Here is a 54,198-nt window from a genome sequence, read left to right on the forward strand (position 1 = left end):
CACGAAAAGTTTTCTTCGACATTTTTTCGCCGCCCGCTTTTACGATACGAAATTACGATTGTATAATAAAGCGGCGGGCGGTGGCAAGTGTTCGAGAGGGGGGAAGGGGGGAGGCAGAGTGCGGCAGCTCAGGCAAAACGCAGGCAGCTTGTGCCACAGCAGGCCAAGTGGGCCGCCATTTTGTGTGCAGACTCGTGGCGCCAGTTTTATGTACTCGAAAAGCAACACGCGTTTCAACTGCGACAACGAGAGGACTACGGAGACGGCCCCAGGACGAAAAAGGACTGCTGTCGACTGCGCCGATTGTCGACTGAGGTCTGAGGACTCCGTGCGGACTGTGCGGACTACGGACTGCGGATGTGCCGGCGACGCCAAGCGCCGGACTAGGACATAAACTCATTTATTGTTTCCATGTGTGTGTATGTGTGTGTGTGTGTGTGTGGGACGTAGGTACTGCCAAGCGCAGAGGGCAGCAGCAGCAGGGTAGGAGGAGGAGGAGAGTGGGGCGTGGCAGTCAGAGGTGTGAGGGGAAGGAGGGAACAGGCGATTGTCGGTCGCCAGCCGGGCGTTCGCTACGCAATTAATTCAAACACTCGAAGGACGGCACAGGACATTTCCATTTTCCATTTCCACATGCGGCAGAGGCGCAACGACTTCTGAGCACCATCTCCCATCTCCCCTTGCCCGCTTGCTCTTGCCTTTTTTATTAAAGGTAACTAGAAAAAAAAAAAAAAAAAATGAGACGAATGAAACAAGCTAAACTTTTTTTTTTTTTTGGTTGTTTTATTGTTTGCCGTTTTGTGTGTTGTACGACGCCCACCTCCCCCCCTGTCTCCAACTGCTCCACTGCCCGGAAGGTTCGCACATATTTGCGTATGTGATTTGGCCTTTGGCATGCGGCTAATGGCGTCAACAAATGCGTGGGATGCCACTTAAAACGCGTTCCAAGTGTTCGTCCTGAATGTGTATGTGCCTCTCTGTCTCCCCCTTCCTCTCTCTCTATTTCTATCTCGCTCTCGCTCTCTCTTTCTCTTTCTCTATCTCATTCTCTGCAACTTTTCCATTTTCCCATCAACTGACCGCTGGACATTCCCTGAGCGCAATGAGGTCTCAACTCTAAGCAGATCGACGCTTTTGATATTCGCCGGCGCAAACAACGCACAAGACGCATGAACACAGACATATATACATATATATATGTATGTATATATACACTGCCTCTCACTCATGTTCATTCTCATAAACACCTCTCGCTCCCGCTCCCGCTCACAAGGCACTTTGTTGCGCTGATAAGAGGAGGCAACTGTGTGTCTTGCCAGTGGCGTCGCTTAAAGGGGGTTGCAATGCCCTGAGTTGTCCCCAATTAACAAGGCTAACATCACTTGACAGGGCCGATAAGTTTTTGGTTATAACTTTGATAGTCACTGACATTTGGCTGTTTAAAGAGGCGGACAGACAGGCAGACGGACAGACACATATGCGATTAGCGTTGTATTTAAATATTTAAGATATTTGAAACCACAGTTTAGCTTGGTATAATAAATTAAAATATATATAAAAGTTAAGTACGAGTATATTAAAAGTCAAAAGACTTCAAAAGTCTCCTCTTTTAGTATTTTTTTTTTAGATATATGTGCTATAAATCTTCCTTATAGATTATTTTATTGCTAACCATTTATTTATAATAAAATAAAATATATTAAAATATAGTAATTTTAAATACTAGTATAAAGTCTTTCCTTTTAGTTATTTTTTGTTATATTTGTCCTACAAAACTACTTTATGGATACTTTTAATACCATTTATTTAGGACATTTGTGGCCACTCTTTATAAAAATTACAATATATAAAAATACAACATTTTTTAAATACTCTTTTAGTATTTTTTGTAGATAGTTTAGCTCAAATTTGAATTGGTTTGCGTTGTTCGATTTGCATACCAAATATTTCAGCATTATTTTTTTTTTTGATTTTAATTTAACGATTTTATTACATTGATTATTTTTATTGCAATTTACTTTCATTTAATTTAATAATTATTATTAATTTACATAATTTACTTACTTGATTTCAAAATTATTTTTTTTTTAAATATATGATATCTTTTAAAAAATTAGTCTTAATTTTAATATATTCCGCTTTCATGCTTCTCATTAAGAAAATTGCGCTTAATTGCGTTTTATGGTCTGTGCCTCCCCCCATCATTTGAGTGCAAACTACGCCCCTGGGCGCAATCGTAGTGCTGTTGTTGCTGTTGGAAGAGCATTTGAAATGCTCTGGAATGTTCTAATTAAAATGAATCATATCCTCAACCTATACGTGAACTTTAAATTAAATAAAGATTACATTTGTGCGGCAAAACAACAGGGTCGACCCATAAACTGCAACAACAAACGACGCACACACACACACAATGACAAACGCCTTGTGACTTTCAGATGACGCGAGGGATTTGTTTGATTCCCTCCACAGAACAGGCGAACAGCAGGCAAGGAGGCATTCAGTCAGTTAGTGAGTCAATCATTCAGTCAGTCAGTCAGTTAGTCAGTTTTGCAACTGAAAGAAGAAGCTGTTGCTGCGTCTTGAGCGATTTTGTTTCAAGGTCAATTGATTAGCGCAATTTATCGAACAAATACCAAAGGACTTTAATATGCTTTTTTTAAGTGAAAATAATAATATGCCACACTTTTTTTGTTAAATGAATCACAAAGTTAACATTTATTCTTTTCATCTTTGCAGATACTTTGAGGTAAACTCATTGTCAGAATGCGTAAGTCTGTTTCTTCTTCTTTTCCTCTTTATTTGTAATGAATATTATTTAGTGACTGTGCAACGCTTTCACTTATTAATTTTAATCAGTTGAATGCAATAATATTTCCGAGAATCTGTCATTGCAGTATCTTTTCAAAACACTGTTGTTAGACAGAGTTTGATAAACTTGTTGCTGCTTTGTCGCATCCTTGATTCATCAGTTAGTTATGCAATGACTCAGTTCGAAATAGATTTTGTGTGTGTGTGGAAAATACAGTTATTATTTTGATGGTACCATAAGGTAGAAGGGTATTAACTTTGTGTCTGCAGAAAGTGTATGCAACAGGCAGAAGAATACATCTCCGACTCCATAAATTATATACATATATTCTTGATCAGCATCATCAACAGCCGAAACAATATAACAATGTTCCTCTGTCCGTCTGTATAAACACCTAGATCTTAGAGACTATATATAGAATTTTTGCTACGCCTACTTCCGTCTCAGCAAATCAATAAAAGTAAATACAATAATTAAAGTTTTTATGGATCCTGATTTGGTTGAGATCAGATAAAAATTGTAAAAGTTATTAGAGTGTTATGGGCAAAAACTCCTACTGAAATTGGTCTGACAATCTGGTATATAATTAGCATGGTATATTTTGAATGTAGTACTATATAAATATACCAAATATAGCTTTTGGTATATTTTTAGTATTCTTGGTACATTTTAACCTGCGATTGAGCTGATAATCTGATATATTTTTCAGTATATGCTATATTTTAAATGTAGAACTATATAAAAATACCGAATATAGTATATTGTATATTTTTAGTATTAATTCGGTATATTTTACAAATTATACCACACTATTTTGCTCTTATTCAAAACGGTAGCTTTTTACTTGTTTTAGACTTTTGGTATATTTTTAGTATTCTTGGTACATTTTAACCTGAAATTGAGCTGATAATATGATACATTTTGTAGTATATGCTATAATTTAAATGCAGTACTATATCAAAATACCAAATATAGTTTACTGTATATTTTTAGTATTAACTCTGTATATTTTACAATTTATACCGCACTATTTTGCTCTTTTAGCTTTTTATTGTTTTAGACTTGCCTAATATCTGAAAGACCAAATTCGTTGCGGTTAAAGTATTATTATACTGTATTTACTCTTTTATTTTCAATATTTCTAAATATAGTTTACTCCTTTAAATTATTGAATGAGGTGCTTAAGATTTTTCACCCTTCACAGCTGGGTTTAAGAATGTGTTCAGCAACCTATTTCTAGAATATTGACTAAGACACACATATGCAAATTACGGATGACTGAACAAAAGCTCACAAGGCTGACAGGTTACTTGGGTTGTTGTTGTTGTTATTGTTGTTGTTGTTGTTATTGTCGGTTGCTGGTAAAACGGAAGTGATAAGTCAGCGGTTCACTTGGCAATCGGTGGCGCCTCAAGGCGAAACCTAAACACAATTTAACGTCGGTTAATCTAATGCATGCTGCATATAATACGAGTCAATTGAATGCATGTCCAAGTCGTGACTCAGTCGCTTAAGATAGTGCTTACAAAATGTACATAGAACTAAAGCATTGATTGACTGACAGAGATATTGTCACAGATATGCCGATGAGGGAGCTAATAATTGAGTGAGTCGAGCACGAGAATCAAAATCAAGTAATTGATGAAACACTTTTGAGTTGTTTTGTGTTTGGAATATCTTCAGCGAAATTACGGTTGAAAAGTGTTCAGGATCGAGTTGACTTCTTGTGCGAATTTTCTTAAGAGAAGGGACGGGGAATTACGGCTGGAAAATATTCTGCTTCGAGTTGACTTCTTGTACGATATTTCTTATAAAAAGTGAAGGGCAATTGCGGCTGGAAAATGTGCAAGTTCGAGCCTGCGAAGTAAATAAGTAATAAATAAGAAGTTAAAGCTAAGCTTAAAATAAATTTAATTCAAATACAATCATAATAAAATGAAATTCGATTAATATAAGCGAATTTATGTGTAAAAACTTAACAATATTATATTTGAAGTAATTAAAGAAAATAAATTAAAGGAATGTTAACCATATGTTGATCTATTGAGGAATTTAAGAGAAACTATATGAAGAATAAATTTGTGTCTAAATCTTGTTTACAAACTAGATTATGATTCTGATTTATAAGCAACTTTAAAATGACTTGCTTTAAGAATTAAATTTTAAATTGTCGTAAGCTTGTTTATTTATGTTAAAATGATCAGCAACAACTGTTTGTTAAAAGTGTAATTGAATAAGAACTTGGTCTAACATTAAACATAGTTATTACTCTTTGTTAAAAGTATAATTCAATAAGAACTTTGTCTAACGTTAAACATAGTTATCTGCATTGTCTAGGAAAAGGATTAAACACGTGTTTATCTTTACGGTGGGTTTATTTATGAAAAGGAACTTTGTAGAACTTTGTCTAAAGTCAAATTTATGAAAAGGATTAGTTTATCTTTATTGTTTATAGATCACTTTGTTATGAATAGAATTTATTAAGAGCATTTGCAGTATTTTGCCTGAAACTTTTGTTTATTGCGTATTGATCACTTTATTTATGAGACGAACATGATGCAGAACATTTGTAGAACTTTGTCAAACTTGTTGATCTCCGTTAAGGGATTAATTTTAATTTATAGATGAAGCATGACAAAGTTGAGCTCCACCCACAGCAAGAGCTGTGAGCTCAATGAGTCAGCGCTGTTCACTTTGATTAACATATATGCAAAATGAAAGTGATCAATTAACCAACGATCTTTACGATGCAAGACATGAGTCACGAGTCAGAGTCAGAGTCAGAACGAAGGATTTGCCGAGCATCAGTTTGTCAACTATTTAAATGCACTTGATCAAAATGCTTGAGTCATCAAGCTCCACCCACCCAAAGATCATTAAAGAAAGAGAGACAGAGAGTGAGAGAGAGAACAATGCATGAATCAGAGTTGTAATCAAAGTTATCGATTGCTAGATCCTTATGCAATATTCAGGGGACTGAGTCAGCAGTTAAAAGTGCCAACTAACTGTTTGTTTTAGGCTCCACCCAACATGAAATCGTTTGGCCAATGGCGTTGACAGCGATCGCTCAAGCGATCGACGAGCGATCGTCGTCGAACAACGATCGTGTCGGGTTCTATCGCTCGGCCCCCAAATGCGACGACGAATGTGAAGTCATTTGTTCAAAATAGCAATAATTACTTAATTCAATTAACTAATAAATTCAAGATACTCGCAGCAAGCACATAGTATGTATAAATGCTGTTAAAGGCAATAAATTATAAGCGCCCGTAGATAACTGAAACAGTAATAATAATGCTTCGGCGCCGTTGTAATAGCTAATTATAACTGGGGGACTCGACTCGACTCCACTCCACTCGACTCGACTCGACTCGACTCATTCAGATCGAGATCGAGATCTAGTATGCGCATATAATAATCAGAGGTTCCCCCATTTCGGATTGGTGAACTTGGTGAACAACGCTTATCGTTGGCCAATGGCAAATCACGACTGCGCTGATATATTTTGCGAAACCCAAAGAAAGGGATTTCCGTGCACTTCAAAAACAAATGGGGTTGAGGGGAAGATACAGGGGGGGAAGTGCGTTCAAAAGTCAATGCCGATTAGATTAAATCATGACTATATTCTTATAATAGTTCCGTTTGTTGTCGCTCCACATTCCACAGCGCAACACAAAGCAGCAGCAATGACCAGCCAATGTCATTTGTCAGCGCTGCTTAAATTCTTGCCGTCTTAGACACTGCGTATACGTGATATCAACTGCAGAAGCCCTCACAGTACACAGTTTACATAAGTGTGCTGCGAATAATACAAACAACAGTGGAAAGTTTTAGCTAGCCGAAAATTTAAACTTAATTTCAATCTCACTTCTCGATTTATTTATATTTTATGCATATATTTGCAATCTTTTCAATAAACTTTCATTCAATAATTTTGCTTTACTCATCGCTCTGTTGCACTTGCAGTGTTAAACACTACGTATACGCGATATCAACTGCAGAAGAAATTACAAATACACAGTTTAAGTGAGCTGCAAATATTTCAGACAGCAGCGAAAAGTCTTAGTTAACCGAAAATGTATTCCTTGAAATGTTCTTTCTTTGAAATGTTCTATAATTTATTATCGTATACTACGTATACGTGATTTTAACTGCAGAAGAAAGTGCTTACAATAGTTCATGTCAAGTTACTGCGAATAATACGGCAATAAAATGTTTTGGTTAGCCGAAAATTTCGACTTCATTTGAAATATTTCCAATTACGCTTTTCGATTCATTTCATTTTATTTTCATAAATGTGTTATATAATTATTCTTATTGTTCTGCAATTGCAATTTTGTGTAAATTTATTAAATCTTTTTCTTAAACTTGCTTGTAATATATTTTATGAAATACTTTACTAAATTCTGTTACAACTACCGAGTTAGACACTGCGTATACGTGATACAACCTGCAGAATAAGTGGTTAAAGTGCTTTAGATTAAGTTACTGCGAATAATTCGTTAATGGAAAGTTTTAGCTATCAAAAATGTGCATTGACTTCATTTGAATCTTTTTGCTATACTCTTTTCAAGTTCTTCTTTATCATTATATTTTCTATTCACATTTTCTGTAAATTTTAATATTCTTCTTAAATTTGCAATTTATATTGAATTGAGTTTAAATTTATTTGAAAAAAAAATGTACTTTACAAAATTCTGATGCAACTGTCGTGTTAGACACTGCGTATACGTGATATGAACTGCAGTAGAAGAAGACGTCAAAGCTTTCACAACAGTTTATGGTAAGATAGCAGCGGAAAAATAGCAATGGAAAATTTTAGCTAGCAAATTGTAGACTCTATTTGAATTAACAAAAAATTTTTTTTTTTTGCTGAAATATGAACTCGCACTATTTATTTTAAAACTATTTGTTAAACGTTTTTCTAATAATTTTCTGCAACTTAAATAATCAAACTAGAAATTGAAAGTCTTGATTAGTTGTATTGCTAATGCAAATAAGTTAAGAGAATTGTACAATAAAATTACGTGAATGTTATATTCGGTCTATAAGTTGTTTAATATTTTAAATAAACTGTTTTTAGTTCTGTAATTAAAATACTTAAATGGGAAATTCAGAAAATCGTTGCTCACTTTTATAGAAATTAAACTTAACTTAACTTTAACTTTTTTTTCCTATTAGTAAATAAAAATTAAAGCTTCCTCTTAATAACATTAAAATGGAAATGATTTCGTAGGAATATTCTATATTTTCATTGTTAATTTCATGGAATTTCTAACTGAACTTTCGATAAACTATTTTGATAATAAATGGCAATAAATGGTAAATGTTTTGAACGAAAAAAGAGTCATAAATCATTTGGGTTTAATCTGCGTTATTCTAACTAAAATAAAAATTTGTTTTTGACTTGCAAAACTTGCTGTTAACTTTCTCAACAACTATCGTCATTTAATGTGCATGTCCAAACACGTTTAACCGGCGCGAAATCTTCTGCAACGCCCACGCTGCGAGAGCTCGACTTTAAATCAATGCAAATGAGTTTCAACTTTTATTTTGTGCAAATATTTCAAGTCGCCAAAATAACCAACAAAATAAAACTAAATCGATACGAACAAATTTATAAAATAAGCTGATTACTTTGAGTATGTTTTTTTTTTCTGTTGAGTGGAATTTGTTGCTCGTTGTTTGGCTTTTGTCTTTGCCATGTGAGAGAGCGAGAGAGAGAGAGAGAGAAGGTAAATAATAATTTATATGCAAATTGAAATATTTTGTGTATTTTTTTTATACCCTGTTGCGATCACATACAAATTGTTGAAGTTAGTTAAGAAAGACTTTTGGATGTCAAAACATAGACCATTTGGTATATTTTATATCCTATGGTATATTTTGAATGCATATTTTTGTATGTATAGCAATATACCAAATATAGCATTTGACATACTTTAGTATATTTTATAACAAATGTAACCTTTGGTATATTTTAGTATATTTTGAATGTAGAACAATATCAGTATACAAAATTTAGCCTTTGGTATATTTTAGTATATTTTGAATGTAGAACAATATCAGTATACAAAATTTAGACTTTGGTATATTTTAGTATATTTTGAACGTAGTACTATTCCAATATACCAAATGTAACCTTCGGTACATGTTCAGTTTATTTTGATTATTTCAGTATATTTTTAGTATATTTTAGTATATTTTATTTTAATATGTTTTATAACAAATGTAACCTTTGGTATATTTTAGTATATTTTGAATGTAGAACAATATCAGTATACAAAATTTATCCTTTGGTATATTTTAGAATATTTTGAATGTAGTACTATTCCAATATACCACATGTAACCTTCGGTACATGTTCAGTTTATTTTGAATATTTCAGTATATTTTCAATGTAGTAATACACTATATACCAGATACAGTCTATGACATATTTTAGTATATTTTGAACGTAGTTCTATATAAATATTGCAAATATACATGATGTAGTATATTTTGAATGTAGTATTATTTCAATATACATACCTAAATAGCCTTCTTCACATTTTAGTATTTTTGGTATATTATAAGATTAATACCGCATTGTTTTGCATTTATTGAAAATAGATACAGGGTTTCTCACAGTCGATCACACTCGAGTATAGCTTTCTGTCTTGTTGTTGTTGCTTGTTTGTGATTAAACTGTTTAGCTTTTTTCATTAGCAGGCGGCACGCCCAATTCGCCCAAAAATAAAGAGAAGAAATACCACTAATATTAATAATAATAATAATGCTTTGAGCCACGTTGTCAACGCCGCTGCTGCCCAGCGGGTTGGCCCAAAAGCCGGCTCAACAGTTGGCAGTTGCCAGTTTGTCAGTTTGTGAGTTTTGCTATTTGCGAGCTCTGTTTTTGATTAAGCTCATTTGCATTTGAATGCTGCCTGCGTTGCTTCCCCGCACTCCTTTAAGTCACATTAACAAACACGGTCGAAACCCTGCTTGAGACCTCCAAAAAAAAAAAAAAACTGTCGCTGGTTTTATGTTACTGAGGAGAGTGCAAGAGAGACGGAGGGGGGCGAGAGAGAGAGAGAGGCAGCTTTGAATTTCTAATAAGCCAAGTTGTTTGCGCATGAGTCAACGCAGCGTCGTCAATAATATCCATGACACCCGGTTAGTTGGGCAAATATTTATAGAAGCTACACTTGCTATATCTCTCTCTCTCTTTCTCACTTGCTCTCTCTCGTTCTTTCGATGTGTATTTGCACACTTGTTTGATCTTTCAGTTAGTGCGACAGACAGTGCCAATTCAATTACAATTCAACACAACAAATATATGTAGATTCTCCCTCTCTCTTGCTCCCTCGCTCAACTATCAACCATCTCAACGTGTGGTTATCGATGACACTCCCTTCTCCACACACACACAGCAGTCCCCCCCTACCCCTACACTCTCTCTCTTCTCAGTTTGATGGCTCTGCTACTCATCAGCGAGCTGGCAGCTATTTTTAGCAAACTGAATCTCCAGCCAATAAGTCTACGATGTTGGAAAACAAGTCAACTTTTGTAGAGCCAAGTTTGCTCGACAGCCAAAATGCTTGCTATGCAAATGCAGTTGTCAAACTTTTCATTAAAAAATACACAAATATATACATATAATGAACTTATATATATTATTTAATTGATATTATATATTATATAACCACTCCAAATGTACAGTTAAAGAGAAACTTAAAATCAAGTGTGACCAAACAACAATGTGAAGGTTATTTCAAATTAAATACGGTCACATTTGTAATGCTATATATGAAGTACTACATAATATGGGCACATTTAGAAAAAATATATATATTTTCATTGTCATATCTGACCATTTATTTTATGAAAAATTGACAACAAGAATGTAAAATTTATTTGTCATAAAAGCTAAATATTGGCTTTAAATATTTGACCATTTATTTTAACGAAAGTTTTGCTATATTACGTTCTCAAATTGTCTTTAAACTTGATGAATTATTGTGTGAAGAATATATATTCAAAATAATAGCGCTGCTAAAAATAAGCTTCACAATATTTTCGTCGAAATATCTTTAGCGTCATTCAAGATTCGCTTTTACAATATTTTGCTGATATATCTATAGAACCATTCAATATGTTCATTTACAATGCTTTGTTGATATATGTTATTATTAAAACTGTTTAAGTTCTGAATTTAAAATAAAAGAGTGTTATCGAAAAGCTAGCTGTAATAATAACACCTCATTAGTAATTTGAATTCGTAGAGATGTAAAATTAAAAGACAGACGGAACGAAGAAAAGACAGATAAAGCTAAAGCAGTAATAAGATTTTTATTTAGTTAAAGCAATAATTAATTTCTTAGCTTGGGTTTTTTTTTTATCATAAATATAAATTTATTTTCTAAGTACAACTATTAATTTATTTATTATTTAATTGTTGAGCTTGACTTGATTAATATTTATTATTATTTTCTTCTTAATAATTTTTGTTATTTTGTTTTATTCTATTTTCTAATTTGAATTAGTATAACATTGTTATTAATTTTTTATTTGGGTCTCTAACTAATTTCTTAATTTCAAATGTTTAAATTCGTATTTAAAATTCAAATTTAAATTAATAAATTAAAAAAATATATATACTGTTTTTTTTAAATAATTCGAAATTATTATTTTTCGAATTTATATTATTGAAATTTAAAAGTGAATTTGTTACTTAGCTTTCTAATTTATATTATTGAAATTTAAAAGTGAATTTGTTATTTAGTTTTCTAATTTATATTATTGAAATTTAAAACTGAATTTGTTAATTAGTTTTCTACTTTATATTATTGAAATTTAAAAATGAAATTGTTATTTAGTTTTCTAGTTTGAATAACGTTTTCTATTGTATGTAACAAACACTCTCATTAACTTGTTACACTCAGTGCAACCTTAGAAAATCGCGAGTGTTGCAAGCTTCGTCGTTTGGCTCGCGCAACAACAACAATAAGAACAACAACATTAAGAACAACAATACACATTACTCATATTATGCTAAGAATCACTTCGGTGTAGAACAATTGAAGGCTATCGCAGCAAAAAATGTGTCCAACTTATGCGATTTCAATGAGTTGTGCGCTGACTGACCCTGGATATCAGTTTCCCCCCTGCGGTGACTATGACTACGAAATATGATTGCACTTGGGCGCAGCGCGATTTAATCGTTTCATTTCATTCAAAGTCCCTCGTCGAAAGCTCTCTGGCATGAGGAATTAGTCTTGAGATTGCGATAAATGTGGCAAGTTGACATTAATTTGTTTAAGCTGAGGCATCCCTTCATTTTCCAGATGACAGTCTACATAGCATATCATCTTTTATAGTGACTTGTATTCCTACGTTTACGAAAATGCAGCACAAAGAAGAATGAAGAATATTGATTAGGCTACTTCATATCTTATAAAGATAAAGATTTCGATTTAGTTATATTCTACATTTTTCTTATTTTTGTTTAAGCATACAATCTACTACAATATGTTGTGCAACGTTTACGAAAATGCACGCAAAGAAGAATGGAAATTTGTTACTTAGGAATTCCTAGAGTTGAAGAAACATTTCTGTTCAGATAGTTACACATTACATTTTTCCTATTCTTTGCAACAATTTGTAGTGCAACGTTTACGAAAATGCAGCGCAAAGAAGAATGAAGAATTTTATTTAAACTAGAGTATAGTTTTGGAAAGATTGAGATTTCTATTCAGAAAAAGATATTGCAAATTTTTCTCTATTTATAGCATCAACTGCTACAATTCGTAATGCAACGTTTACGAAAATGCAGCACAAAAAGAATGGAGAATTTGGGTTAGTCTTTCTCTCTCTTTACATCTCCATTTTTGAAAACATAAGTTTTCTATACAGATAGTTATATTCTACATTATTCCTATTCTTTTTTAAAGCATCTTCTACATTTATCAGTGCAACGTTTACGAAAATGCAGCGTAAAGAAGAATGAAGAATTTTATTTAAACGAGAGTATAGTTTTGAAAAGATAAAGTTCTCTATTCAGTAAAAGATATTGCAAATTTTTCTCTATTTATAGCATCAACTGCTACAATTCGTAATGCAACGTTTACGAAAATGCAGCACAAAAAGAATGGAGAATTTGGGTTAGTCTTTCTCTCTGTTTACATCTCTATTTTTGTAAACAGAAGTTTTTCTATACAGATAGTTATATTCCACATTATTCCTATTCTTTTTTAAAGCATCTTCTACATTAATTAGTGCAACGTTTACGAAAATGCAGCGTAAAGAAGAATGAAGGATATTTGTTTAGGAGCTAGAGCATATCTTATTTTTGAAAAGATAAAGATTTCGATTTAGTTATATTCTACTTTTTTCTTATTATTGTTTAAGCAAATAGTTTACTACAATTTGTAGTGCAACGTCTACGAAAATGCACAAAAAGAAGAATGGAAAATTGTTACTTAGTCATTCCTTGAGTTGAAGCATTTCTAGATGATGCATCATATTCTAGATTTTGTAAAAATTCTAGTACCAAATTTTCTTTTAGTTGGGTTTCCTAGTAATGAATGTTGGATAACTTTTTGGTATGATGTGAGGAGTTTGATTGGTTTTTAACTTTAGAGTTGCCAGCTGGTCAAAACAATAAAAAAAATCTGCGATTTTATCCTTCAAGCTGATTGCTTTGCTGACTATTCCAATTCCAAATGAAAAGAACAGAAAAAACACGTTAAGTCGACTTAATTGAAGTTTGTTTTTCGGTCAGCAGCTCTTTCTATCTTTCTCTCTCTCTCTCTCAATCGCTCTCTCTTTCCATCTCGATGTATGCGGCGGCATAATGAGTATGGACTTAAGCAGCTGTGAGTACACAGTGAGTGTGTATTCTCATATGTAATTTATTTATTAGCAAACCAAAAATCCATTAAACCAACCAAACAACAAATAAACAATCGAAACGCTGTCACGATCTTTTTTTGCACTCTCTCTCTTTCTCTCTCGCTTTGGCTCATTCTCTTTCACTATTTCGCTCTCGACACCCTCGCGGGGGCACGTGATTATCCCCCTTTCCCCTCTTGCTCACCCCTTTGTGTGTTATGGTGTCGACTATCTGCAATCTCCATTCGATCTGAGCTCGCTAATGAAGTTACTTAGTTCTCGCCAAATGGTTTTTTTTTTCCTCTCTTGTTTTGTGTTTTTTTTTTCGAATTTCGTGAAGCGCAAAATGCCAAAAAGAAACGCAAAATGCGAAACGCCATGGAAAATAAATTTTTTGCAATATTTTATGTGTTGTCTCTTTCTGTCTTTCTGTCTCTTTCTCCCTCTCTCTCTTTGGCTGTGTCTATTGCCGTTGTGCGTCTCGTTCTATTATTGCTGTATCTTTTTCGTTTTGGTTCTTTTTTTTTTTTTGGCACATTTGCGGCTCCAGCGAGTCGTGCATTGTGCAGGAATTAGTCAGGAAATTAATTAATCAAAACTATAGCGAGAAGAATAACAACCACAGCGATAGCAACAGCAACAGCAACCACCAGAACAGCAACAATGAGTGGCCAGCATCTCCGGCAACAATAATAAACACAAGCAAACATTGATCTAAAGCAAAATGCTGTCACTAGCAATACCCTGTAATGTTTTAGAGCATTATTAGAGCACTGTATTTAAAAGAAAAGTTTTCATTTTTTAGAGTTTTATTTGCAGCTGCTTAGCAAATTTAATTAATTTTCAGCATCAAAATATTAACAATTTTATGAAAATAATTTAACTGAAATTTGTTAAGTTTTGTGAGATTGCAGCCATTAAAATATTACAAAATTTCATTAGAATAATTTACTTGTATATTTATGAGTTTTATAAGCTATAGCTAAAAAGTTTTCCATGCAGATTTTTTCTTTCAAAGAAAGAGTTATTCAATAGCTTTAATGGCATAAATATTTTACTCTTATTTCACATGCAGTTTTCTACGCAAAAAAAAAATAACAACATTTAGCTAAAGTTTCATTTAAAAAAGCTACATGCGAATTGTGCCAAGTAAACTATTTAAAAATGATCAAAAGAGTAATCAAAATATTGCTTAGCATGGAATTTTATTGTATTTCAAATAATCTACCTCTAACCGACTTGCATTTATTTTGTTCTCAATATTAATTATAATATGAAAAATTCTCCATCAAAAGCTGTATGCGATTATTTATATTTGTGCCAATTAATCTATTTAAGAACGACCAAAAGAATAATCAAAGTGTTACTTATAATGATAATTTATTCTAATAAAAATTGTCTACCAACATATTTAAAAATATTATTTATCGCAATCCATGCTTAAATTAGTTTTGGTGTCAATGAAACTATTAAAAATATAAAATAGATAACAATAATTTTGTATCTATCTATCTACAATGTATTTATTTATTTGTTTAAGTTTATGGGTTGAAAATTGGTTTAGGAAACTGCGTGCGAAATTTCCCCAGCTATAGCTTAAAGCTATTTGTTCGGTCAAACTCTGTTCCATATCATTTTTTACCGATGTTTGACATTTTCATTTATGAATCTATGTAACCGATACATTATCGTATCGTTTATCTATTAAAAGTCAGTTGAATCTTGAACTCTCAAACGTAAGCAATAATTAATTGTTTATTAATGAATTTAGTCATTGCTCAGATTGATAATTTCATGTTTGCATAAAAAACTCTTTGTGCTTCAAACACTCTAGCAGATAATTCAATTTTTATATAGTAATATTGAAAATATTCTTTTCACAACTTCTTTTATCTACTACAACCAGAAATAAGTTTAACTTTCAATAGTTATATTAAACAAATTTTTATTTTATACCAGACAACTTTAAATTTTCAATTTTAAATAATAAATAAGTTCTCTTTTTATTATTTGCTCACCCTTCGCTGTTAGAAAAGTGTTCTGAGGTTACGCATACGCCACGTTGTCCGCCTAATGGCTGCTGGGTATAAAGAGAACAGCAACAACAACAACAGCAGCGAAATAACGACGCCCTGTCATTTGTTTATTTTATGTGTGTGCGCGCTCTGGTGGCCCCTTGCCCCCTTCCCCTTCCCCATCCCCTACGCCTTGCGTTGCCAGAGACAGCCTTTTATTATTGTTTAATTTGTTGCGCTCATTGTTGTTGTTGTTGTCGTTGCTTTGGCTGTTGCTCTGGCTGTAGCTCCACTTATAGCCTCTCTCTCATACATTGTAGAGCATTGGCGAAGCCACAACAACTCATCTCATCTCACACTCACACTCCCCCTCGCCCCCCTCTTCCCAGAGAAAAAAAGAGGCACACGCCCAACTAATTCGCTGGCCCCTTTGGCCCCGGGCTTTGGTGGGACTCGTCAGCCTTGAGAGGCGCTTAAAATGTTTTGATTATTGTTTAATTATTTCTCTCTTCACATTTTGTATTTCGCTTCGTTACGTTTCGTTTCGTTTCGTTTTTTTTATTATTATTATTTTTGTCAGCTGCGTTATAAATTAAAACTTCTAATAATAGGCTATAGGAAAAAAAAGAGGAGAGAAGAGAAATAAAATACTCGTGTGTACACTAAAACGCATTTCAAAATCTGGAATAACTCGAAAACAAACTGCAAAATACGGTATCCAGATGTCAATTTGATCAACAACACAAAAAACAAAGCGCTATTCAATATATTCGATTATTAATGGCGCCTTTAAATACCCTGTAAGCTTAAGCTCTTTTATTGTTGGGTATTCTCGTTTATTGTTCAAGTTTTTAGTGAGTTAGCCAAGAGTCGAAAAAAAAGTTTATATTTAAGTTTTTGCTAAAAGTTTTAAATACTAGACAAAGTTAAGCAGTTAAAGTTCTATATATAATGTTAATTACAGGGTATTTAACGGTCACGTATTTATGCTATGTTAATTATTATTGAAGTAAAGTTTCAGACAAAGGAAACTTTGCACTCTGAGTTAAGATTTATAACAATTAAAGGGTATCTGTCTGTCACATATTTGTGTCAAGTTAATATTATAAACATTTAGCGAGTGAAGTTTGAGGCAAAGAAAACGTTACAGTTCAAAATAAGTTTTATAACAATTACAGGGTATATGTTAATCTATATATTATATTATATAATAAAAGCAGTTCAAGATTAAAAGTTTATCTAGGGTATCTGCTAGTCGTTGCTGCTAGTTAAACAGCAGCGAAGCAGAGGCCAGATTGTGCAAGGAACTGCATGCAATTTAATAAGAAATGAAAGGGAGAGGGAAGGAAGGGGGAGGGAAAATGGAAGTAAAAGAAGATGATGAAGAAGAAGAAGAAGCAACAGCGCTGCCACTCGATGCGAATTGACAGCTGTCAAATGTGCCATATGGAGTTTCTTGGCGGCGCTGCCAACTCGAGATAATCGAGCCCATTTAAATGCATTAAACGATTTCTTAGCTTCGCTCCTTGCACCAAATGCAAGTTAATTGAGAGTGTGCCAATGTGTGTGTGTGTGTGTGTGTGTATAGGTGTGTGTGTGTGTGTGTGCAGTGAAGCGGCAAGCAAGCCAAGTGCCAAGGCGAAATGCAAAAAGAAAGCCAAAAGCCATCGCAAAGCATTTTCACTTTTGAGTCACACGACAGCGAAAAGGCGAGGAGAATGAGAGGGGAACGGGTAAAGGGGAAGAAGGGGAGGAGCAGCTAAAGTGTTGGACATATGGCAGCCACAGCCACAGCCACAGCCGCAACCGCTGCAAGCAGGCAGCAAATTTCTTGAGCAAACACAAATTGCAATTTGTAAAAGAAAACGTCTTCTTGCTTCTTACCCCACGCAAAAAGCAAACAAATAAGCATATAACCAATAAGTTGCATCGACCAACAGATACGCTGTAGTTTTCGATAAAAAAAAAACTCTTCAAAATCCTCTCTCTGCTGCATTTGACGTCTTTTGCACTTAACTGCCAAACTGTAATTAAGAGCAACATTTACTATGTGACCTAAATACATCGCTTAAGAATCACACTCTAAAACAAAACTTAAAAAAATAACACAGAAAACATTAAAAAATTAAGTTAATTTAATTAAGTGATTTACACATGTTATAAAGATTTTCAAATAAGTTAAATTGATTTTACTAATATTTTCTTTTGGTAATTTTATCAACTTTGAAATTTTGTATTTTAAAAATGTAGTTGATATTGACGTTTACTTGATTTGCAAAACGATTTCTTGTGGACTTTAATTTAGAAATGCGATAAAGAATTTTAATTATGTATATTCAATCGAATTTACATTTGTTTTATTTATTTATTTTTTATTTTTAAATATTTTATCAACTTAGAAATTTTGTATTTTAAAAATGTGGTTGATTTTAAGTTTTTTTTTAATTTAATATATTTCTCTTTTTTAAGTGAGATGTGCTTTAAGGATTCATAAGGATAAGGATAAGGGTTCAAATATACTAAATTGATTTCTCTAATAATTTTTTTTTTTTTTGGAAATTTTATCAACTTTGACATTTTGAATTTTAAGAACGTAGTTGATTTTAATGTCTCAATTTTATCTTGTTTTACTTAGCGGCCTTTTTTGTGGCCTTTAAGTGAGATATAAGATAAAGATTTTCAAATATGTTCAATTTATTTAATGTAAATTTGGAAAATTTGATAAAATATTTAGTTGATTTGAAGTTTTTGAACTTTATAGATTCCTCTTTTTCTTTTTTTTTAGTTTTGCTTTAGAGATATAAGATAAAGATTTTCAAATAAGTTCAATTATTTATTGAAAATTCGAAAATTTAATAAAATATTTAGTTGACTTGAAGTTTTTTAACTTTATAGATTCCTCTTTTTCAATTTATTTAGTTTTTTTGTGGTCTTTAAATGAGATATAAGATAAAGATTTTCAAATAAGTTCAAGCGATGTTGCAATTATTTCATTTTGAAGATTTGTTCAAATATATAGATTTTTAATTATATAAATTCTTTTTTTTTTATTTTATTTAGTTTCGCTTGGTGACATATGTGATATAGATTTTCATAATAGTTTATTAAGTTTTACAAAACTTAACTTTATTAGAACTACTGAATATTTATTTATTTGCTTTAACTTTTCGTGTTTGAACTTGCACCTAGAAAATCTTATAATATTATACAATTCTTATAAATAAATTTGGCTTAGAATGAATTAACTTGGCTGACTTGCTTAATTTGGCTCACTTCGTAGTTTTCTTCACCTTTGTCTCTTTTTCTCTGTTCTATTTCTTTATTTTTCGTTTCTACATCTTCTTTACCCAGTTGCAAGTTGTTTGTTTAAACTGCCTTTCTGAAATCGGAAATGCCGCTAAAACAGTTTTGCTTTCTCCTCATCAGTTCTTAATGAGTTTACAGGGTATACAAAGGCGAGCATGTGTGTGTGTGTGTGTGTGTGTGTGTTTGTGGTGTGTGGTTATTGTGGCCAATTTATCGTTGCATTCGCCAACTGGCGGTGAAATTTGTTGCTCGCTTTGATCTTGACGCATTTTTGACACTTTGCGGGGCATTTTGTCGATTTTGCTTGGCTTTTCGGTTTTTGGTTTTTCGGTTTTTCGGTTTTTGGTTATTTCGATTTTTGCTTGTTGCTGCTATTTATTTGATGCATGTTCTGCATGTGTGTGTGTGTGTGTGTGGTGTGAATAAGCGGCATGTGCCGCGCATTTTTCATCTCTGAATTTTTTCAGAAATAAAGCAATTTTCCTCACATTTCTTCATTCGCATTTCACATTTCGACGCATTAGTCAGACAGACGCAGCAAGCAGCAGCACGTTGCAAGTGTGTCGAGTCTTTTGAGTGTTTGAGTGTGTGAGTTTTCAAATCGCATTTGCATTATTTTTAGCGCTCTTCTCTGCTCGACACATGTTCGACGAGTCCCTGAAAGCAATCGTTATGCTGATTATTAATTATTGTTGCTCATCGATTTTTCTTGGCTTCTTCAAAATTGAATTACGCTCTCAAACTAATTGTCTTGCTGTCTGACTGTCTGCCAAATATATTTGCTGCATTCTTTAATATAGAACAATCTCATGTGCTGCATCTGGAATAAAACTAAAGAACTTCAGAGCTTAGAAAGCTTAGGCGAGCTTCAAGCGTGGTGTGAAACTTAGCTAAGCCAAGTGCACAAAACTAAATACTTAACTTTGAGATTATCTTTAAAGAAGTTTATAGGACGTCATCCTAACTCTAGGAACTCAGTTCACAGTGGAGCTATATGATTGAAATTTTGAACAAACATACAAAAGTTAAAAGAGCTTGAGAAACTATTGTTTCGAGGTCAATTTTAGTTAGCTAACTTCTAACTGACTAGCTTCACGTGTGGTGTAAGACAAGTCGCTTGCTTGTCGCCAACTTTGAGATTGTCTTTAAAGATACTATTAAATATGTTCCTAACTCTAGGAACTCAGTTCACAAAGAAGCTACTTTGTTGAAACTTTGCATAAAAATACAAATTTCAGAAGTAGTTAGAAAAATATTGAATATGAAAATGGAAATTTAGTTTAGTTCACTTTAGCACTTGAGCAACTAACTAATTACTATTAAATTTAATTCAATTGTTTGCTGTTCTCGCTTGTTTTTTTTTTTTTTTTTGTCGTATTGCGTTTCATCTCGAGCATCATCAGTTTGTTCTTTTTGTTATTGCCTTGCCTTGCCCTTCCATTTCAATTATGCCACGCAACCAGATCGCACCAATTTAATGTGCTGAGATTAACGCCACACGGTCGCATGCTCGCAGACGCAGTTTTAACCTCCTCTACCGCCCCCTTCTCCTTCTCCTCCTCCTCCGACCTTCTTCCTCTCTTGGCACTGGCCTCTGGCTGTTGGTTGGCGACTGGCCAAAGAGGTTCCTCGCCCACGCACTTGACGTGGCGCACGCACGCACTCAGTGTGACAGTGTCTTATGGATTGTGTCTCTCTTTCTCTGTATGTGTGCGTGTGTGTGTGTGTTTGTGTGTGTCACAGGAGAATAACGGCATGTGCCCGAATCAATATTTTCATAAAGATTCATATGCGCACAGTGAAATTCGACTAAAGTTTACTCAAAATTGTCATGCTCTGTTTATGATATCCTTGAAATTCAAGAAAATATTTATGTTCAACGATATTATCGACGACTATCGAATAGATATCGAAAACTATTGCCGAATATCGATAGTGCCTTTGATGCTTTCTCATATGATAGTAAATTCATATTCCACTTGAACATTTTCTAATTCATCCTCATATATCTTGAGTTAAATTTTTGTTGTATATCAGCGAATGATCTTAAAATAAATACCTTTACTTTAATTTCATTCGCAAATAATACAGTTTTGAGTATCTTAAGATATTTATCTTTTTTGGAATATATCAATCAAAATTCGATCTTAACAAAAAGTATCTTGAATGTGCATTAAGAATTTTCTTATAATTAAGAAAAGGTTGCATAAATTAGTTTCAATTCATTATTCTGTAATTGTGATACCACTTTATTTAAGTATTTTTTTTTTTTTTTTTTTTTTTAATTTTGAAAATATTCTTATGCTTAGTTAGTAACTGCAATTCATTATATTGTGTATAGACAGATGTGATACATGTTAATTAAATAATTGATTGTACTTTTTATTATTCTACTTGTTGAATATTTGTTACACATTTCTATGATTTACTTATTGTATTCCTTTATTTTGATTATTTTCAGTAATTCCTTTCCTTCTTTATATTATTTATTTAGTATTTGCATTTATAATTTCTAAATGTTTGTCACTTTTACATTTGTGGATTTTATGTATCTATTCATTTTCTTTTTGTTTTTTAAGAATATTTGAATTTATTATTTGATAGTATTCATTTTTATTCAGCACGGTTAAAGTTATTGTTTTTGGTTTTGTTTTTATTTACATGATATCTGATTTATGTATTTTTGTATTTTGTTGGTTTCTTTGGTTTCTTTATTACAATTTAAGTCATTTTTTGTTTCGTATACAAAAATATTATTGAAAAGAACATCGTAGCGAGCTTTGACTGCATTTCTATAGATATTCGATCTATAAGTAGCCAAAGCTATAGCATAGCTATATAGCTAGAGTGCGTCAGCAGCTGCGGAAGTATCGCACATCAATCCCTTCCCCTTCCCCCTTCCCTCATCTGCTTGGGCCTTGGCCGCGACGGCATCGCCATCGAAGTGGGATCGTAGGTCAGCGGGGTGGGGGGTCAGTGGGGCATCGTGAGAGAGAGAGAGAGAGAGAGAGAGACGCGTCCGACAACGGCAAACGGCAAATTTGATTTATGCGCTATTTTGCCAAAGTCAACAAATGAAAATGACACTCAGAGCGCTTTTATTCTATATTTTACTATATTTATATTTTATTCTCGTTCAGTTTTTCAAGGTTGTTTGCTAAACATTAAAAACCATGACAAGCAGCAAACAGCAATAACAAAAATAAACCACAAGAGTGTATTATTAACCCGCGGGCAGAATACGCTAAAGTTTTAGTGGGGTGGGTAAAAAACAAAATACAGAAAACTGAAACTGGCAAAAAAGTAATATTTTGTTTCTCATCTTATTGGCACCAAGAGTCTAGAAAGATTTTATCATTCAACGACTTTTCCTGGCTTCCTTCCGAGAATACTCTTCTCTCCCCTCCTTAAGTAATCATTGGCACACCTACTTGCAGTATTGTTAAGCAAAGGAGGCGCGTGGCGATAAGGGGTATTTTGTTTTATTAATATTACTTTATATAATTTTTGAAATAATTGCTCATAATCATTAAATTGGCTGTGGCATGACCAATTTAATTAAAAATTCACAACTTTCGGTTTTGGAGCAGAGTTTTTGTGTCGGCGTGTGACTCGAACCCGGCATGCATTTACACAAGGTTCGCGACATTCGACGCGCATCTCAACGCACAGCGCCAACTCGTGTCTCACTTTGTGTATGAAAATCGCTGCGGCACTTTCTAGTAACAAATCGACAATTGGCGCCACCTATTCACTTTGGTGCGTACTAATTGCATTTGTAAAGCGTCAGCTGTGTGCAACTAATATACTGTTATATGTGACATACTTTCAGGCGCAGCCACTTTTAAATATACAATCGGGAATGATAAATTGTTAAAAAGAAAAAAACATAAATTGCGAAGAAAATATCATAATCGACTGGATTTCATTTTTATTCACAACGTTTTCTATTAAGCAAATATGTCTGCACATGTCGTAATTTACTAGCGCCATCTATGCTTATCGCACGCAACCTTACTCCAAGCAGAGCATGCGCCATCTGTTTGTTCAGCATTGTACTAGTTTCACTTCGCATATGGCTGTAGGGCTGCCAGACTGTCGGAATAGTTTCGACATGTAGATGGCGCTGCAGTGCAGTTATACATAAATGTGCCGCCAAATTCAAACACTCAATTCAAATTTTTCAAATTGCAAGCGTAAAGATTGAAACACACATTTTAGGTATATGTATTTATGTCATCCATTTTATTTCATCTAACTTTGCATATATGTAAGGTATATCTGCACTTTGTTTGTTGCACAATCAATAAAGGAGGAAAAACAGCGAATTAAATTTTGTTACAATTGTGTGTGTGTGTGTGTGAATCTATTAACTAAGTTCATGTTAAATGTCGGTCATTGATTGCAGTGTTTTCTTTTGTAGTTTTTTTTTTTTTTTTGTATTTTTCTTTATTTTGTTTAATGTAATTCGTAATGAAATATGTAATGCATTGAAATGTGTCTCCTTCGCTCATTTTTTTACTGTTTACTCTTGCATTCTTTCCCTTTTATTTTTTTTAACTTTCTATTCGATTTGATTTCGAGATGTGCGCTATTTACATTTATTTTAATCTTGGCAAAAAAAAAACAGATTAATTTGTTATCATTATTTATAGATATATGTATATATTTATATATGCGATAAATCTAATTAAATTACGAGTACTTTACGGACGACACAAACAAAATTCAATTGGAAGAGACATCGAAAAAAAAAAATTGTTTTTCAAAAAAAAAAATTGTATCTTAAATGATAAAAAGCCTTTTTTTCATTTTCATTTTCATTTTTGTTTTTTTTGTTTTTTGTTTTGCATGAAAACTAAATTAAATCACATTTAGCATATATATTTTTTGTTCCTCTCAAAATAATTTAATATTTACAAGTTGTCGAAAAAAAAAAAAAAAAAGTTCGCATTTTGGGGTGTCATTTTTGTTGTTGTTGTTGTTGTTGTTAATTAGGTGCCTTAGGTGTATGAAAAAAAATGTTGATTACATTAACGTTTACGATGTGTGTTCATTAATTTATTTTATGCCTTAGAAATTAATCATTGCCGCATTTTGCATCGCTCCAATAAATACGTGTGTGTGTGTGTGTGTATGGGTGTGTGTGTGTGCTTCGTTGTCTGATTTGCTTAGAACAAGACGTCGATGTACATGTTTCATCTGCTGCCACAATCGGTGGCGCCTCCAGCTGCAGCCGCTTGCTCCTGCTTCACCTTGAGCAGCAAATGTTGTTGTTGTTCGTCTTCATCGTCGCAGATATCGATATCGCCATCGGCATCCACATCGTTGTTCACGTTATCGTTATCGTTATCGTGCTCGACATCATCCGCATCCACATCCGCATCCGCATCCACATCCGCATCGATGTCAGCCTCGACATCGGCATCCACATCGCAATCCTTGTCGAGCAACATCTCCTCATCCTCATCGTCGTCCAGCTCGAGCTCGGCTGCTGCAACAGCAACAGCGGCCGCAGCTGCCGCATTGCGTTGCGCATTCGCTGCGGCAGCCACAGCGGCAGCAGCCGCAGCTGCGGCAACCGCTGCCTCAGCGTAACCCGCCGCCGTGTTGCCATGATGATGATGATGATGCAAGTGCAACGCTGCCGCATGTTGCTGCCTCTCCAGTTGCTGCTGCTGCTGTTGCTGCTGCTGTTGCTGCTGTTGTTGCTGTTGCTGCTGTTGTTGTTGCTGCTGTTGCAACTGTTGCAAGTGATGCAGATGCTGTTGCTGATTGTATGGATGGTGTTGATGCTGCTGCGGCGTCGCCGTCGCTCCATGTCCGCCATGATGATGCCCCCCACCATGATGATGCCCCGCGCCATGATGATGCCCCCCGCCAATGCTTGAGGCATGCATCGCTGCGGCAGCGGCAGCCGCTGCAGCCGCATCGCCATGATGATGATGATGGGCAGCAGCTGCCGCAGCTGCGGCTGCCGCATTCGCTGCCGCAATGTGGGCGTGTGCATGGGCATGGGCGTGGGCATGAGCAGCCGCTGCATGCGCCTGAGCGTGTTTGCTCTGCTTTCCCCCGGCCCCCACGCCTGTGCCACCAACACCAACACCCGCACTCGGCGGTGGCGGAGCGTCGAACAGGAGACGCGATATCGAGAAGCTTGAGATGGGCGAGTTGTGTGTGCTGCCAGCGGAATACGAGGTGTTTGTGTCATCCGAGGTCGGTGTCTCGCGATCGCTTTCATCGCTCTTCAGCAGCTCGGCTGCCTCCAGCGATTTCTTGTGCATCCCCAGCAGCCACGGCGCCACCGATTCGTCCTCCTTCGCCGACTTGATGATCGTCTCCGGCAGCGGCAGCGAGTGACGAACCATTGCGCCGTAGAGTCCGTACTCGGCCATCTTTGTGCTGTGGCCCCAGCACTTTTCTGTCTTGCGCCACTTGGCTCGACGGTTCTGGTACCACACCTGAAGAGAGAGAGAGAGAGAGACAACGAGAGCGGGAGAGTGAGTAAAGTGTGTGCTTGAGAATATCCTGTAAAGTTGAGTAGCAATAAATAGAAAGCTAGCTTAAGTTGCATACTTAAATTTACTTTTATAATTTGAAGATAATATCTGATGTGCTACTTAATACCCTGTAAATTTAATGGGAGAGAGAGAGAGACGGGGAGTGAGTAACGAGTGTGCTTGAGAATATTCTGTAAAGTTGAATAGAAGGAAATGGAAAACTAGCTACGGCTTCGGACATAAATATACAACGATTTTGGTCAATCAATTTATAATTCACATACTTTAAAGATAAAGCTTGATGTGCTAGAGAATACCCAGTAAAGTTGAGTAGAAAGACAAGCTAAGGTTGTATGTAGAATTTAAGTTTCCTTACTCTAGGAAGTCAACTCAATCAATTCATAAATAACAGATATATATAAAAGACTATGATGTGATACGTAATACCCTGTAAAGTTGAGTAGCAATAAATTTACTTAAAATTACTTTAGACTGCGAAGTCAACGCTATACATTTATAATTTTAAAAAAATGTGTGATGTGTTACTTAATACCCTGTAAATTAAAGGAGAGAGCGAGAGAGAGAGAGAGAGAGCGGGAGTGGGAGTGAGTATGAGTGCGATGGTGAATACCCTGTAAAGTTGCTTAGGTTGCATACTTAAATGTACTTTGGTTTGCAAAGTCAACGCAATCAACTTATGAAATACAGATAATGTCTGATGTGCTAAAGAATACCCTGTAAATTTGAGTTCAGTTGAAAACTAGCATAGGTTGATTGTTTGGCAATGGTATAATGTTTGATGTGCTACAAAATACCCTGTAAATGTGAGTAAAGCAAGGTGAAAACTAGCTTAGGTTGATTGTTTGGTTTTCCAACTCAATTCAATCAATTTATAAACCATATACTGCTTGATGTGCAGGTGGATACCCTGTAAAGTTCAGTAGAGAGTGTTAGAAAACAAGTTAATGTTGTATACTTCAATCTACGTTAGCAACGAAGTTGACTCAATCATTTTATAAATGCTGTACTTTAAAGAAAATGCATGATGTGCTAAAAAAATACCCTGTACATTTGAGTGCAGGAAGTTGAAAACTATCGCACGATGCTTGGTTGGTTTATGTAGTCTACTGAATCAATTCAGTAAAGATAAAGTGCTTGATGTGCTAGAGAATACCCTGTAAAGTTAAATAACGAAAGCTACAAATCAAGCTAAGGCTGTAGACTTCAATTTATTTGATTATAAAGACAGCGCAAACAATTTATAAACATATTAAGCCAACTCAAACAGTTTATTACAATAATAATAATAAAAGCTGTGCTTGATAATACCCTGTAAATGTAGACTAAATCGACAACTAGTTAACTTACTTTACTTTCGGTTTTTGGAGTTAACTCACTCAATTTCTTAAAATAAAAGCGAGTTTCAAGCTCACTTTAAGAGGATCGAATTGAAGAGAACTCGCACAAAATTGCTAAATCGTAAAATTCAAGTCTGTAGCTTGCTATTAATAACAGTAGTCTAAGTTTCTAGAAACAACAGTTATTTCGAATGTAATATAATTCAAAATATAAACAGATATATTCTCCTCAAAAAGTATCGAGTTTTTTTTGGTTGCAGACTGAATAAGAATAGAAAATAAATTCATTTTTGGAGAGTGAAGCTAAAAGTTAAATGTTCAAAATACTCGAAATATTATTTCTGCAGCATTCGCTTCGCTTCTTGAATTTCTCTTTTTTTTCTTTTTTTTTGTGTAACTTCCTCTTCACTTGAGTTTTGCTTGATATTGTGTTTTTGTTGTTGTCTTCTTATGTGCATTGCAATGTGAAAACCCAAAAGCGAAATGCAAAATGAGCGCAAATGTGGAAAATAATGATGAAAGTGAACCGCAATTAATGCCAGCAAAAAAAAAAGAGAAATAAAGAGCGAAAGTGCCCATTTTCACTGACATTTTAATTGGGCATTGACTTACACTTCACATTTCACATAAATTTCTTTTTCGCTCTCCAATAATCGATACATCACATGTGTTTCTTTTTAATCACTGAGTTTTCCCCACTTGAAAGTCTTTAATTTGTGCACAACATGAAGAAACTGTTCTATAAATTTATTATAAAAAAATTTTGCAATAAGTGTGCTATAAATCGAAGAAAATTCTTTACTTGTTATAGCATATTGTCGTTAATTGCACAATTAACTTGGGAACAACTAAATTACTTTTATATAAACAATTTCAAATTGAATTCTATACAAATTTCGAGTAATTTCAAGAAGAATATAATTTTGTTTCAATTTGAAAATGATTTTAATTTAAATCATGAGAATGGAAAAAACTTTTAACCATTGAAATGTTGTGCCACAGTTAAGACTACTTTTTTTGTGTATATTTTAAATTTGAATTTAAATATTAGAACGATTATTCAATACTTTTCCTTCTTGGTTAATTATTGAGATTTTACAAAACATAAAACAAGACCAAAAACTTCAATTTCAAGAATGGGCAATCTAGAATTTTTATAGAATTTTTTATTTGATTTAAGTATAAAGCTTCTTGTTTCAATTTTCACATCAAACAATCTTGATTGCAGACTTTATTCTTGACTTTAGTTAGCAACAGAAATAATTCATAATTCTTAATTGCTTAATTAGTGTATTATAATGTTAGACTTGACGGCAATTAATGAATATATTTCGATGCGAATATAAATATATTTGATTAAAAATACGTATAAATAAATACGTTTATATGCAACTACAAATATAGAAATTTGGAAATGAGTTGAACAACTTTTCTCGTTTTTTTTCTGCTGCTGTTTCCTCAGGGATTACACGGAGAAACTGTCGAAAATTGTTGTTGTGGCAATTTCATTAGTGCATAAATCGGAAGGGGGAGAGGGGTGAGAAAGGAGCTGAGTATGAATGCAGCAAAGCGGCCAAAACTAATTAAATTAAATGCAACAACAACAACAACAACAACAACAACAACAAGATGAGCACAAATACAAAGCGGGGATTTACTCGCAGCACAAACACTTGTCACGCAGACATACTTCTGAGTCCTTGACAAACTGGCGTCGCATCCTTGCCACTCCCCTCTCCCCTCCCCCTCTCTCTAATGCCACGCGCTGATTTTCGAGTACTTATTAGTGCCACGAAATGTTGCCAGCCGCATTTCCTCAACTCAACTCAACTCTCAACATTAAACGGTCAATTTTCAATTTCACAGACAACTGAAGAGGCTTCGGCAACGGGGCGGTGCGGAGGGAGAGGGGAGCGGGGGGATGATTGTGTCTTCTTCTCTCTGGGGACAACTTAATCTTCTGTTGCGATAAAAGTTCACAGTGTTCTGTTTTTGCTTTTGTTCCCAGGGTTGCGTGTGCTACACTTGCCAACACGCTCTCTCTCTCTCTCTCTCTCGCACACACTCTTTCTCTCTCTTTCTGTAGTTGTTGTGCGGCATGTGCCGCAATTCTCCGTGGACCATAAAAATCCAAGTCGCCGCGCGGCGGTCGCTTACAATTTGTGTGCTTGCCACGCGGCAAGTTTTGTGGCAACCAAAAGGGGTTCTGTGGGTGGCAAGGGGGTGAAGAGGGGGAGAGGGGAGGCGATGCTGGTGTGATGTCAACATTTGCATTTACAGTTGCTTAGTTTGTTTGTTGTTGCACTTGAGATCGGGCAACAAACATGGCAAATTAAATCTGCTTGAGTTGACAACACTTAACACACCCCTCTTCCCTTCCCCCTCTCTCTCCACTCATTGTCTCTTCCCAACCTCACCCCTCTGCGGACCTTTACTCACGGATTTGAGGCGGGGTTAAACTCAATCAGCGTTGTTAATGCGTTGATAAATGACTTTTTAAAATGCGACTAGTTCACAATTCTTCGTTTTTTTCGGGGGCGGTGAGATGGAGAAGGGGGTGTGGCACTGACTAGTGGAAAAATGCTAACAAGTGTGGCACGCGCAACACATTTGCACATTTAATGTGCTATTTTTTCTCATTTAATGCGATACTTTGTAATTATGCACATCAAAAAAATGCAATTCAATTGCGTGTAATAATCATATTATTATATCTTTCATCTGTATTCAAAATACAACTAACTGATCTATATAATGTATTATAATATAATATAATAAAAGTTGTAGTGAAGAAATTTGATGGACCGATCGAAGCAAATCTGAATCTGAAATAATTATTATTAATATTGATAGTAAATTTAAAGATTTCTCTGCCTATTTATAAATTGAAATTTAATAAAAATTATAGATGTTGATATATTATTATTATGGATAATATTATTATAAAATTATATTACAATATTCTTATAGATTTTTCTGTTTATTGAAATTTGAATACATAAATGAAAACTTTACTTATCAATGGCAAACAAAGTGTAATATAGTAATATATAAATAATATATCTTAGATATGTACATACATATATTATAATATATACGTACTATATATTTTAAATTTATCTATAGACAATATATTCTAATATTATACATTTTTCTATCTATTGATATCTATCTATCCATTGATAAGTCTTCAATGTTATATTTAAATTTCAATAGACAAAATAATCTATCAAAACAAATATTATAAAGTATTCAAAATATCAACGGGAATGTTTTGATCCTAAGCTCAAAATATATAATTTCAACTTATTTCAACTTATGAAAAGAAAAATTTAAAAAAAAAATAAATTAATAATAATCATCTTTTATATCAACATTTACAAAACGAATGAAACGTATTGAAATCGGTTGAAATATGAGAGTTATAAATGAGGAATTTTATATTACGATCCTTAATAAATGTACAGAAAATTCTAGAATGCAGTGTATTGTTTGAAGTCGAGTTGCTTTGCGCGATTTTAGGGCGATTTGACTGCAATATAATTTTCATAATTTTTTTTTAATGATGTGCAATGGGCAAAAATGCAAATAGCAATTTGTGTAATGCTTTTGTTTCATAGACATAACCTCTTTTGTTTAAATGTTAATTACATAATTATGCATAATAATTTTTAACAGTACAATGTGTGTATGTGTGTGTGTGTGTGTATTAACAGCTCATTAAAAACGCAGCAAGAGAAAAGAAAAAAACGGAGAGAGAGAAAGAGTGAGAGAGAGAAGAGAGGGACATTGTAAAGTGTATAATTAATGTGCAAATGAGGCTGAGCACTGAAAATTATGCAAAGCAAAAAAAAAATTATTGTTACACTTAGAAAGCGCGGCCAGAAAGAGACGGGGAGAGCGTGAGGAAGAGGAAGAGCTGCACTCTAACAGTTTCTTCTCCTAAAGCTGTAATTTGTCGAGTTCTTTTTTTTTCGCTTATTGTATTTTTGTGTCATATTGATTTCAATGGAGTTCTTTGCATGAATCGAAAAGTAATCCAGCTTATTGGGTGCTTCAGCGATTTCGTCGATTTCCTTTTTTTGTTTTTTTTTGTTAGATTTCCTTGAACAATTGCAATTGCAATTGCAACAGGCGGTTAAGTGCACTGCACTGAATGTGTTTTAATGCATTGCTTTTTGTTTTATGGTGATGATGATGATTTTTTTTGTGTATTTGCAACCCGCTTAAGAAATTAAGCGAAACTGGTTAGAAGAGGGCTTTGTATTGTGCTTTTTTTTTGTTTTTGGGTGCACACTTAAAAAATTGTATTTGTACTGAAATTAGCAAAGAGAAGAAACAACAAAGGCAAACGAAACGCCAGCCAATTGCAATTGCAATATTGGCAAAGCCAAAAGTAATACAATGTGCTTGCATCCTTGTCGCACGCACGCATGCACAAGTTGTGCGCAGGCGACAACAAAAACAGAAGCAAACACACTCATTAGCAAGTTATGTTAGCTAATGGCGACTGTGTCGCCTGTGTTGACTTTTGACAGACAGCAGGCGGCACAACAAAACTTTTTCGACTGCTGCCAAAGCTTGCTCTCTTTTAGATCTCTCTCTCTCTCTTCGCTCTCAGTTAAACGGCGAGAGAGCTGTTGTGTGTGCATGCATATGCGGGCGAGTGAGTGAGCGAAAAAGAACATGTTGCTGTTCTTCAGTCAGGCCAGCCATATTTCTTTCTTCGCTCTTTGCAAAAATAAGCTGACAGCGCCGCAGCAAAAACAAGAACAAGAACAACAATAACAAGAACTCGAACAAGGGGCGCAAATGCAGACTCATAAACATACGCACGCAACACCGGAACACACACACAAAATGGAATGCAATTAAAAACGGCAGGCAAAAAAACAAAAACAATCAACAACAACTACAACGAGAGCGTAACGCAGCAAGAGAATGAGTGAGTGAGTGAGTGAGTGAGAGAGTGAAGAGAACGAGAGCCAAAACTCTGAGCGAACTTTTAATGGTGGCTTCGATTTGCAGTCGTTGCTGTTGTTCTTTGTTGTTGTTGCAGTTGTCTGCATGAATTTTGCATGGCTGCCGCATTTGCCTCCACCTCCTTGCCTGCTACTCTTCTCCTCTCCTCTCCACACACCACACGCTGCCAGCCAGCCAGCCAGCCAAGCAGCTCTTCCATTGCAAATTGCACTCATCGTTGAGTTGCCGTCGCATTCACATTCACATTCACATTGAGATTCGCATGCAGATTCGTAGTATCCTTGTCGCTTGTCGTGCTGTTGCTAATGATTGCCTCAGCCCGAAAACAGAGACCAAGTGCCCAGACCCCCTGCCCCGCCCCGTCCTGCCCTGCCTCGCTCTCAGTTTGCATCCTCTAGTTCTCGCTCTCTCTCTCTCTTTTGGCTTTTTCAAGCTGTGCGCTGACTGCGCCATATTTGCACTTAATTGAAGTGCGTGCGTTTGTGTGTGTGTGTGTGTGACATTCACTCAATGCTATTCTGTGTGTGTGTGTGTGATTCGAGTTACTTGTGCGTATTACGTTTTTTTAAAGCCAATTGTGCTTGTTAATTTGATTTGCACACACACACAAACACACACACACATACTTATACTCACTCTAGCCTTTCAACTTCCATTTATTCAGACACCCCCATTTATTTTTATTTTTTTTTTCTTAAGACTGGACAATCTTCAAAACCTCAACGTCAGCCATTTGATGAGATTTGACTGTTGCTCCCCTTTCGCTTCTTCACATTCCCCACCTCTCCTCCCTCCTCCCTTCGCACACACCTTAACGACGCTCCACTTGAGCTGGCGTTTTATCTGCTGCACATTGCGGCGCCATCTTGTGGTTTATCAAGTGTCTGCAATTGGGGATGCACTTCATCCCCATCCGCCTGCTGCCAAATTGAATTAGAATTGGCCATGATATCCAATCCAATTGCAACCCATATGCCAAAAGTGCCTCATTAATGCGCTTCCCAATGGGATTTATGTGGAAAGCGGGTGAGTGCCTTGAAATTATCAAAGGAACACGCAATTGGAATGAGTATATTTAAAAGCATTTCAAGTAGTGTTTCAAAGGCATTTGAATATTATATTAAATTATGAAATTATGGAACTTTTAAATGCATATTAAGTATAATAATAATTATAATAATAATTATTATGTATACGCCTTTGTTACAGTCTCAAAATAATATTGAATTCAAATTTTAAAGATTTTCACAATTAAATATAAAATATATTACAAATATGTTAAAATGTTTCGTTCATTTAATTGTTGATTCTCTCTTCTTTTTAATTTTAGATGATTCGATTTGAAGAACTTCAGTTGTGTATTATAGAAAGATTTTTCTTCACTTATCATTATCTTTGGATGTTCCGCAAACATTTTTACGCAAATCGTTTCTATTCAATGTTGTTTAAGAGTGTTTTCTTTCGATGGTAAGTTATTTTTCAACATAATATTTTATCAAACAATATATTATATTTATTTGTAAAAAGTAAGTTGAGTTGAGTTTCGATTTCCTATGATTCCTTTAGGAAATATAAATTGATTTGCTGTTAGAACTTTGGGAATTTTTTCTAGACCTTTCTTTCAATATATCTTCAAAGTCTTTTTTTTTTCATAACAAATTAGTAATTTTGAAGACTCGTGAATTTCCGCTAAGGACTTTCGCTCTCGTTGCGTATTGTGTTACAATATTTATATGAAATTCAACACCTAACCGAGTGTCAACACATTTTTTTTTTGATCGTGGTTTGGGGCAACTCTTGAAGGTTGTTCTCTCGCTTGAAAGCGAAAGGGGCAAGTGCATTCAATAGGCTGGATGGCTCTGCCCCAAGTGTCGTTGTCGTTGTCGTTGTCGATGCTGTTGCATGGCCATTGAAAGTGATACAAGTGCGAAAGTCAGTCAGAGATTTGGGTATGATGCCGCCGCAGCTTGTTTGCACGTTGTGTTTGTGTGTGTGAGTGTGTGTGTGTGTGTGGCACGTTCAACGCTCAACGATTGTCGATCGTCGTCGCCTCTTTTGCATTTTGCAACTTGCAATTTGCAATTTGGAGTGGAGTGTCGGCGAGTGCCGCTTGCCACGTTTTCTTACTTCATTTCTGTTTTGTTTTGTTTTGTTGTGTTTTGTTGCCTTTGCTGGCAAGTATCTGAGAGTATGTGCGTGTGTGTGTGTGTGTGCACTCGTAATTATGTAATCAGTGTGCGGCCGTTTCTCATTATGTGTGCAGCAAGTGTGGCAACAACGCGACTGCGTCCCAAAGCCCAACCAATTCGAAATCTGCCTTTGATTTGCCTCTGCTTCATCTCAGCTCAGCTCATCCTTACGGCCATAAACAAGAGTCAACTCTGTCAACAGCCAACGAGGTTTTACGAGCGGCCATAAAATAAAAAACCAACAAACAAACAGAGACGCCATTTGTCGCGTCTTCCATTTGCGACCTGCCACTTGACACATTCGAAATCTGCCACAGTACGTGGCTCTGCAGTGAGACGTGACTGGGAATCAACTGGGAAACTAGGAATCGTAATCGGTGCTGGATTGGGAATTAAACTAAGGAGCGAACTAGAAGTAGTATAAGGAATTGAAATAGGAGCAGCAAACGGTGCTGGGAATTAAACTAGGAAGCGAATTAGGAATTGGAATAGGTACCGAAGTAGAAATTAATCTAGGAATCGAATGTAGAATAGGAATAGGCAGCGGAGTGAGTATTAAACTAGGAACGGGGCTAGGCAGCAACGGAATTAAACTAGGAAGCGAATTGGAATAGGTACCGAAGTAGAAATTAATCTAGGAATCGAATGTAGAATAGGAATAGACACCGGAGTCAGTATTAAACTAGGAACGGGGCTAGGAATTAGGAACCGAATAAACAATCAGACAAGAAACCCGCCTAGGAATGAAATCAGGAATAGGAAAACTGACTGGGAATTGAACTTGAACCCAAATTAGGAAGTAGGTAGAATAAGAATAAAACTAAGAAACGAATTAGGAATCAGAGTATGAATCAAACTGTTAACCGCTCCAGACAAGGAATCGAACTATGAATGGGAAAAGAAGCCTTCATTGAAAATAAACTAAGAACCGAGTTAGGAATTAGTCACAATTTCACTATGAATATGAATGAGAAAATGAATTGTGAACTAGGCTAGAATTGAAACTGGCTCTTGGGCTATTGATCGAACTAAGAGTAAGAGAATTCATTGTACTGGAAATTAAACCAGAGTGGGAGCTGAACTAAGACTTCGACGAGGAATTAAATTAGGATTTGAACTAGAAACAGGAATTTCATTAAGATCCAGAGTACCAAATTAAAATAAAAACTAGCCGTGGGAATAACTGCACCAAGAATTTAACCAGGAACCGAGACTTCGATTAGGAATTAAATTAAGAATAAAATTGGAAACAGGAATTTCATTAAGATCCGGAGGAGCTACACCAAAAATTTAACAAGAAACCGATGTAGGAATTGAACCGAGTTAAATAATGAATAATCGAGAAGAAACACGTAACTTAAACTACTTAACTACTTAATGTAGGACTAGTTCCTAGACTAAGGAACTCGTATTTCAACTCAGATTCGAGCTTGCACTCAATTTTCCATTGCTGTACTAACCTGTATGCGATCCTCAGCGAGTCCCGTCTTCATCGAGAGCAACTCGCGCGCACTCACATCCGGATAGTGGGCCTCCTTGAAGGCCTTCTCCAGCTCCTCCAGCTGGCTGCTGGTAAAGATGGTGCGACCATGCCGACGCTTATTCTTCTTCTTGCCCCCCGGTCCACCAGGTCCACCCGGACCGACAAGCACATCCCCGCCATGGGCGCCTAAGAGCCCATTGGGACCATTGGCCGCAGCGCTTGCGGCACTTGCGGCGCTCAGAAAAGCCGCTTCGTGGGCATGATGCACATGGCCATGGACATGAGCGTGAGCGTGGGCGTGGTGTGCGGCATGGGCGTGATGGGCATGATGCACCGCAGCAGCGGCGGCGGCATGATGATGAGCGGCTGCCGCAGCAGCTGCGGCATGTTGATGGGCAGCCAAAGCGGCGTGATGATGGGCCGATGGTTGACCGCTCTGCTGTTGCTGCTGCTGTTGTTGTTGTTGCTGCTGCTGCTGTTGTTGTTGTTGGGCATGGGCCAGAGCGGAGGCGGTGGAGGAGGAGGAGGGCGAGCAGCGACTGTTGGTGGAGCCCGATACAGAGCCGGAACCGGAAGCGGAGCCGGAACTGCTGCTAATGCTATTGCTGCTGGCTGCGGCTGCTGCCGCTTGGCCATTGCTGCCAACGGCTGTTGGGGAACCGAGATGTGTGGCATTGGTGGTGGCATCCACAGCGCCAGCGCCAGCTGCGGCGCTCGAGGCGCTCGTTGACTTTGTGGGCGATTGCTCGTCGCCGCTGGCATTGGCCAAACTGCTGGCATACTCCTGACCACGTGCGGCAGCTTGTTCTGTAAATCGAAGTAAAGCAGATAAAAGAGTTTTAGTGTTTTTTGTTTGTTTGTTGGTGGCATGCAACATGCATTCCTGGCGCTTGTTCAACACGATGTTTTTTGTTGAGGCGCCGCCATTCAATCTCAATTTGCAATCCCATTTGCCCCTTAAATGCCTGACAATGCCAGCATGTCACGACAACCGACAACCGATAAGCGACATACGAGCTCATCTCCTTGTAACTACAAGATGCAAAAAAAAAAAAAAAAAAGAATACGAGTGTAGAAAAAAAAAACCTTTGCATCGCCACCTTTTTGTGTTGTGTCGCATTTTCCATTCAAAACACTTTTTTCCCTGTCGCTTGATTTTTTCGCACACGATAAGAGAGACGCAGCTGAAAAACATTTTTCCATGCTCGCTTGCCTCGTATTCAACGACGCGCAGATTTTTGACAACTTGCCAGGATTTATTCAAATGTCAGACGAAGGGTTAAGTCCTCCACGACATTTCCCTCTCTCACTCTCTCACTCCCTCTCTCTCTCTCTCTCGCTCTCTTTCGGCTTCTCAGAAAATTTGCCACAAAATATTTTCTTTAGACTGTTTTGTTTGGCTTTTCTTCACTCGACCTCTCAACCTGAACCTGAGCCTAGGTGCTTGGCTTGTGGTGTCTACGAAATCAGCAAGATGGATTCAACTATGTATGTGTGTGTGTGTGTGTGTGCTCTGTGTGTGTGTTGAGTTTCGTGTTCGTGTGCGCTTTGTTTTGACAATTAGGGTGTTAGGGTGTTAAGTGGTTTAGCCCTTTTTTTTCCTTTCTCCTCTATTTCTATTACTCGAGTTCTTATTTTTTTTTTTTTGTTTTGGGTTTTCGGGTTTTTGGTCTCAAATTAAACGGGAATCGGCTTAGGCGTGTCGCACGGGGCGTTCTATTGTGATTATATGTCTCACTTGAGTGTGTGTGTGTGCACAATGATGGTCTCACTTTTCACCATAAGCGAAATTAGTTTCCGGAACCACACACACTTCACACTTCACACACACAGCTGACTGCGACTTGTTCAATAAAAGGGTTTTATTTTTGGCAAGGCAATGAGTTTGCCAAAATGCCGCAACTAAAGTTGAATAGGAATATCAGATGAACATTTGTGGTAAAGTTGTTTGATAAGAAGGTAGCACAGATAGAACAGGCAATATTGTAGCAATTAAATGACTAGAATTCGCTATTAGTATAACATTTTAAAAATAATAACAATAAATCACTTAAATTGAGAATATAGTATGAGTAAAATAGCTATTGAAACTAGAGCCTTCCGGTAAAGCTGCTGCTATGCTTTGACAAAGTAAATTATGTTACCTAAAAACATTTACTGAATCAATAAGTAATTTTGAATATGTATCGAACGCAAAACTAAAGTTTTAAACAGCAGTAACAACCGTCTAACGTTGGACCCTCTGGTAAAAAGAGGTACTACCGGAAAGTGGTAAAGTATACAATATTAGCCGAATTAAACTAGAAACGGTTGCTGACTAAGATTCCTTAAAAATATGCCGCAAATGTAGCAATTAATATTTTAAACAGCCTTCTAATAAAAAACAGCTACTACCGGCATATGGTAAACCAAGCAAAGTTTATTTTGGGTGAACTTGATACTTTACAACTAATTTAATTTGTTGGAAAAGCCTGCAACAAATGTAAACTAATGTTTTAAGCAGCAGCAAAAACTCATTAAAATTGCATCCTCTGGTAAAAAGAGCTACTACCGTCCTTTACTAACTTATGTGAACTAAAAACAGTTGCTAATGAATTGAATTAATAATCGAAATTCATAAATAACATTGCAAACAATGCGACTATGACTAGTCATCGACAAGTTGAAATATTATACCGTTAAGTACCCGCTGTCGTTTAAAAATAGTAGCAATGATCTCTGACTCAGCAAGCAAAGCGACAAGCAGCATGCTATAGATAGATGGACTGAAGAAAAGTGTTGGTCAAATGGTGGCAAGTGATAGGCTCAACACAGTGCCTCAAACACTTGTTGCTCACATGGCAAAAAAAAAAGAAAAAAAGATACAGAAACAAATTGAGGAAAAAATACGAGAAGAATAAAGAAGCAGAGGGCAACATACAGGGCCGCGGGGTTCAAGTCACGAAGTGAGAGCAGTGTTCACTTGTCGTGTTGCTCTTGTCATGTGGCTGTGATTGTTTTTATTGCCTGGCTACTTTGGCGGCATAATTAGACACACATCAATTAACAATTAGCCAGGGTAGAGGGGGAAGACAGAAAACAGCAGCAACGACAGCTGTCCAATGTCCAGTTTGCTGCCCCCGTCCGTCGCACACTTATAAATAGCAATAATAATGATGCCCGCCCACTTGTGTCGAGTGGTCGACGGAAAGGAGAGGCGAGGAGAGGAGAACAGGGGAGAGCGGGGAGAGGGGAAGCGATGTTGCGAGGTCGGTTAGCCACTTTGGTCAGCTATCGATGTCGATGCTCGTTGCTCGTTCCTCAATGCTGACTGCTGTTGGGTCTCTGCTTTGTCTCTCTTTCACTCTGCCTTTCTCCCTAGCCAGCCTAGCTCGAGATACGATCCGGTCCGACGGGCAACGTCCACTTTCGGGCTACTAATTTAATTTGCTGCTCAGACACACAGTTGGGCAAATGAACGGACCGAAAGACGGACATATACGGATAGCTGGTCAGTGAATCGGCGCCATGAGTTTGCTTGATTTCGTGTCATGCGATATTTTGCGGTCTTTACTTGTCCTTACCACATTCGCATTCGCATTCCCATTCGTTTTCCCATTCCCATTCACATTTCCCTTACATTAGGGGTTTTCCTCGCTTTCGCATTATTTCGTTTCATTTTCCGCCTAAATTAATTTGATATTGAAGTTCGCCTCCCATCATCAGCCCGACAACAACTGTAATCTATACTCGGTCCATGTGCATTGACGTCCTTGCCTTAATAGCCAGCTACTGACCACTTGAATGTGCCCATTGTGCGTCTATTAATTGTTCAATTAAGCAATTTCATTGTTGCTTTGTTCGGTTATCGATAGCTATTTGCTAGTTAATGCATTTAACAGTCGGACCGAAGAATGAGCGAAGAATTGCCTGGGAAAATCAATCGATAACTTAAGGCTTTTTAGTAATTAGCTATTGATAATCGATATTTGGATAATCATCAAACTATCAATATTGCATAATTATAGTTAGAATATTTTCAACTTGTTCTTCTGTTGTTGGCAACGCAAAATACCTGTTAGAAACTCTACAAAATCTCATTGATCGATAACTATCGATAACAAGATTTGCTTAGCATTACATTTCATGCCAATTGAATTGAGTCTGATTGTTGCTTTGTTCGGTTATCGATAGCTATTTGCTGGTTAATGCATTTAACAATCGGACCGAAGAAAGAGCGAACAATTGCCGGGGAAAATCAATCGATAACTTTAGGCTTTATGCTTTTTAGTAATTAGCTTACTTACTATCGATAACAATCGATATTTGGATAATCATCAAACTATCAATATTGCATAATTCTAGTTAGAATATTTTCAACTTGTTCTTCTGTTGTTGGCAACGCAAAATACCTGTAAGATATTCTACAAAATCTCATTGATCGATAACTATCGATAACAAGATTTGCTTAGCATTACATTTCATGCCAATTGAATTGAGTCTGATTGCCTGACGCTCACGCTAAGTTCTCTATTACATTTACGAGTAGCTTTACAACCTTCAGCCAAGTCAACAAATTCAGTTCTCCACTTTTGCCCCCCCCACACACACACACACAGAGAGAAAGAGAGAGAGAGTCGCGAATTTGCCACAAAGCTGCGCCTAGTTTGCGAGTCGTTTAGTAGAGTGGAAGACGAAATGTAAAATTACCAATAAAGTCAAATTGAAATTGCCAGACATATTAATAAAAGCCAAAGGGAAGCTAGGAAGTTGGCAAGCTAGGAAGCTGGGAAGGTGGCGTTGCGTAGACAACGCGATGTGGCACGAATGGGTCGCATGGGTGCCACCAAGCAACCAGCGCAACTAGAGCAAAGCAAGAGGAGGGCACAAAAAGTAAAAGACGCCATAAAAAACAGACGCATTTCTACGTTTCTCTTTAGCGATTCGCTGCGTCTGTGTGTGTGTGTGTGTTGCCTTCCCTCTCAACGATATTTTTGCTTTTAATTTTATTTCCTTTGGCATACCTTAAGAATGAGACGAGGAGAGTCGCCATGAAGGGAAATTTCTGTTGACAGGAAATACACTCGAAATTGGCAATTTTGCATTTACGTTAATAATACTCAAGCGTATTTACTACTTACACTTACACGGCACACAACACAACCGAGGCTGGTGGGGCGGAGGGCGTTGCCAATGTCTGTCTAGGCAGAAAATGGGGCCACATTTGTGTGCTGCTCGCTACTCGCTGCTGCTGCGTATTTATTTGCGCCAAGCACAAAAAGTTGGCAGCACGAAAAACTTGTCGAGACGGCAGTGCTGCAGCAGCAGTCGTAGAAGGTTGGCAGGTTTTAGAGGGTGTAGAGTGGTGGAGGTTGCTGGGAGGCTAGAAGGCAGGCAGGTTTGTAACTGGGAGCTAAGTATAGCTGAGCCAATATGACGCGCAATTATTTGTAATGGAGACGTAAATAAGTTGAAGAAGCAAAGTGGCAAAAGGAAAAATGGGGAAAATGGCAAATGGCTTTTACTGGGGGTGGCTCTCGACGTTGCTTCTTGGTACGGTACGGCACGGTACGGCAAAGGAGGCTGAGGCTGCTGGCTGCTGGTGGGTTGGTGGGTGGTTAAGTTGTTAGTTTGTTACACAATCCCGAAAAGCTGCCTTTTTATATTTTGTTTGCTGTTGTTGTTCTGTTCTTTTGGGGGTTGATTTGCCACATTCATTGCCTGTCGCGGGGGTGCCTTTGGTGGTTGCTTTTGTTTTTTTTTTGCAACTGTGTGTGTGTGTGTGGTGGGGAGGAATATGCGAATGGGAATAGGAATGGGAATGGGGAGTTAGACAATTTTTCGGGCTTGCCTTGCCCCCGCCCCCCTGCTGCGTTAGCTCGTTAACTCGATTTGTTGCTTGTCCGTGCGCCGTCGCCGCCGACGTTCTTGTTCTTGTAATAAATATGTACGTCGAAGCGGCAGGCGGCAAACGCTCTTGGCAATCCCGTTGTTTTTCCAAGATGGCGGTCGCCGGCCCTTACGCATTTGTGCGAGTGCGAGTGCGAGCGAGCAAGCGATACACAAAATGAAATTTTCTGCTTTTTTGGCAACTTTTTTCTTGTGTTGGCGTTGTTGTTTAGGTTGGGGAGCAACGTTTAGTTGGTAGTAGAGGAAAAGTTACGCTGGGTGCGAGATTGATAGCCAGCAACAAAAGTTGTGCTCAAGTAGGGTCCAGGGTTGTCATGTTACACTTATTAGATCACGCTCGAGTTTTCTAGTTTTCTTTCTCTATGCCAGGATTATTCGCAATTTGGCAAAAGTTTTTATTTGCAAACAATTTAGCTGGTAAATGGGCATTGAATGTGTGTGTGTTGAGTCTAGGGTTGTCATTGTGCAGCAATACGTTAAGTTTCTGATTGCCTAGTTAATGCTGTATGAAGAAATTGGAGGAGAATTTGGAAAATGTTCCTGTATTTTAGTAATTTGATGTGTTGAAAAGTGAGTGCAGGGTTGCCACCACTTGCTAAAACAGATTGTATTTTTTTGTATTGGTAATTAAAGGGTTTGAAGATCAGAGGAAGTTTGCTATAAACACTTTAAGCTTTACTGGGTTGACAACTTTAATAGTTTTGAGTTGAAGTTTGTGCAGGGTTGCCACCGCTTCCCAAGTCAGATTGTATTACTTTCTATTGAATATACGTGAGATAATTTAAGTGTTTGAAGGGTTTTTTTAGTGGTTAGGGTTGCCACCTTTCACCGTGTTAAGTTTAAGTATGTGCAGGGTTGACATGGCACTGACTAATTAAAGAAATGTGTGTATTTTAGTTTTCTAATGCAAGGTCTGTCGGTCTAGGGTTGTCACTTGTATGTATCTACATACTAATTGACATATTATTAATAATAGGATTGCAGGGTTGCCATTGCGCTTACTAATTACCACAACTCTAGTCAGCTCTCCTCTTATGCAAGTTATGAATGTAGAGTGTTGTAGGTTTCTATTGATATTCATGACTACCTAGGGTTGCCACCTAGATGCACTTAGTTTTCAGGGTATTATTAACAGTGTTCAGTGCAAAATGGCTTTGCCTGTCTCCACTTGCCACTCAACAACAACAACAACAACAGGCAATACAATAATATGGCAACAGTCAGTTTTCAGATACAGCTGAGGGGAGAAGCGAGATTGTGTTTGGAGCAAAACCCGCGAGCTTCACTTTTCCCGGGGTTTTGTGTTACGCTTATTTTCCAATTTCACTTTTTTTCTTCTGTTTGCCATTGTCGTTGTTATTGTTGGTATTATTGTTGCCGTTGTTCGCCTCGTTTGCTGTGCTGGCAGCATAAAGATTTTTTCTTGCCATTGATTTTCTGCTGTGCTTAAATTTGCTTACAGCAAGCATTCATCGCTCCCCTCCCTATCTCCCCGCTTCACCAACTTTACATTGTTGTAGTTGTTGCTATTATTATTGTTGCTGTATTTTTCCTTTTCTCTCATTCTTTTATTGTATTTCATGCTTTCGTTTTGCTCGCATTTCTTCAACCATTTTGCGTTCTTCTTTTTTTCCCCCCATTTCGAGGCGACTACGCCGTGAAGCAGTGAAGCTTAAATGAAATAATTGGGTAGTTAGTGAGTTAAATCCTCCCCCTTCCCTTTCCTTCTCTTCTCTCCTGTTCCCTCGATCCACCTCCACACACTTTGCTCTTGTTGTTGTTGCTGTTGTTGTCGCCTGCACATTTTCCTTTATCGCCGTTTGGCTTTCGCATTCTTCGGCTGTTCAATTATTTATATGCCCATGCACTTGAGGTTGAAGTTTGTTGTTGAGTGGGGAGGCGAGGAGAGGAGAGGGCGACGACAGGTGCTTAGGGGCAGCGTCTCAAACAATTTTCTCATTTTTCAATTTTCGCGTTTTTTACGTTTTTTAATATAATTAGACTTTGCTTGGCATTCAATTGTGCGTTGTTGTTGTTCGCTTGATTGGTAATCAGAATTTCAATCGTAGTGGGGGGAGGAGGGTCTCAAATTGCTAATCGATAAGTTTCCGATAGCTTTTGGTGCGATGTGCTTCTAATGATATTTAATTGTTTCGTGGCTCTTTGATAATTTAAGCTAGTGATGAAAGTTATTGCTGGAGCTTAGATTCATTCTATTGTTATCGATAAATTTAAATCAATAACTCAATTATTGTTATCGATAACAGTTAACTAAACGATTGCCATAAATAATTGGCTACGAAGTGTGTTATTTCCATTTTCATTTGGAGTCTTAGATATTTATCGATGTTGAGTTTAATAAAATTTCAAGCTATAACCAATAATCGTAATTTTTAGCAAAGTTTAGATTATCGATAACACTAAATGTTAAGTTGTTTAACATTAAATAAATTGCTTAACATCAAATAAATTTTATCCAGCGTTAGTTCATGCTTGTCTTTAATAATCGATATTGTTATCGATAACATATCATTTTCGATAAATGTACTTTTTGCCTTGTAGTTGCTCGAGGCGCCATTTCGAGCGATAGTTTATTTTACTTCATGCTTGTCTTCAATAATCGATACTGTTATCGATAACATTTCATTTTCGATAAATGTACTTTTTGCCTTATAGTTGCTCGAGGCGCCATTTCGTTAGATTTGCCTTCATTTCGATTGCGCATTTGCGAGCTTCATTTGTGTCGTATTTTGATCCAATTTAAAGCCAGTGTCCACTTTGCACTTATCGATAATATATAGTACAGTTTGTGTGTTGGCCTTCCCCCTCCCCCCGCTGCTTCCACTACCGCTTCTTCTTCTTGTCATTTCAGAGTGTGGAAGTTAACATTCAATGTGTGGCGCACGTTGTGTCCGCAACGAATCACAAACCAGGCCAAATTGTCTGTAGTATTTGGGCTTGTGTAAAATTCATTTGGCTATAAAACTGCTTGCCAAACTCACTTCACTCTGCTCCCCACCTCTGCTCTTCTGGGCAGGGAAACGTGCCATTCAAATGGGCAACTAACTTGCAACAAGCAACAACCCTTTTGTGGTCTGTCCATTTTTCGGGGCGCAACGTTTTACAACACTGCAAATGGTGCACGGAAATAGCGGTAAATATAAAAATACACACACACACACACACACATACAGACGTGTAAAACCGGAGGGCGTTTAATGTGCATGTGTGTGTGTGTGTGTGTGTTTGTTCAAATATTTATTAACCCATCAACACATGCGGAAGTTTTGTCGGCCGTTTCGTTACACATAACATTCAGACCCAGGACACAGGACTCACTCGCACACACACACACACACACACATACACACATACTTGCTGTTGGTGGTAACAAATTCGTGTAGCGTTGCAAATTGCTGTCAACAGGGAAATTAATAAAAAGTCAAACGCTTTTTTAAAGGCTACACAGGGTACTTGGCTTTTGCTGCTGTCTCGCTGCTTAAGATCGGGCAAAAATAAATTGCGCTTGGCAAATAAAATAAAGTTTCAGCAAAAAGGGAGAAAGTCGATGAAGAGGAGGAGGTGGAGGAGGGATGGAGAGGGGCGTGCTACTTGCTGTGCGCTGCCCGAAAATAGATTAACACGTTTAATATTCAATTTGTGCACGCAATGCGCTGTAAAAAATGCCACACACACACACACACGCACTCTTCGTTTTTTAAGCTGCCTGGGGAGCTACTCGAAGTGTTGCCATCTCTTTCTCGCCCCCCTCCTCTCTCTTTCTCTTTTGCATTTCATTAGATTAACGGCAGTTTAAGTGCTAAAATTTGTCGGGGTAATTGCAAAAAACTTTGCGGTGGCCAAAGCAAAATAATAAAGCCCACAAAATGTTATATGAATGATATGATGAATATGAATACTCATTCACATTCACATTCACATTCATATTCATTGGTATCAAGTGCCTCTTTCTTCATTTGTTTTTCAATTAATAGCTAAAGTATCTGAAATATTAGACTATAATTTGAATCATTGCATTGTATTTTGCATACCAGCAAATTAGCTGATCTTAATTACATTTTCGCATATAAATTAAATGCTCTTTCGATAGTAAAAATTATTCCTTTCACCTATCTTTGTTACCATTTCGTTATTATTTCAAATAAGGACAAAAAAAGATGGTTTAACCTGTTTAAATATATCATTCCAAAATAGTGAAATTCCTTTATTTATTTTCTCTATATATTTCAGCATTAGTCTATTAACGTATTTTATTCTTATTTGCTTCAAATTTTTCCCTTTTAATTGAAATTTATTATTACAAAATAGTCGAATTACGTTTGCCATACTTTTTTTTGCTCCTCCTTTTGACTTTTCATAAAAAATGGTTATTTTGAAAATAGTTTAAATACATATAGTAATTCAATATAGTGAAAATAGTTTAAATACATATAGTAATTCATTATCATTTCATTATTATCATTATTGATGAAAAGTTTGTATATATCGTTTTTAAATTCTGTTTTTTTTTCTATATCAAATTATGTACTTTTTCTATTAAAATAATATATTTAATATCGAATATCTTTATGCCTTTACTACTGTTTTTTTATTTCTCAGTTATCAATTGCATACTTTAAACTGTTGCCAGATAAAAACCTGAACATTATTTATGTTATAGAATAGAACTTTAACTGCAAATCATTTGAAGACTTTCCACTCACTTGCTAACTGTTTAAACGTTTGTTCTACGCAATTTGCTGCACAGCTTTGCTTTTCTTTCTTTTTTTTTCTCTGTTGCTGCACATTCAAGTGGCGCCGCAATTTGGCTAAAAAGCATTTGCCAGTTAGCAGTTAGCAGTTGGCAGTTGGCAGTTGGCTCTTGGCAATCGCCAAGTCAGTCACTACTATTTATGCTATATACAGTACAATATAGACTTTCCCAACAGACAGACACTTGGACAGCGACAGTGTTTGCAGCAAGGCTTTTAAATGCAAATCATGCAGAAATTGTCTAGAGTCTAGAGAGACTTTTGTAGAGTGTCTTTCATCGTCTGTTGTTTGGTTCTCTCTCTCTCTCTCTCTCTGTCTCTCTCTCTTATTTCATTTGGTTTCTTTACGTAGATCGGATGGGAACAAAGCCACTTAAAGGTCGCGCTGATGCGCTGACTAGCCTTGTAGCTATTTTGCCCACAAAAAGGGGTGAGACAGCGAAAGAGATAGATAGACAAAGACAGAGAGAGAGAGAGAAGAGTAGAAAACTCTCAGCGAGTTGTTTACACGCAATGCGCGTCGAGTGCTTCCTAGAAAATGACGACGACGAATCTGAATCTGAGGCAGAGACTGAGTTTGAGTTTGAGTTTGAATCTGCAGTCTGAAGTGCCTTTTGGCCTTTGGCTGATCATGAGCGAAGCGGCCGGGGGCAAGTGGCAAGTGGCAAGGTTCAGGCAATTGGTTTGCAGCAGTTGCACTCAAGAGTCGCAGCTCCTTTCGACGCTGACGCTTTGGTTTTGCCACTTGTTGTCATCAATGTTGTGCGGTGGCTCTCTTCTCCTTCCATCCATCCATCTTTTTCCCAATTTGAAAATGAGAAAAAATTGGGTGTTTATGCAGCAGTTGCTGCCACTTTTCGTTGCAGTTCGCTGGAAATGCATTTTTCGGGAAATTATCGTATCTTTTTTTCTCTGTTTCTGTTTCTGTTTACGTTTCGGTTGTTTGTTTTGCTGTTGCTCTTTTTGCCTTTTCACTCTAAACTGAACTTGTACTTTTCTCTAATTAAAAAAAAAACGATTATTATTATTATTATTACTATTATTATGAACAATAATTGTTGACCACATCCCCGAATATTATTTCCCCTCACTTTTGCGTCTCGTTTACATCGAATTTTCTCGTCGACTCATTGTCACATAATTAACACTTGATATACCAATTTTCCCTCAATTTTCCTCAATTTACCAACTCACAAAAAAACTCTCAATTTACTACAACGTTTTTCACATGTTGTGGCAAAAATGTGCGAAAAACTATCGAATTACCATTGTCCGATTTTGGCAGGAAATGCGCACAGAGAAAACGTTTCGGAAGTCCACAAAATGCATCTTGAGAGTGCATGAAAAATATCTTTAATCTCCACCTATTCTTTTTCTTTTTTGCTGCTTATCGTTCTGCAAGATTTTTGTTGTGGTTTTTTTCTCTTTTGTTGTTTGCCACAAAATTGGTGCGATTGATTTTCTGCCACACGTGGCAGATGGATGGCGAATTTATGGCGAAATTTTGAGATGCTAAAGCAAAGATTTTTGGAATGGGCATCTGAAGGCATAGCATAATTGCTAGATAATCGAATAATGGCATTAAACGAAAATTGTGAATGGATTAGAGATTGTCAACAATAGTTAAAAACTTCAGTGGAAGAACACGAAATGAGCAGAGACTGAAGTGTCTCTTTTGAATAGGCTTAAAGGGTTCTTCGAGATAAGTCTTTTGAATGTGTTGAACAGCAAGAAATACAAATTGGCTTAGCAGACTTATAGATGCACATATTTCAAAAAGATTCTAAAGAGTTGAAAAGTACACTAAAAGAGTTGGAAAATTATGTATTAGAATTTCATGAATGCATTTAAATGAATTTTTAAAAAGTTGAGAAACGCTATTGAAAATGTATTTGTTTAGATAGATTTTGAAGAATTGCCAAATGCATCTACAAAATAAATGAAATTGAATTTAATATGAATGTATAATAATTCAGAATGAGTAGAAAATAGTTTAAAAATGCATTTTAAAGTTTATTTTTAATTTGATAAATTTCGAATGCAGTTTTTATAGTTTTTGAAGTCACGAAGATATTTCAAAATGAAAATATTGCAAATTTATATGAAATTTGATAAATTTAGGATGCCATTTTTATAATTTGAAGAAATTCATTTAAATAATTGAGAATACCATAAATTTTATTAAACGTTGGCAATGATTTTTTATGATTCATTGAAAATATTTTTTTTGAAAGTAAGTAAGTAAGAATTGAAAAAGTAAGTAATTTATGAATGATTTTCAGTATTTTGAAGCTAGGATTGTAAAAAAAGGAATAACTGAAAGGTTTTTAATAATTTGAAGCAAGATTGTGAAAGAAACAAATTACAGAAAAATTTTCTGAAGATACGAATTACACTTAAAGCGTTGCAAATATGTCAAGATAATTAAAAAGTTTTTATTAATTTGATTAACATTTTAAGGTGTTGATTTTTGAAAAAATGTAAAATTGTTGAGCCCGAAATATCACAAAATATAACAAAAATCTTCAACCCATATTATAAAATGCATTTCTCGGAATTTGGAATAAATTATTAATGCAAAAATAATGTAATTTGCATTATGCGAGATTTTAAAAGAAATTAAGGGGTGATTTTTGGAAAGATTTATTAAGAATCGTTAAACGAATCGTATAACGAAACTGAAGTATTTTGAATAATTTAATAGAAATACTGAAGAATTTGAATAAATAGCATAGAAATAACTCAAATTAATATGGAGCAAACACTTGACGTCTCTTAAAACTTAGAGCTTAGTTAGCCCATAAATCAAAGTGACAAATTGTATAACCCACTCATCGCAATGTGTGTGGACACTTGTGTGTGTGTGTGTGTGTGTGGTTGAAGCCCAATTAGAGTGCAATTATTTGCCATTAAGACAAAAATCCACTTACTATACACTGCCCATGACTAAGGCCAAAAGAAGAAAGAAAAACAACAAGTCAGCTGTCGGTGGTGTGAAGAAAAATAGAAAGAAAACACACAAAGGAAAAAAAAACTTGACAACGAAGAAAAAGTGGGCAACAATGACAGTGATCTAAGGTGAGAAAAGAGAGAGAGAGAGAGAGAGGCAGCTGAGAAAAGGAACACACATACACAGGTCGCAGTTGCATGACTTTCAAGTAAATATTTATTAAAATGAATGGGGAAAGAAGGAGAGCAAGCGAGTAGCCAGCTGAAAAGTATGCTAGGACTTGGACTAGGACTAGGACTCGATTGCCGCTGGCTGCGTGTCCTCTTCTGACAGCGTCCTGCTCAATGGCCACTCAAATTAAGGATAACAACGTGGTGGCACCCACAACACCAACATCAACACTAACACCAACACCACAAGCTAAAGTAGCAATTTTCATGCCGTAAAAGGATATGCTGCTCCTGGCTCCTACTTCGACTCCCAGTTCGAGTTCGAGTTCGAGTTGCTGCTGCTGCTACTGCTGTGGTTAACCACTCGAGTCGATTTATTTTGTACACAACTATAGCGAGGACGATGACGATGAGGATAAGGATGACGATGAGACTGCGTCGTCTTCTGCTTGGCCATTGTGCTCAGGCTATAGAAAAGGACAAGACGTTGCCTTTTTTACAGCCCGAAGCAGCAACAACAACTACAACTACAACAACAACAACAACAAAGTCGAGTCTGTTGTGCAAACACAAAATGTGGCCCTAGAGCAAATAGAAGAAACAGAAGCCAACACAACACAACACAAAAAAATAGAAATAGAGGCAACAGCAGGCGACTAACGCAAAGGTCAACAATAACAATAACAACAACAGTTGTTAAGTGTGAAAATTTAACAAATTAAGGCTCGAAACAAATTTTGAGGTTTACAACTTGTAAACTAATTAAAAGAAACCTCAAAATTAATTGAATTTCCAATGCTCTTCACTATCAATTCAATTTTTGTTCTTTTTATATTACTACATTTATAATGTTTTTATATTTCTATATTTTTGTATTTTCATAGTTCTATATTTCTATGTTTCCATATTTCTATATTTCCATATTTCTATATTACTATATTTTTATATTTTTTTACACTCTATTTTAAAAAATTTAACAAATTAAGGCTCGAAACAAATTTTGAGGTTCACAACTTGTAAACTAATTAAAAGAAACCTCAAAATGAATTGAATTTCCAATGCTCTTCACTATCAATTCAATTTTTGTTCTTTTTATATTACTATATTTATAATGTTTATATATTTCTATATTTTGGTATTTTTATAGTTCTATATTTCTATGTTTTCATATTTCTATATTACTATATTTTTATATTTTTTTTACACTCTATGATTTATCTCATTTTTTGTTTATAGATTTCTATATTTTTGTATTTTTATTGTTCTATATTTCTATGTTTCCATATTTCTATATTATTATATTTTTATATTTTATTTTCAACTCTATGATTTAATTCATTTTTTGTTTATATATTTCTATATTTTTGTATTTCTATGTTTCCATATTTCTATATTTCCATATTTCTATATTACTTTATTTTTATATTTATTTTACACTCTATGATTTATCTCATTTCTTTGGAATTTGATAAATTATTCATAAGTTGTATTTCTTTTCTGTTTTTCGAGTTATTTATATAAAGTGGAATTTTTTGAACTCCTGCTTGATTTATTACAATGTTTAATACAGAATTCCAGTGAATTTGCTTAAGCAGAAAATATGCCAATTAGTCGCTTAGTGACGTTGATAAGCATTTTATTGCTAGGAATTTTTCTAAAAATATATATGTGTGTGCGTTTTTATTTTCCTGCATATTTTTGTTAGCTGCTTTTTAAATTTCAAGTAAAGCATATTTATTTAATTCCATTTCTTTAACGAATAAAATATGTACACTACAATTGTATGTATATTTATTTCATTTATTTATTATTGAAAGCTATATTTATTTTGAATTTTTCTATTTCAATTATTTTTGTTTTCGTTTTAGTCTACGATAATTGAAAAAATTACACCGAAAAAAGAAAATTTTGACTCTTTAACAACATTTGGAATACAAAGTAAGTGGAATTTATTTTATTAATTTAGGTAGAAATTGCCTTTAACTATTTCACTGTTTTAACTTTTATTATATATATATATACATATATTCCTCAAAGGCATTATTTCACATATTTGTATTTAGCAAATATTTCGATGGTACTTCTAAACTATTCTTTCCACAACTGAAACAAATTCGCTATTTAACTTACATATCAGTATTATATAGAACTATTTCTACAATACTTCTAGAATCTTGTATAAGAACTTTAATTGAATCAAACCATTTCCAATAATATATTAATACATATATATTGTTTCCACAACTGAAACCATGTATATTATAATATTATTATTATGTATTATAATAGTAGTACTTTACAAAAGAACTTTGATTGAACTAATCCATTTCAAATGATATCTGAATGGAACTTCAAAAATGTGATTCCCCAAAAGAAAACTGAAAAATGTCATTATGCCTCATTCAAAAATGTTATCATTATTCAAATTATTATTCCCCAAGGAAGGTTTTTTTTTTTTTGTATATATTCTTTATTTCTTTACAATCTATCTATCTAACGAGAATAAGTAAATTCTATGAAACCCCAAGGAAAGTGGAACTTTTTCTTGTAATTGCTGAAATACAAAAATTGTTCTTGAACTTGAAAAATAATCCCACATATTTCGCTATTCTATAGCTACACAGATCTCTACTTTCATATTACTATATTGGTATTTTTGTTGTTCTTGGTTTTTATAACGTTAGCTGCACAGATCTATAGTTTCATATTATAAATTTGATATTTTTTTTGTTGTTCTTGGTTTTTATTGTAATGTTTCAAAGCATTCTTATCGTGTCGGCATGACGTTAAACACGCTTTAATTTATCTCTGGGGAATTGTGTCGACTCCTTTAAGAAACGATTGAAATTTTCTTTGAAAAAGAGGTGGCCGAAGAAGAAGAAGAAGAAGTTTTGTAGTTTGGGTGTTGATAAGCACTTTGAAGTGTGTGAAGTGTGAAAATGTTTTGGAATCCAATTGGAATGTAATTGCATCAGCTCATAAGCTTGGACAATTATGCGCTTAATTAGCGGCGTGCACACGCAGGGAAGGTGCGAGGAGTAAAGGGGGGGAAGGGGATGCTGCAAGAGAGGAAGAGAGGGCGAGAGAGGGAGCAAGCAGAGAGCGTAGCGAGTGTTTAAAGTGTGTGCGAGATTTCACACTTTTAGCGTCAAAGCTACTCAGCGATTGAATGAGTGAGAGGTGTGTGTGTGTGTGTGTGTGTGTGTGTGTGTGTGTGTGTGTGTGTGTGTGTGTGTGTGTGTGTGTGTGACTGAGGTGTGTTTCGATGTGTGTGTGTGCGTTATTAATAAGCTTCAGCCGTGTGTTCGTATCCTCGCACCCCTTTTTTTTTGCTTACTGCTTTCTGTTTTTGTTTTTGCTCGTTGCCTTTGCTTTTGCCTTGTGTTTAATTTGTCGTTTTATTGTTTTAATTTTGCTGCGCAGCGAGGCGAAAACAAAGCATAGCCCAAGCTTAACCCACCTCCCAGTCCCCCCTCTGTACTCTTCACTCCTTCACGCCTGAGCCTTAGCTTATTAGTTGTGTTCGTTCAGTTTGCCAGTTGGCTGCTTTCGTTGTGTCTCTCTTTGTCACTCTCTCTCTCTCTTTCGCTCACCACAAAGACAAAGCTTGTGTTGTTGCTTAATTAGCTCGCTTGTTGCACTCTTTTTTTTTGTTGCACTCACCTGCAAACTGCGCTCCGAAATGCTGCTGAAAGTGACCGCGAAACTCGTGCGGCGTCGTAAAGCCCGGCGGCAGGAATCCCCTCAGATAGGCGGCCGCTGCCAGGGTTGTCATGTGATGATGATGGGCCGCAGCGGCGTTTGCCGGATCGGCGGCCGCTGCATAGCCGGCGGCTGCATAGAAATTTGCCGGATTGAATACGGGCAGTTGACAGTGGGCGGCTGCGGCGGCCGCAGCGGCAGCGGCTGCAGCTGCCGATAGTCTGGTCACATCTGGCGATATTGAGCGTGAGTCACGCGATGTTTGTTGCTGCTGTTCAAGCGATGATTGTTGCTGCTGCTGCTGCTGTTGTTGCTGTTGCTGGGCGCTGCTTACGGCCGATTGTTGCGGCGTATTTGCATTGCGTGGCGGGGGCGTGGCAGCTGGCGATAGTGGCGCCTCTGTGGCACTGGGCGTGGCAGCTGCCGCAGCTTGTGATGATTGTTGTAACTGTTGTTGCTGCTGCTGTTGTTGTTGTTGCTGCTGTTGTTGTTGTTGATAGGCGCCAACGCCGACGCCGAGGCCGAGAATCTCTTGGATGGCAAAAGGTGTTCGCATTTTGGTTGCCTGCATTTTTGCCGACGGCTTTTTTCGCCCTTTTTTTTGTCGCTTTTTTACTTTTGCGTGTGTTCTGCAGTTCTCTCGATAACGATAACGATATCGATATCGAAAGGGTTTGTTTTGTTTTCCTTAATTTGGGGTTTTTATTGCACAGTTTTTATTTTGTTTTTCGCTTTTTGCATAGCCGAAGAAACAACAACGAAGACACACAACAAGAAAAAAAAGACAACAAACGTAATACGCGAACAACGCGACAACACTGGTTAGAACAAGAAGAAGAAGCAGCAGATCTTTTAGCTTAAACCGTTGCAAAGTGTTTGATTTGAACTTTAACTGTTTTTTTTTTTTTGGGTTTCGTGTTTTTTACTTTTTTGAGGCTCGCACAACACACGACACAACAACACTGGAGACGGCGACAGAGAGCGAGAGCTTTACGTGCGTGCGTGTGTGTGTGTGTGTAACGTTTTTTCTTTTCTTTCTGTTTTCTATGTTTTTGGTGTGTGCGTGTGTGTGTGTGTGTGTGAACGCTGACCGCTTGCGTTCGGCGTGGACAACGTACGAAAACGAACTGAAACCAAAGCGCGCGCTGCACGCGAGCAAAAGCGTCACATCAACGACGCAGTCGCTGCCGACGCCAG

At 36.2% G+C, this 54,198-nt stretch overlaps 1 protein-coding gene across 1 annotated transcript; it reads right to left on the minus strand.

Moving 5' to 3' along the window:
- Positions 1-23,643: 23,643 nt before the first annotated feature.
- On the minus strand, positions 23,644-53,927 carry LOC117576420 (homeobox protein vnd). The gene is made up of 3 exons (XM_034261157.2): positions 52,963-53,927; positions 35,496-36,325; positions 23,644-25,466 (listed from the first exon to the last, which is right to left on the minus strand). Exons 1-3 carry the CDS (start codon positions 53,570-53,572, stop codon positions 24,204-24,206), a joined length of 2,703 nt encoding a protein of 900 aa, XP_034117048.1. The 5' UTR covers positions 53,573-53,927; the 3' UTR covers positions 23,644-24,203.
- Positions 53,928-54,198: the final 271 nt, after the last annotated feature.

The sequence above is a fragment of the Drosophila albomicans genome, chromosome X, assembly GCF_009650485.2.
Source record: "Drosophila albomicans strain 15112-1751.03 chromosome X, ASM965048v2, whole genome shotgun sequence".
NCBI lineage: Eukaryota > Metazoa > Arthropoda > Insecta > Diptera > Drosophilidae > Drosophila > Drosophila albomicans.

Coding starts and splice junctions, on each gene's coding strand:
- LOC117576420 (XM_034261157.2), bottom strand. CDS start 53,572: ATGCAGGCAACCAAAATGCGAACACCTTTTGCCATCCAAGAGATTCTC. Junction 36,326..52,962: donor TTTCGGAGCGCAGTTTGCAG/GTGAGTGCAACA, acceptor TTCGATTTACAG/AACAAGCTGCCGCACGTGGT. Junction 25,467..35,495: donor TCGCTGAGGATCGCATACAG/GTTAGTACAGCA, acceptor CTCTCTCTTCAG/GTGTGGTACCAGAACCGTCG.